The 70,953-nt window shown below is 50.3% G+C and overlaps 1 protein-coding gene, 1 long non-coding RNA gene and 3 pseudogenes across 3 annotated transcripts; all 5 read right to left on the bottom strand.

Annotated features, from left to right (window-relative positions):
* Window positions 1-1,672: 1,672 nt before the first annotated feature.
* On the bottom strand, window positions 1,673-2,644 carry LOC133629361 (olfactory receptor 14C36-like; annotated as a pseudogene).
* A 1,243-nt stretch (window positions 2,645-3,887) lies between these two features.
* On the bottom strand, window positions 3,888-8,619 carry LOC133629363 (olfactory receptor 14J1-like; annotated as a pseudogene).
* An 8,936-nt stretch (window positions 8,620-17,555) lies between these two features.
* On the bottom strand, window positions 17,556-23,865 carry LOC133629364 (scavenger receptor cysteine-rich type 1 protein M130-like). Its single transcript, XM_062020018.1, has 9 exons — window positions 23,799-23,865; window positions 23,005-23,319; window positions 22,077-22,385; window positions 21,531-21,836; window positions 20,048-20,482; window positions 19,491-19,805; window positions 18,766-18,828; window positions 18,364-18,678; window positions 17,556-17,641 (listed from the first exon to the last, which is right to left on the bottom strand). The coding sequence occupies exons 1-9, from the start codon at window positions 23,863-23,865 to the stop codon at window positions 17,556-17,558; spliced, it is 2,211 nt and encodes a 736-aa protein (XP_061876002.1).
* Window positions 23,866-26,272: 2,407 nt separating this feature from the next.
* Window positions 26,273-30,466, bottom strand: LOC133629392 (uncharacterized). 2 transcript variants are annotated; one of them, XR_009821014.1, is made up of 4 exons: window positions 30,289-30,466; window positions 28,574-28,702; window positions 26,894-27,006; window positions 26,273-26,644 (listed from the first exon to the last, which is right to left on the bottom strand). It is a non-coding gene; the product is annotated as an uncharacterized LOC133629392 (long non-coding RNA). The 2 variants fall into 2 exon arrangements; XR_009821015.1 differs by lacking the exon at window positions 30,289-30,466 and adding an exon at window positions 29,093-30,002.
* Window positions 30,467-44,994: 14,528 nt separating this feature from the next.
* Window positions 44,995-47,051, bottom strand: LOC133629365 (DNA-(apurinic or apyrimidinic site) endonuclease-like; annotated as a pseudogene).
* Between the last annotated feature and the right edge of the window lie 23,902 nt (window positions 47,052-70,953).

Below are 70,953 nucleotides of genomic sequence, written 5' to 3' on the forward strand. Positions count from 1 at the left end.
ATCCAGCTGAAGGTCATTCACCACAGCTGTACATTCACTACAGCTGTACATGGAGAGTTGATACCAAGGCCAACTGGCCAACCCTGTTTAGCAGCTTCATTACTGGCCTGGCCTATGAGGCACAGCTCACACTCAGCAGGCTGGCTGGCGACATGAAACTGAGAGGAGCAGCTGATACACAAGATGATTGTGCTGCTGGACCTCAGCTGGCTGGAGAAATGAGCAGAGGGGAACCTCATCAAGTTCAATGAGGAGAAATGCCCAGGTAGCAGTAACACCATTCACAGTGATGTGCTGGAGGGCAACAACTAGAAACCAGCTTTGCAGAGAAGGACCTTAGTTTTCTGGTGAACAACAAGCTGAACGTGAGCTCTCCATGTGCTCCTGCAGCAAAGACAACCACCAGTATCCTGGTGGCCAGGGGCCTGTCAGTATCCTGGGCTGGGATGGACAATATAGGTAGATTGATTTCCTTTTCCTTCCTGCTCTGCAGAAGGCTTGTGGTCATGATTGTGAGATGATGCTGGGACATGGGGATCAGCAGAGAAGACCACCAGCAGCTTCCCTTCACACCTGGGTAGGGAGAAACACACCCAGTGCTGCTCCTGAGTGAGGAGGATGACACAGGAGGCATCGTGAGGTGCAGTGCAGGGAGACAACTCTTGCCACGTGTCTTGGGTCCCCTCAAGACACCCCTGAGCCCTTGAGCAGCAGCAATTCCTGTCACGGCTGTGAGGAACTGCTCTGGCTGCAGAGGGGCTACAGTCAGACCTCCCAGCCATGCTGTCCCCTGAATTCACATTCCCACCCTTTTGCCAGATGCATCCTGCTGCCTCCCAGCCCAACTGTGCAGGCACCACACAGGGGAAGGTGCAGCCAGGGTGGGGAAATGTCCTGCTGGCCTGCTGTGACAACAGACCACAGTGTCCCGTCCCCTGGCACCCTCCTGCTCTGGTAGCCCTCTCCAGCATCCAGCCAGGCTGGATTTTGTCTGCAGCCAGCCACAATCCACAGTCAGCCTGGGAAGGGTTTGATGTTCTGACAGTGTAGATGGATGTCAGAGATCAGCCCAAGTCTGGACTGTGGTAAATGGCCAGTTCAGGAAGGGAGAGCCACAAAGGTATGAGACTGGGGATGAGTTTGGGGGTAGGAGCCAGCACACAGCAGGGTGGGGGGAGACCGTGTGATGGACATGTGCTGGGCACACAGACAGCAATGACTTGACGTGGCTGCTGGGTCACACTTCCCTCAGTGAAAGCCCTGACACAGGGTCCCAGCCTTCCTCTCCATACCACCCTTCAGGAGAGAAGACCGCACTAAGAGAGTGTGGGGCACCAGCTCTTCTTCAGCCATCTTCAGGCCTGCTGGAGCACCAGGACAGCAAGGACTTCAGGCTCTGACCTTGAGCCAGCGTCACTGTTACTCCAAGCAGGACCAGGCTCCCCTCTTTAAGGACACCACCTACAAGTTCATGTGTGGGACAGCCTTTGGATACATACCTCTGCTGCTGTTCACCAGCTTTAGAAGAAGAGCCCAGTGCACCAGGGACATCCCACTTTATTACAGACATGATGAGAGTCACCTCTGACAATGACATTGCTGATCATGAGAATGCTCATCAGCAAATATAAACCAGCAAGACACACAGGCCTGTAATGGGACATGCTGGGATTCATTTGTGCAGAGTGTTGAGAGCTTTCTCACTGCTGAGAAATAGCCATGAAATTACTTTCTTAATAGAGTCCTTGAGCTCCTGGTTCCTGATGCTGTAGATGAGGGGGTTCACTGCTGGAGGCACCACAGAGTACAGCACTGCCATCACCATATCCAGGGATGGGGAGGAGATGGAGGGGGGCTTCAGGCAGGCAAAGGTGGCAGTGCTGACAAACAGGGAGAGCACGGCCAGGTCAGGGAGGTAGGTGGAAAAGGCTTTGTGCCGTCCCTGCTCAGAGGGGATCCTCTGCACCACCCTGAAGATCTGCACGTAGGACAGAACAACGAACACAAAACACCCCCAAAAGACACAAGCACTAAACACAAGGAGTTGAAACTCCCTGAGGTAGGTATCAGAGCAAGAGATTCGAAGGATCTGGGAGATTTCACAGAAGAACTGGTCCACAGCATTGCCCTGGCAGAGGGGCAGGGAAAATGTACTGGCCGTGTGCAGGAGAGAATAGAGAAACCCAGAGCCCCAGGCAGCTGCTGCCATGTGGGCACAAACTCTGCTGCCCAGGAGGGTCCCGTAGTGCAGGGGCTTGCAGATGGCAACGTAGCGGTCGTAGCACATGACAGTGAGGAGGAAATACTCTGCTGACATGAAAAAGACAAACAGAAACACCTGTGCAGCACATCCCATGTAGGAAATGGCCCTGGAGTTCCAGAGGGAACTGGCCATGGCTTTAGGGACAATGGTGGAGATGGAGCCCAGGTCAAGGAGGGAGAGGTTGAGCAGGAAGAACTACATGGGGGTGTGGAGGCGATGGTCGCAGGCCACGGCGGTGATGATGAAGCCGTTGGCCAGGAGGGCAGCCAGGTAGATGCCCAGGAAGAGCCCAAAGTGCAGCAGCTGCAGCTCCCTCCTGTCTGCAAATGACAAGAGGAGGAACTGGGTGATGGAGCTGTTGGACATCTGCTGTTTTTAGGCATGTGGGGCTGTTGCAGGAGAAAAAGTGACAAGTTAGAAGAGGCTTCTCAGAGCAAAATCAAAGCCATTTCTCACAGACCTTCCCCTATCACATACAGAGCCCTTTTCCTTTTCAAGGAGACCTTCCTCCAGCTCTAAGGCTAGAGCCCAGCTCAAGTGCCATGAAGAGCAGAGCCTCTGCCCATGGGCTCTTACCAGCCAGCCCTGCCCTGCAGGAGTTGGTTCATGGGGATGGTAGGGGCAGAGGCCAGTCCTGATGTTTGATTTGTCAGGTGGAATTGCTCCTGATGCAGAAGGGCTTGTCAGCATCTGCACTCACAGCACTAAAGAATGGAGAAGGCAGCTGAGTTCTTGTTCTTTTGACACCATCTCCCATGAGGGGATGACACAGGATTTTCCCAATTCTCCCTCCCAAAACATTTTATGTTTCGTTTCCTCTCCTTCTGCTGACAGAAGATTTTCCTTCTAGGAGATGTTTCCCTGTCCCATGTCTTTTCCCTGATCACAGACCCCATCCCAACCTCTCTGCACTCCCCTGGGCCCTCCAGAAACCTGCCTGTTTATGGGGCACTGGCTGGGCACATGTTCCAGTCTGGAGGTTCAAAAGGTTGGAGCAACCTGATGGGTCCAGCAAAGGTGATGCTGGTACTGTCCAAAGCCAGGGAAGTGGCTGAGGCCCTTTAGGAGGCTGTTAGCAGATGTACTGACCACTCAAAGTTACGTCTCAGGGACTTATTTCAACTTGACAGGTCCTTTTCTACTTCTCTTTTCCACTCCTACCACACACTTGGACCCCCACTCTCAGAGAAGGAAACTGAAAACACCCACTTGGGGAAACTCCCTCTCTTTAGAGTAAACCCTGCCTTGATCTTCCTCTTGAAACATCTCCTGGAATCTGCTAGTGCTCACCTGGAGCTGTGAACAGCCCTGACCCAACTTCTTGACAGCAGAACACCGCAGCCATACCTGAGAGAGGGCTCCTGCTCTGCCCCGTCCCTCTGATGCTGCAGCAGCCAAGCCCTGTCTGGAACATGTCCTTCCCCTCCACAGCACAGAAACTGTGAGACACCTCCTGACCAAGCCTGTCAGCTGTGAGATGTACCAGCTTTGGGACATCCCTCCAGGAACCACACCTGCACCATCCTACAGCCAGAGACTTACCACCTTAAGGACAGGGAAGATTTGTCGCTCAGTCAGCTCTCAGCAGCCTCCCACTCTCCAATGCCTGTCCCATCTCTCTGCCTCACTCCACTCCTCTCGCTGCCTGCAGGCACTTCTGCCTCTTGCACGGGAGCTGCTCCTGGGCGGAGCTGTCTCTCATAAGCACTGCCCACGTCTCATGGGCTCTCTCCATCCCAGGAGCCTGGCCCAGCTCAGCAGCAGAGGACCAGCCCATGGCAGCACTTGCTCTGCCCCTCTGGGCTCCCTCCAGGTGGGGCTCCTGGGGCTCCAGCACAATCTGCTGGGAAACAGGCTGAAGCAATCACTGATGTTCCCTCCCTCATCTGGGGACAGACTCATGCCCTGTGGCATTTCTGTTCTTGCAAAAAGAGTTGGCTGTGAGAATCACTTGTTCCCATACGAGACAGCACACCAGGAAGGCAAAAAGAACAACAACCTAGGTTTGTCCAAGCTAGGAGAGTGATAATGTAGTGAACAAAGGCATTTCCTCCTGGGTCTCGGGGCAAGAAAGGCTTTCAGAAATCTTTTGTCCATGCCATTTTGCTCTGAGGCAAAGCCTTTGCACAGCAGGGCCTTGGGCACCTGGTAGCAAGTTTCCAGGCTTGCCTGGTGCCAAAGCTGGGGTGCTTCAGCCCAAATGTGCAGCAATGCCTCAGCCAGGATGAGCTGGAGCCATTACTATGAGACAGAGCTCTGGCACTGGTGGGACTCGAAGTGGGAGTCTGGAGGAGAACAGACAGTAGTGGATGGGGATCAAGTCACGAATCACTGGAACTAATGCAATCCTTATCAGTCCCTGGAAGCAGAAGGGGGTCCCAGGGAGCTGAGGGAGCAGCACAATAGTAATAGAATAGCTGTGCTTGGTGTGCTTTTTCTTTGTATGAGACCTGCTCCAGAGAGGATAATGGAACTTTTTGACCAAGAACTGTAAGATGTGGAATTTGTATCACTTTTGCAAATAAAATGAGAAATCCCAGCGCACACTGACAGACATCAGGGCTCTGCCTTCTACAGCAGCACACGAATCGCTTCAGAATCATCCAAAGAGATACCATATGAATAATGCAAAACCAATCATCTTGCTTACTGGGCCCTACTCCAGATCGAAACGGGGAAATCTGGACGTTAGAGCTACTTCTTCCCTCTTGCAGCCCAGAGGCTCCAAACATTTTAGACTATGCTGCAAATAATTAACTAAAAGAATACAAAACCTGGAACAGCATTTGAAATAAGGGTTTTAGCTGAATCCCATGGAATGACTGAACACTCTACAGGACCGTGAGTCCTGGTAATGTGCTCCAATTGTTGATGGTCATCCATGAAAAGTGGCGTTTCGCTCGCATGTGAACTTAGTATGTGGAATCTTCTGAGGACACCTTGGTAAAACTGATAGAACAGCTAGTCATTAACATGGGAGAGTGACTGCTTTCTCCTGAAAGCTAAACAGGAGCGGAGAGTGTGAAAAGGCATGTAATTGCAGCCTTGGGATTGTAGACCATGATTAAAAAGGACAGGTAATAGAAAACAAAGCTGGGGAGCATGATCCAGATAGTCCATCCTGCTCCCTAGAGGCAGGATCAGTTCTACTTTAGCTATTTCGCACAGTTTCTCTATTTTTAAACGCCTTTAGTCATGGAGATTCCACAAACCCTCTAAGTCACCTTTCACTATTTCTCTTCTTACTGTTCAAAACCTTTTCCTAGCACTTGGCCCGAATTTTCCTCTCTGAAATCCAAGATTGCTGCTTTCTCACGAGAGTATTTCTTTTCTGCATCAGCATTTTACAGCTCTCAATAGCTGTCACAGTTTACTTCTATTTTCTTCAGCCCGTATGAACTCAGTCTTTTCAGTCTTTCTTGTTCCCCTGTGTCTTCTTGATTTCTAAACCATTTTTGATGGGTCTCTTCTGATCCTTTTTAGTTAGTCCACCTTTTTCTTCTAGAGTACCTAAGCCTCACCACTGCTTTGTAGACTGGAAAAGCTCTTCCACGCTGACTCTGTGTTCCATGTCAGTTTACATCATTTGTGGAATAAAAAGGACATTTTTCTCCTCACAACCAACGGTGCTCCAAATGTCCCTGCTTTTAGTAAATTTTAGGTGCTTCTCTTTCAGGTTTCAAGAGACATTCTGGGGTCTGACCTCCACAGTGCAAACAGCACTTCTCAGGCTGGTAAATGTCAATAAATACACTGAGCAGTCCATTGCTGGCACAGTTAATAAAAACAAGTTTTAACACACTCTGGATGCAACCCTTTTAAGCCTTTGGTTTGATGCTGAACCACTGCTAATTTCTCCTTGGACCAAAAACCCTTCAAAAAGAAAAGAGAATTCCTGTTCCACAACTGATGCCCACAAGGGTCTACATGAGTCTCCTGGGTCTATAGACCAGTGCTGTGAATTCCCGTTGCTTTCCCACAGGCTTGTTTGTGCGATGCAGTTTCCTCTCCAGAAATCCACACTACTCGCCATCCCCTGGGTATTCTGTACATTATTTGTTCCAGTATCTTTCTGAGCATTGTTACACTAACCATCATACAGTTCTCCTGAAAAGTAGGTTAACAAAGGATATCACACTTTCCTGGAGAGTCGCATTCATCCTCCAACAGTCTTCAAACTTAAACAATGAGATTTCAATTGTTCCTTGAGCTAATTCTTCTAAGGTGCACACCTGCATGTTCAACCTACCTGAAAACACCTAATCTTATGTTCCAATGGGACTTTTTGTGTTCCAGCTTCATTCCATCACCCCTTGTCCTGTTCCCAGAAAAAAGTGCTGCCCCAACCACCTGACACACACCCTTTAGATGTTTGTAAATATTAATGAGCTCCCCCCTCAGTCTCCTCTTCTCCAGACTAAACAGCCCCAGGTCCCGCAGCCTTTCCTCAGAAGGAAGATGCTTCAGTCCCCTGATCATCTTGGTGGCCCTGCACTGACCTCTCTCCATCAGTTCCCTGTCACTCTTGAACTGATGGAGCCCCGAACTGGACACAGGACTCCAGATGAGGACTCTCCAGATATGGCAGAGGAGAGGGGGAGCAGAACCTCCCTCACTCTGCTGCTCACACTCTTCTTGATGCACTCCAGGATGCCATTGGCCTTTTTGCCCACGAGGGCAGGTTGCTGGCTCATGGTCAGTTTTTTATCAACCTGAACTCCCAGGTTTCTCTCCTGGAGTTCCTCTCCATCAGGTCAATCCCCAGCCTGGCCTGATGCAATAGGTTAATCACAGAGCCATTACTTCAGTCACTAATTTGCCAGGCCAATTAATTGGCCAGGCCTGGGTCAGCTGCAGATCCAACTTAGAACTGACTGGCATTAGCCCTGTCAGGGAAGCTTCTGGCAGCTCTTTGTTTAAAGAAGCCAGCCCTTATAACCCCCTGCTACCAAAACTTGTCCCAGGCAAAACCACTACACCTGTGCCAGTGCTCCCTCACCCTCAGAGTAAAGAAGTTTTCCTCGTGTTGCAGTGGCACTTTCTGTGTTCCAGCTTGTGCCTGTTACTCCTTGTCTGTCACTGAGCACTATGCAAAAAACACTGGCCCCAGCCTCTCCACACCTGCCCTTCACATGTTTACAAGTGTTGTAAGATCCCTGTCCCGGTTTAGGCCCATCCGGGTACAAAGACCTCAATCAGGCCCAAGCACTTGAGGGCCTTTGGAACTCCCTAAGGACAGGGAGGGCTCTCTCACCACCTGTGGTTCTGGGAAAACAGACAGGACTACTCGACTGGGGGAAGAAAACAAGCACTAATTTGATGGGAGATCCCCTTTTATTGAGGAGTTGTTCTTGGACAGGTCATACCTCACTAAGCACTGTGGCCCTGTCAGACACAGGCAGATGAAACCTCCAGAGAAGCAGTATGAACTGAAGAAACGTGTCAAAGTATGATTGCAGAAAGGAAGAAAACAGACAGGTGGGATGAGATATACGCTGAGAACCGTGTAGAGAAAAACAGTCATGTTATGGGTGAGTGAAACAGGATCCTTTGGGTAACTGCACAGAGCATCCTTGAGCTCCTGGTTCCTCATGCTGTAGACGAGGGGGTTCATTGCTGGAGGCACCACCGAGTACAGCACTGCCAACACAAGATCCAGGGATGGGGAAGAGATGGGAAGGGGGCTTCATGTCAGAAAATATGGCTGTGCTGAGAAACAGGGAGAGCACGGCCAGGTGAGGGAGGCAGGTGGAAAAGGCTTTGTGCCATCCCTGCTCAGAGGGGATCCTCTGCATGGCCCTGAAGATCTGCACATAAGACACCACGATGAACACAAAACACACCAAACCTAAAGCAATGCTAAACATAAGAAGCCCAACTTCCCCGAGGTAGGTATGTGAGCAGGAGAGCTTGAGAATCTGTGGGATTTCATAGAAGAACTGTCCCACAGTATTGTCCTGGCAGAGGGGCAGTGAAAATGTATTGGCTGTGTGCAGGAGAGAATTGAGAAACCCACTGGCCCAGGCAGCTGCTGCCATGTGGGCACAAACTCTGCTGCCCAGGAGGGTCTCGTAGTGCAGGGGCTTGCAGATGGCAATGTAGAGGTTGTAGCACATGACAGTGAGGAGAAAATACTCTGCTGACATCAAGAAGACTAAGAAAAAGAGCTGTGCAGCACATGCTGAGTAGGAGATCTCCCTGGTGTCCCAGAGGGAATTGGCCATGGCTTTGGGGACAGTGGTGGAGATGGAGCTCAGGTCGCAGAGGGAGAGGTTGAGGAGGAAGAAGTCCATGGGGGTGTGGAGGCGGTGGTCTCAGGCTATGGTGGTGATGATGAAGTCTTTGGCCAGGAGGGCAGCCAGGGAATTCACCTTTCTGACACATCTCTGACTTCGGTTTCCTCTCATTCCCTGACCATTTCATAACAATTGCTCCATGTTGCAGCTCAGGTGTCTCAGTGACTTGTTCAAGCATTAGAGATATTTTTCCATTTCTCCCCATGAATTCCCCAATAGTAGGAAACTTGAGAACACAGTCTCAGGAAAGGTCCTTCCCCTAACAGTAATCTCTGCCTTGATCTTCCCCTGGGAAAGTGACCTCAGCCATGTCCTGGGGGTGATCGAGATCTAGGACCAGCCCTGACCCACACGGCACCCCCTGACAACAGAAAAAGGTCCCTTCCCTGCCAGAAGATTCTTTTAACCTCTCTCCCACTTCATTTCCTTCCTCTCTCTCCCCTTTGGGCTCCCTCCAGCTGTCCCTGGGTCTCCAGCTTTGAAACAGGCTGAAACCATCCCTGATGTTCCTTCCCTCAGCTGGGGTGGGACTCTTCTTTCAAGCAGCCACATTTCTCCCCTCAGAGGCAGAGTTGGCTCTAAGACCAGGAGGCAAAATAGACAAAATTTACATTTTGAGGCTCTGGACTTAGTTTATTCTGTCTTAGTTCCTCTCTTTCTTTCTCAGCCTCAATGCGACCTTAACAGGGTTTTGAATATCTGCAGTCAGGGCCTCCAGTTCATTGCTTTAACGAGTCCCTGGAGAAGCTTTGTCAGTAACAGCCCTCAGTGGGGCCCATTAATGCTTCAAGGTACGTGGAGTTCTGCTTCTGACTTGGACTTCTTGAGACATTTCCTTGGTCTCCTTCATCATCTGATGTTCATGGACTCAGCTCCTCAGACACCATGGGGCTCATTAAAGTACAGAAAGCCCTAATGAGCTCTTTCATTTCACTTTCTTCAAGTGTTCACAACTTGTGCAGGTAATTGGAGTCATTTCATTGTGCAGTTAAAGAAGAAGATTTCCAAGTGCACTTAATAACAAATGGACTTAGGGAGTCCATAACCATAGAGTCAGATAGTGAGTCAGTGAGACATCAGGTCACAGAGTCACAGTCACAGAATTATGAATTCAATGTCTCACAGAGTCATAAATCAGTGAGTCAGCAAGTCACAGAGTGATAGAGTCAAAGTGTCAGAGTCATAGAATCAGAGTCATTGAGCCATGAAAGCAGTAACAGATTCACAGTGTCAGTCACAGATTCCTTGACTCAGAGTCAGCGAGTCACAGAATCACAGAGACAGTGACTCAGAGTCACCCCAAGGTGGTGGAACTCTGTCATAATGGGAGCCCCTGACACTCTCTAACAATCCATTTCCATCTGCTGGTGGACTTCCTCCTCTCTGAGGTCCACCAGCCTTTGCAGACACTCTCTATTCCCATGTCTTCCTTACAAATAGCATATTGATTTCTTCCCAGCCAAGGCTTGGGCTGGCTCCTTCCTGGTAGTCACCCCTCCCCTTTGGTCTCAGGGCTCCAAGCTGTCATGGTTTGACATGACAGCCTTACCTGGTAAGGGGGAAGGGGCTGTAAAGATGGCTCCTGTAAGAAGTTGCTCTCAACTCTCCCCAGCTCTGAGCCAGACCCACTGCTGGGGCTGAGCCGATTAGACGCCTCCATGGTCACTTTTTAAGAAGAAACTGGAAGAGGAGGTTTCTCCCTCCATCTTCCTCCATATTCTTCCTTCTTCTGCCTCATCTTCTTCTTCTGGCTGGTGGTGGTGCAAGGACTAGGAACAGTGAGATAAACATGTGGATTCCAAGGTCAGTGATGGAAGAGAGGAGGAGGTGTGCTGGAGCAGAGACTCCCCGGCATTCTATGGACAGAACTGGTGAAGCTGAGATTTATTTTCATTTCTTTAAAGACCCTGCATCAGAGGTAGAGACTTGTTTTGATAATGACCTCAGACCAGGGGCAGCGATTCACCTCATTAAAGGCCCCGAGCCAGGGACAGTGACTATGGCCAGAGTGTTGCCACCACCGGCAACACCACCAGGCCGCCTGCATGGATTACTCAGCCCCCCGGCTGAGGGGACAAGGATCACCACACACTCAGCATGGATGATACTTTATTCCAACCCCTTGTTTACACCATGTGCTTATATCTGCTACCACCAGCACCTCCTCTCACTCCACCCCGTGCCCACCTCTTCTGTACCTTCCACCTCTCACGTTACAACCCAAGATCTTCCGGACGCCCACACACTAAACATCTCCCCCTCCCTATGCTCGATGACTCCAGTGTCCTGTGGCACGGGCTGATACATAACGTGTCTGCCCAGCACATGTGCCAGCTGAGCCAATTGCGGGAAGATGTAAACAGGTGCTGGTCGTGTTCCACTTCACTGTTCAATCTCGCCAACAGTTGAGTGATTCCATCTAGATCTGCGTCACGGCGAGCGCTCAAAGGAACACATCAATCTGCAAGAGAGACTCAGTAGACGGTTATACTCATATATTCTATGCCCCATGCTCTCCCCCTCCCTAAGGCGGTTGAGCAAAAAGAACAGCTGGCAAACAAAGTTATTATACTTGTGCTAAAAGTAAAATCTATAGCAGGTCTGTTGCAAAGTTGTGTGGCTGATACTACTCACATTGCTAATCAAGTCTAAAATACAAACCATCCCCGGTCTCCGCACCAGACTCCGTCTTCTAGCTCTCATTTCTACCATTCCTCTGGGTACATCACTCATCTTCGGTGGTCAATGAGGCAGTTGACTTTTCTCGGTATCACCCGCCTCAGTGCCGCTCCCGGCGCCGGCGCCGCAGTCGGTATCACTCTCTCCTGCGTTTTCTCCGTTTCTCCTCACGTACCCAGTGGTACCCAGTCTAACATGGGGTCGCGCTTCCCCACTCTCCCCTGATCGTCCTGCACCGTACTCCCGTCCGACTCCGCCCGCTCGGCATTCCCTATCTGCACGGCATTCCCTGTCTGCTCGACATTCTCCGTCTGCTCTCCCAGATTCTCTACCTCCACGCTCGTCTCCTGATCTCTACGAACTCTCTCCTCTGTCCGCGCTCTCCGCTCCTTCCCCCAGAGAGCTTCCTGCACCGATAACCGAAACTGTTTTTTCTCTGCTGTTTTTACCAGAACCTTTTTAATATTTCCCCTCGCATCAAAAAGCCGACCCATTCCCTCGGCCCCCTCTACGAAAGCCTGACACAGCTCCCTGTCCACCACCGTCCACTTCTGCGCATTTAGTAATTCTATGGGTGTCCATATCACACCCCACCCCTGCAACCATGTGATGCAAGTGGCTGTGGGCATGTACTGAATCTGTTCAACCAACTCAGACGCCGTTGTCTTAAGTCCCTCAATCATTTGCTCCAACTGTGCCATGGCTGCAGACATCCTGCGTTCTGCTGATCACGTTGGGGTCACCATATGTTGCCGCCACAGCAACACCACCAGGCTGCCTGCACGGATCACTCATCCCCCCCGCTGAGGGGACAAGGATCACCACACACTCAGCATGGATGATACTTTATTCCAACCCCTTGCTTACACCATGTGCTTATATCTGCTACCACCAGCACCTCCTCTCACTCCACCCTGTGCCCACTTCTTCTGTACCTTCCACCTCTCATGTTACAACCCAAGACACCTACCACATCCAGATGTGCTGTGATGTCATACAGCTTGCTGCAAAGCCCAGATGTGCTGTTGTGTTACACAGCCCTGTTGCAGTGCGCACAAGAGCTGTGATGTCACACAGCACTGTAGCAGTTCCTATCTGTGCTGTGATGTGACACAGGAATTCTGCAATGCCCACATGTGCTGTGATGTCACACAGCCCCATGGAAGTGCCCAGGTGGGCTGTCATGTCACAGAGCCTCGTTACAAAACCCAGATGTGATGTGATGATAAACATCCCTGTTGTACTTCCCAGATGTGCTGTGATGTCACACACTATTACAGTGCCCAAATGTTCTGTGATATCACAGAGCAATGCTGCAGTGCCTAGATATTCTGTTGTGTCACAGACTCCTACTGCAGTTCCCACATGTGCTGTGATGTCTCACAGCCCACATGCATTGCCCACATGTGCTGTAATGTCACACAGCACAGTTTCAGTGTCCAGTTGTGATGTGATGTTCTAGAGCACTCTTGCAGTGCCCAGATGAGCTGTTCTGTCACAAAGCACTTTTATAGTGCCCAGATGTGCTTTGCTGTCACAGAGACCTGCTACAATGCCCAAATGTGCCTGGATGTTACACAGTCCTGTTTCAGTGCCCAGATATGTTGTGATGTCACACAGTCCAACTGCAAAGCTACATATGCTGTGATGTCACATAGTCCTTTTGCATGTTTGAGATGTGATGTCACAGAGAACTGTGGAAGTGCTCAGAAGTGCTGTGATGTCACAGAGCATTAAGTGGCCAGAAGAGATGTGTTCTCACAGGAACTGTTGCAGTTGCCATATGAGCTGTGATGTCACAGAGAACTGTTGCAATGCCCAGATGTGCTGTGATGTCATCCAGCCCTGTTGCAATGCTCAAATGTGGTGTTTTGTCACACAACGCTGTTGCAGGTACCAGATGTGATGCCACACAGCTGCATTGCATGGCCTAGTTGTGCTGTAATATCACTGAGCATTAAGTGTCCAGTTGTGATGTGATGTCAAGAGTTGTGTCATTGCAGTTGCCGTATGAACTGTGATGTCACAGAGCACTGTAGCAGTGCCCAGATGTGCTCTGATGTCACAGACCACTTTAGGAGTGCCCAGAAATGCTGTGATGTGACACAACCCCATTGTAGTTCCCAGATGTACTAGATGTCATAGAGCACTGTTACAGTGCTCTGTGACATCACAGCACATCTAGGTGCTGAAACAGTTCTCCGTGACATCACAGCTCATATGGCCACTGAAACCGTGCTCTGTGACATCACAGAACATTTGGGAACTGCAACAGTTCTCTGTGACATCAGAACCCATCTGGGAACTGCATCTGGTTTGTGTGACATTGGAGCACACCTGGGCACTGTAACAGTTCTCTGTGACATCACAGCAGATCTGGGAACTGCAATGATAGAACTCTTGACATCACATCACATCTGGCTTTTGTAACAGGCTCTGTGACAGCACAGCCCACTGAGCGCTTCAACGGAGCTGTGTGATATCACAGCACATGTGGGCACTGCAGCCCCATTGCAGATCACAGCAGAGGTGCTGTGATGCCACAGAGCATCGTTTCAGTGCCCAGATGTTATGTGACGTTACAGAGCACTGCTACAGTGTCCAGTCATCCTGTGATGTCACAGGGCACTATTGCAGTGTCCAGATGTGCTGAGATGTCACACAGCCCTGCTGCAAAGCCCGGATGTGCTGTTGTGTCACAGAGCATTGTTGCAGTGTCCAGGTGTGATGTGATGTCACAGAATTGTTGCAGTTGCCATATGAGCTGTGAAGTCACAGAGCACTGTTGCAGTGCCCAGAAGAGCTGTTCTGTCCCAGAGTTCAGCTGCAAAGCGCAAATGTGCTGGGAGGTCACGCAGGCCTGTTATAGTGCCCAGACGTGCTGTGATGTCATAGAGCTCTGATGCAGTGTCTAGACGTGCTATTTATCAGAGCAGAGATTGAGAGTCCAGATTTGCAGTAATTTCACAGAGCACTGGAGCAGTGCCCTGATTTGCTGTGATTTGACACAGCCCCCCTGCAATGTCCACATGTACTGCTATGTCACACAGCCCCGTTGCATAGCCAGGATGACCTTTGATGTCACAGAGTCCCCTTGCAACACTCAGATGTACTGTGATGTCACAGAGAAATGCTGCAGTGCTCAAATGTGTTTTGAATTCACACAGCCCTTTTGCAGTGCCCAGATGTGCTGTGAGGTCAGACAGGTATGTTGCAGATCCCAGAGGTGCTGTGGTACCAAAGAGCCCCGTTTAAAATGGCCCAGATGTTATGTGATGTTACAGAGCACTGCTACAGCGTCGAGACATCCTGTGATGTCACAGAGCACTATTGCAGGGTCCAGATGTGCTGTGATGTCATACAGCTTGCTGCAAAGCCCAGATGTGCTGTTGTGTTCCACAGCCCCGTTGCAGTGCGCACATGAGCTGTGATGTCACACTGCACTGTAGCAGTTCCCATCTGTGCTGTGATGTGTCACAGGACTTCTGCAATGCCCACATGTGCTGTGATGTCACACAGCCCCATGGAAGTGCCCAGGTGGGCTGTGATGTCACAGAGCCTCGTTACAAAACCCAGATGTGATGTGATGACAAACATCCCTGTTGCTGCGCCCAGATGTGCTGTGATGTCTAACAGCCTGGATACAGTTTCCAGATGTGCTGTGATGTCACAGAGCACAGTTTCAGTGGCCATATGAGCTGTAACGTCACAGAAGACTGTTGCAGTAACTAGAAGTGCTGTGATGTCACAGAACAATGCAACATCACAACACATCTGGGAACTGCAACAGGGTTGTTTGTCATCACATCACATCTGGGTTTTGCAACGGGGCTCTGTGACATCAAAGCCCACCTGGGCGCTTTAACGGGGCTGTGTGACACAACAGCACATGTGGGCATTGCAGAAGTCCTGTGACACATCACAGCACATCTGAGAACTGCTACTGTGCTCTTTGCCATCACAGCTCATGTTCGCACTGCAACAGGGCTGTGTAACACCACACCACATCTGGGCACTGCATCAGGGCTCTGTGACATTCCAGCATATCAGGGAACTGTTGTGTGACATCACAACACACATCAGACTCAATGGTCTTAAAGGTCTTTTCCAGCTGCAATGATTCCATAGGTCTATGAGCTGTTGCACAGCTGTTGAACTGAGGTGCTGAGGGACAGGGGTTGGTGATGGGCTCGGCAGGGTGAGGCTGGTGACTGGACTTGATGATCTTAAAGATCTTTTCCAACCCAAATGAATCTTTGATTCAATGATTCTATGTCAGGATGCAAATGTCTGTGTCAGCACCAGATCTGGCCCAAACCCCCAAGGGATTTTAATCAGAACAAAGAGGAGGCACAGCCTGAACACAGGACACTGAAGGCAGAGGAAATGTCTGGCAAGGGCCGAGGGCTCCCTGGAGCTCAGGGCTCTCCCAGCCGCACAGCTCCCTCCTCCCTCCCAGCTGCTCCCAGCCCCGCGGCAGTGACGGGCTCTCCTGGCCCGGGGATGGGCCACCCTTGAGCCCTGAGCTGCGGTGTCACGGCCTCGCTGTCCTCAGGGGGATGTGCCAGGGACACCTCTTGGGCATCGTCGTAGCTCCAGCTCTCTGGGCACAGGCACCGGGCATCTCCCTCAGCTCCAGGGGCCCCGGCACTGCTCTGGGAGCACAGCTTTGTCTCTGCAAAGCAGCAAGGCAGGCTGTAGCACATTTGGACATCTCCTTCCTTCCTTCTCCTCACCACTTCAGAGATGTTGAGCCCCCCTCCACCCGCCCTGTCCCTCATCCTCATCCCCATCCCCTCACCTCCAGGTGCGTCCCTGGGCCCTGCTCCCTCCTCTGCTGCCCTGGGCACTTCCCAGCCTCTGTGCCCAGACACAAGGTCCTCCCCAGGGTCAGAAACCTCCCTGGCATCATCATAGCCATCTGCTGGGCCACCTCTGGGCAGGACAGGGACATCTGGAAGCAGAAAGGAGCTGAGGTTGGTGAGAAGATGCATCGTGCAGAGAAGAGGACGGGAGGAAGCACAGGGACACAGGGCTCAGACACTGGTGGCTGCAGCGGCACAGGAGATCCCCATCTGCTCCCCAGCTCTGATGGTGGCACTCAGGGGCACCACTGTCCATCCCGAGTCTGCAGCGATGAGACATCAACCCCTTCCTGCCCCCATTACCTCGTGCTGACCCCAGACCATCTTCCTCCTCGCTGTCCATGTGATGGGGCTGCAGTTTAGTAAGGGACCCCTCCGAATAGGAGCCTGGAGAGGGGACCCACAAAGCCAGGGCTGAGTGGGGAGGAGGGCCCAGGACTGACCCTGTGCCCTGGGACAAACCCAGCTGGGGTGGGCAGAGCTGATGGGGAGGAAGTTTCTGTCCTGGGCCAGGACCTCTCTGCTCTCCCCACATTGCTGCAGGGACCTTGGGCCTGGGGGCTGCAGGGAGTCAGCTGCAGGTGGGGACCAGGGGACAGAGCACCCAGGGATGGACCCAAACCCACCTGATGGGCTGAATCTCGCCTGCTCCTCCCACACAGGGCTGTAACCGATCTCCTGGTACACCGCCTCAGGGAAGGGCTCCAGGGCTGTCTGGGAGCCTGTGGATAGAGACAGGGACAGGCAGCTCCCACCTTCCCTCCCCTCTGCAGCTGCCCCCTCTCTGCCCCACGGATCCACAGCGCAGCCCCTGCACTGCCACGGGGAGCTGAGGGCTGGGCAGAGGAACAGCCTGGGGCCTGACACCACGGGGATGGACCCTGCTGCCCTGCATTCCTCCTGTGCCCATCTGCCCCAGCCCAGCTCTGGCCACTTCTGGCCCCATCCCCAACTCCCCCGTGTCGGGACTCTCTTCCCCTGGCTGCTGCTGGCCCATCATCAGGCAGTCAGTGGCACAGCAGCAGCACACGCCTGTGCCCCCAGCTCTGCCTGTGCTGACACACACACCCCACAGCGCCCTGGTCCTGCCAAGAGGCACCTTCCCGTGGCAGCGTGGGGCAGGACCCACCTCTGCGCTCAGCCCTGGCGCTGAGCACTCTCCAGGCCAGGAGGGCCAGCAGCAGGCAGACAAGGGCTCCCAGGATCATGCACATGATGACGGGCAACGAGACGCTTCTGCTGCTGGTCGGGCGGCCCCGAGTGGGATCTGCACAGGCAGCGACACACAGAGGGAAGCACCAGGCCACGGAGCAGTGGGTGGCTGGAGCACCCAGCCCTGACCCCCATCATACCGTGGGCAACTCACAGCCCTCCCCACCCCCGGCACCCATAACCCGCTGCCTCCTCTTGGGAGTTTCACCCCCAGTGAGGATCCCCTTCCCTCTGGCTGGGTCACAGCCTGGCCTCGAGGAGACTCGTTGCTGATGGGAAGGACACGTCACCTGCTCGAGGGGTCGGTGCTGCTGTCCTGGGCGCAGCTGCAGAGGAGGAGAAGGAGAGATGAGCTGAGAGGGGGGTACGTGGGTACCAGGAGCCTCCACCCTTACCTGGCCTGTGTGTGCAGACACCCCTGGCACAGCCCCCCTGAACCACCCCTTCCACAGGGCTGCTCAGGGGGCTGCAACAGAGCCCAGGGCCCTGCTCTGGGCCTTGGCCAGGGCAGCACCAGCACCCTGCGAGTTCAGAGACTCATTGGATAGTGAGGGTTGGAATGGATTTCCAGAACTCATCCAGCTCACATCCTGCTACAGCAGGTTCCCCTCGCTCAGGGGGCAGAGGAACGTGTCCGGGTCGGCTTGGAGAAGGAGCCTCCACACCCTCATTGGGCAGCCTGGGCCAGGGTTCCCTCACACTAATAGTGTAAGAGTTTCTCTTTGTGAGGGGGAGTAGAGGGGGAGTAGAACCTCTCTCGACCTGCTGCCCTCAGGATACCATTGGCCTTCTTGCCCACGAGGGCACGTTGCTGGCTCATGTTCAGTTTATCAACCAGGACTCCAAGGTCCAGAAGTGCCCCTGGGGCTGCAGAGCCTGGCCGGGCAGCAGCTGGAGGACATCCAGCCCCACAGAAGCTGCTGCCGACATGGGACCAGGCTGCCAGGCTCTGCAGGAACAGCCTCGCTCTCCAGAGCTCTGAGGGCAGGATGGGACCTGCCCCAGCTCCATGCAGTGCCCCGGGCAGAGCTGCAGCCCCTGCACTCACCCGCGCAGCGCACGGCCACGTCCTCCTTGTGCCGGCAGAGCCCTCGGTCCCTGGGCCAGGCCCAGCAGTGCTGCAGAGCCGCCTCTGTGCCCCGACACTCCACCTGCTCCAGCCAGATGGGGCCCGTGCCCTCCCCAAAGGCAGCCTCGGGCAGGGCGGCCACGGCGGGCCCACAGCCCAGCTGCCTGCAGGCCACCTCGGCATCCCGCACGTCCCACGTGTCGTCGCACACCGTCCCCCAGGAGCCGCGGTGCCACAGCTCCACCCGGCCCGAGCAGTCGTCCTCTCCTCCCACGGCGCGGATCCTCTCCCTGTCTGCAGGAGGCACAGAGCTGCTGGGGCAGCGGGACGGTGGGCACAGCCCTGCCAGGCCAGAGGGGCAGCAGAGGAGCAGCTCCCTACCTGTGCAGCTCGTGGCGTTGGGGCACGCGGAGCCCGGGGTTGGGGTCATTTTGGGCCGTGTCCCTGCAGAAGGAGATCAGAGAATCATGGAGTCATGGAATCATTTCGGTAGGAAAAGCCCCTGAGGCTGCTGGAGTCCCAGCCCTCCCCTCACCCTGCCCATCCCACCACTGACCCACGGCCCTCAGCACCTCAGCTTTGGGATCCCTCCAGAGACGGGGACACCTCACCTCCCTGGGCAGCCTGGCACAGGGGCTGACAAGCCTCTCAGGGAAAAAGTTCTGCCTCAGCTCCAATCTCAACCTCCCCTGGGACAACTTGAGTCTTTTTCCTCTTGTCCTGTCATTCGTTAATGGAGAGAAGAGACCGATCCTAACATCACTCCGATCTCCTAGCAGGGTTTTGCACAGACTACTCCTGTCTCATCTCAGCCTCCTCTTCTCCAGGCTCAACTCCCCGATTCCCTCAGCCCCTCCCCAGCACCCTTGTGCTTCAGCCCCTTCCCCAGCTCCGCTGCCCAGCTCTGGCCACGCTGCAGCCCCTCAGTGTCCCTCTGGCAGTGAGTGAGGGGCCCAGCACTGAACACATCCCTTGAGCTGCAGCCTCACCAGAGCCCAGCACAGGGGACAATCCCTGCCCTGCTCCTGCTGCCACCCCAGTGCTGATCCCAGCCAGCAGGGAGGAATTGCTGGGTGGATGCTGGTGCCCGTGCAGCTCAGAATTACCACGGCAGGTGATGTGGGTCACATCTCGCAGCTCGTCGCACGACCGCGGGTTCCAGGGATCGGAGGGACACAGCCAGAAGGAGCCGTGTCTCTCCTCACACTCCACACGGTCCAGCCAGGCGGCGCCAGACACTCTGCCCCGTGGCCCTTGTATCTCCAGGGTCCCTTCCTTCCCGCAGCCCAGCTCCTCGCACGCCAGTGACACCGTTTTGGGGGTCATGGAGTTGGAGCAAACGCTGCCCCACGTCCCGTTGTAGAAAACCTGCAGGCGCCCGGAGCAGCCGTCGCTGTTCTCCAGCCTCAGGGCCGTGAACTCTGGCAGGGGAGAGAGACGAGTCCCTGAGGGCCGCACATCGCTGCCCTTGCCGCCCACCCCCAGGCACAGCTGAGCTCCCCAGGGACCCCGGCGGCCCCGGGGCTGCCCGTGCCTGGCTGTGTGCAGGAGGTGGCGGCGCAGGAGCTCAGCGGCAGCCCGGGCCAGCGCTGGCCGTGCCCGGCTCTCCTGCTGGCCCGGCCTCCCTGAGCACCAGCCTCCCGCCACAGCTCCCGCCACACACCTGAGCAGACGGCTCCGGCGTCCTCTTTGTGCCCGCAGTCGTGCCGCCCCCAGGGCCCGGCTGGGCAGTCCCAGAGAGCGGCTTCGGCCCCGGAGCAGTTGACGCCGTCCAGCCAGATGTGCCCGGAGCCCTCCCCAAAGGCGGCAGAGCCCGGGGCCCGCACGGCCCCTCCGCAGCCCAGCTGCCGGCACACGACGGCGGCATCGGGCAGGTCCCGGCCGTCGTCGCAGACGCTGCCCCAGCTGCCCTGGGAGTAGATCTCCACTCTCCCGGCGCAGCGCCCGGGCCCGTTCGCCAGCCGCACGCGCCGGCTCCCTGCGGCGGGGACAGAGCCCAGATGGCGGCGGGGGCCGGCTGCCCACCCACCCTGTGCCCCGGGGGGCCCGTGGGGACACTCACCCTGGCAAACCACCCCCACGTCCTCCACGACCCCCGCTGCCGGCCAGGAGACGTTGCAGAGGCTCAGCTGGGCCTCGTGCCCCTGGCACCGCACCCCTCGCAGCCCCACGGGGCCCGGCCCTTGCTCGGCCTTGGGCGGCTTGTAGGCCGTCTCTGCCTCTCCGCACCGCAGCTGCCGACACGCCACACGGGCCTCCGCCACGGCCCACTGCTCAGACAGGACTCTGCCCCATGTCCCGCGCTGGAAGATCTCCACTCGCCCGGCGCACCGGCTCCCTCCCCCCACCAGCCGCAGGGACCCGGAGCCAGCGGGGCCTGGGGAGTCGTGGAATCACCGATCATGGACTCACACAACCCTTTGGGCTGACGGGAAAAGCCCCTGAAGCTGCTGCAGCCCCAGTCCTGCCCTCACCCTGCCCAGCCCAGCACTGACCCACGGCCCTCAGCACCTCAGCCCCACGGCTTTGGGATCCCTTCAGGGCTGGGCTCAGGTTTCTCTAGAGCAGGTTGAGATCGGAGCTGAGGTGCTGGGTCAGTGGTGGGTTTGGCAGGGTGAGGGCAGGGCTGGGACTCCAGCACCTTCAGATGCCTTTTCCAACCTAAACCTTTGGTTCTCTGCTGGAGATGGGCCCTGGAAGCCAGTGTCCCTGGCAGGGAGCAGAGCTGAGGAGTCTGCCCCAGCAGAAATGACAGGTTTGGGGCTGGTGCTCACCAGAAGCCCCAGCCTGGCTCTGTGGCTCACCCTCTGCTCTGCTGCTGCTGCTGGGGGCAGCCAGGCAGCCCCGTGGGGCTGAGATCATGCCTGGGGCTATTTCTGTGTTGCTGGGACAGGGCTGTCTGCAGCCAGAGGGGTGGAATGAGCCCCACAGCCCTGTCCCGCACCCAGCGATCTGGGGAACATCAAAGGAGCCTGAGCCTGGAGGTGGCCCTTGGGACTGCCCTGGGGGGCAGGGACAATGTCTCTCTGCAGCCCTCAGGGCTTCTGCAGGGGGAAGTGCAGCCTGGGCCTGCCCCAGGTCCCCTGCCTTGGGCTGCTGTCATGCCAGGAGACAAAGGAGCCAATCCAGGGTTTGCCAGCCCTCACCTGAGCAGACGACAGCAGCAGCATCCTCATGGGAGCACGGGGAGGCCCCCAGCACGGTCACTGGGCACTGTCCCAGGTGGGCTTCAGTCCCACTGCAGCGGAACGAGTCTCTCCAGACGGGGCCCGTTCCTCTCCCAAAACTCCCTCCTCTGGGAAGGGACACGGCAAAGCCACAGCCCAGGTGACCACAGAGGACGTGGGCGTCAGAGAGGTGCCAGCGGGAGGCACAGAGGCTGCCCCAGGTCCCCTGCACGTGCAGCTCCACCCTCCCCTCGCACGCCGTGCTGCCGTTCACCAGCCTGAACCCTGCAAGCACAGAGACAGAGAACAATGGAAGGGATTGGACTTGTGCTCTGGCTCCTTCAGGAGCTGGGGAGAGGTCAAATGGAGGAGAGCTGCCATCCTCCTCCTCCACCTCTTCCCGCATCATTGTGGGGCTGCAGACCCCACATCAGCCCCTCTGTCCTCAGGCCCAGCACGGTCCCTGCCCCGCTGCCCTGTCCCCAGCACATCCCTGGTGTTTTACACCCCAGTGAGAGTCCTTACGTGTGCAGTTGAGCCAAGTAGCAGCTCTGGGGGTGCAGAGCTGGTCGCAGGAGGGGCCTCTGGGGCAAAACTGGAGGAAGGGTTCATTCCCTGCACACTGCAGCTCTCTGTCCCACATGGCACCGGCGCTGGCTCCATCACGAGCTGCCCCTTGGATGTTCAGGGCTGCCCCACACTGCAGCTCCCTGCAGACCACAGCAGCAGCTCTGGCACCAAAGGCTGAGGCACAGACACTTTTCCACTTCTCCCCATCATGGATCTCCACGTGTCCTGAGCAGTCGTTGTCCCCTCCGACCAGCCGGACAAACCCTGGAGCAGACAAAGCCCCCTGTGAGTTCCCAGAGCCTGCTGGCAGTTACCTCATCTCCCACCTCATCTCCAAGGAGGCCACAAAGTGTCCCACAAGCCCCCAGCAGCTCCCAGTGGGTGTTGATGGCACAGACACACCAGGAGCAGCTCTGGGCTGCAGCAGCTCCCAGGGCAAGGACGGGCATTGAGGACAGTGCAAGTGCTGGCACAGATCCTGTGGCACAGGGCAGCTGGGGCTGGGGTAAGAAGGAAAGGTGCAGCAACAGGTCACCCCAACTGCATGGGATGTGTCCCTGTTGCCTGCAGCTCAGGGGTCACGGGAGCTGGTCCGTGGCAATGCCAGACTGGTCCTGGCTGAGTGGGAGGAGGAAGATGGGAACTGAGAGACAATGGGGCAGGGAGGAGGCAGGCCAGGCACCAACTGAGAGTGGGCTGAGCAACCTCAGGGTCCAGGTTTGTGGTGAGAACCCAGGCTGGGTTCCTTTTGTCCTTTCTCAGGACTGGAGACACCAGCAACACCAGCTGCAGCTTGGCAGAGTGACCAGCCAGCCTGGACCCTGCTCTCACACACACTCATTGATCCTGGAGGGCACAGCCAGGTCCCTTTCTGGCCTCTTACCTGAACAGCTCACTCCAGCATCCTCATCGTGATCACAGTCGTGCTCACCCCATCCTCTGTGTGTACAGTTGGACAGGGCAGGCTCAGAGCCACGACACCGAACATCATCCAACCAAATGGGGCCAGATCCTGCCCCAAAATGTGCATTCCAAAAAGCTCGAACAGCAGACCCACATCCCAGCTGCTTGCAAACCACTGCAGCATCTTTCAAGTCCCATTCATCAGCACACACAGTTCCCCACTGTCCCTCGTGTTCCACCTCCACTCTCCCAGCACAGCGGCTGCCGCCATTCACCAGCCTCAACTCTGCAGCCCCTGAAACGCCAACACGGGGCTGGTCAGGAGAGCACCGAGCTCCAGACGACAGCTCTGGGGTCCCCCCTGCCCAGGCCATAGGTAAAGGCACCTGAGGGACAGCCCTCCCCATCCTGGGCTGTCCCTGGGGCAGTCTGGGGGTCCCTTTTCTCCCCAGCTCTGCAAAGGGCTGAGGCTGCCCAGCAGCAGACCTGCTGTACCATTCACAGCCCCACAGCCTGCAGCACATCCCCACTAATTCAACCACCCCTTTCCCATGTCCCCTCTCTCCTCCCCAGCACAGCAACCCCCGTATGGCCCCGTGCCCCAGCCCCACACCTCCCTCTCCCACCCACACAGGCACAGCATCGACTCCCTTGAGCACCTTCTGCCCCTCGTCCCAGCGGCACCCGTGAAGAAACCGAATTGCCAGAGGTATCCCGATGAGCACGCTGGTGCCCACTGGCCCTGGGCTGTGGGACAAGGGAGCCAGCACTTACCCCTGCACAGCTGCAGCCCGAGGAGCAGCCACAGCACCCGAGGCCACAGGAGTCCCTCCGTGCCCATCCTGAGCCTCCTGCCCCGCGGGCACAGCCCTGCTGCTCCCCAGTCCCCGGCACGGCTCCCGCACCCTCGTGGGGCTGCTGCTGATGGGAGGGTGAGATCTCTGAGAGATGCCAACGCAGCTGCAGGAGCCAATCCAAGCAGCATCATCTTTTGAGATGAGATCAGGAGCTCTCTCCCCTCTGACACAGCTCAGCCCGCCAATGAGCTTCTCCAGTGCCCTTCATGCCCATATATGAGGGACACCACGGTCCCAATGCAGGTGCCACGGCTGCTGCCATGGGGCAGAGTTATGGGCCGAGGCAGGCGCAGAGGGGAAATGGGTCTCCAGGCCCTCAACTGGGAGCACTGGGAGCACTGAGCATCCCCAGGGCTACACTCATCAGAGAACCCACAAGGGCAGTGTCCTCCAGCCCCGAGCTGTGGGGCTGCACTGGCTCTGTGTCGGGGTGGAAAGGGAACAGCCCCTGCCCTGCTGCAGCCCCTGTGGGACAGCCCTGGGCTGGGGGCAGAGCTGCAGCCCCGGCCTGCAGGAACATCCCTCCTGGAGAGCCTCAGGACAGGGCCCCGGCAGGAGCCGCGCTGGGACACGTCCCCAGCCCGGCAGCAGGAGAGGCCCCAGCGTGTCCCCAACCGTCCCCGTGTCCCCCAGGGGCCGTTGTTCCCTGCAGGCAGATGCATCGGGAGCTGCAGCTGCAGCTGCACAAACCGCAGCCCCCGCGGCCTCGCAGCACTCGCTGCGCTTCCCCCACAGCGCCCGGCCAGGAAGCCTGAGGTTTCCTCCTGGCACCCAGCCCAGGCACAGCCCCGCGGGCCCCGACACACCCCCAGCCCCACTGCTCCTGCCAGGGCTGCTCCTTCGGCCTCGCAGAGACGCCAATCGCAGCTCCTGGCCCCTGGGACGGCCTCGCTGCACATGGATGCTCCACACTGAGCCCCACGGCCATGGAGGGCACTGCAGGGATGTCACCTCACACCCACATACAGGGACCCCTGACATGTTCTCACTTTCTCACTCCCTTCTGCTGCAGCATCTTCTTCCCCTTCTCCAGTCTGTCCATCACAGAGGCCTTACCTCCATCACTCACTGGCCAGGCCTTGGGCAGCAGCGGGTCCAGCCCAGAGATGACTGGCCTGGCCCTGCCAGATACAGGGGAAGCTCTTTGTTTAAAGCATCCACCCCTGGAGCCCCCCACTGCCAAACCTGCCCACACAAACCCACTGCATCCCGTTCCAACAGAGAGATGCTGTGAGCGAGCCAGCTCTGAGGAAGCCTCGCACTCGCTGCTCGATGGGCTGCAGCTGGGACAGAGCAGGTTCAGGCCTGAGCTGCAGGGAGAGGAACCCAAACATTTCCAGAGCAGCACTGTAAGCACAGACACCACCAGCAGCAGCAGGAATGACACATATCCTGATAAAGACAGTTTCACAAAGAAAAGCAAAGGCTGTGTGTGGCAGCAAAGGGGAACAACAACATTTCCTTCTCTCCTTCCCTTTGACTCCTGCTGCCCAGCCCCTTTGTAGGAAGAAGAGCCTCAGGATGCCCTGCAGCTGCTTTGGAAGACAAATGACTCAATGACTCCTTCTTCCTCTGGGCTTGTGTTGCTGAGCAGGGCACCCCAGGGCATGGAATCCCTCTGGGGTCAGCTTGGGGCAGCTCTTCTGGCTTTGTCCCCTGCCAAGCTCTGGCCCAGCCCCAGCTGATTCCCCAGAGGCTGTGCTGCCATTCAGCGGATCTCGACCAGCTGGAGAGTTGGGCAGAGAGGAACCTCATAAGGTTCAACAAGGACAAGTGCAGAGTTCTGCAGCTGGGGAGGAACAACCCCCTGCACCAGGACAGGCTCAGGGTGACCTGATGGAGAGCAGCTCTGCAGAGAGAGACCTGGGAGTGCTGGTTGATAAACTGAATGTGAGCCAGCAACGTGCCCTCATGGGCAAGAAGCCAATGGCAGCCTGGGGGCATCTAGAGTATGAGCAGCAGATCAAAGGAGGTTCTCCTCCCCCTCTCATCTGTAGGTGTCCAGCTCTGGGCTCCAGAGCTCCAGAGGGACAGGGAACTGCTGGAGAGAGGCCAGTGCAGGGCCACCAAGATGATCAGGGGACTGCAGCATCTTCCTTACGAGGAAAGGCTGCGGGACCTGGGGCTGTTTAGTCTGGAGGAGACTGAGGGGGTGAGGGAGTCCCAGACAAACTACCCAGGGAGGGTGTGGAGGCTCCTTCCTTGGAGCTCTTCAAGACCCACTTGGACACTGTTCCCGTGTGACCTGATCTAGGTGGGAGCTGCTTCTGCAGGGGGGTTGGGCTGGATGATCTCTACAGCTCCCTTCCAACCCCACCATGCTGTGATTCTGTGATTCTCTGATACTCATTGAATTACAGACGGTCTCATGAGCTACAAAATACATCTTTATTAAAACCAGAAACAGACTTGAATCCACAAGCAGTATCTGCCCTTCCACCCCAGCACGCCCGGCTTCCACACACCCCCCAGCTCCTGTGCCCCCCTCTCCCCATCTGTAAAGCCAGAGGGGCATCAGGAGCCAGCCAGGGCGCTGAGAGTTCTCCCCTGTGGGCAGCGGAAGCCCAAGAGGCCACATGCTCAATGTTCTCGGTGCAGGCGACAGTGAGCAGCACGGGCAAGGACACAGAATGGAGCTGGATGCCTGAGCCGTGAGCAGGAGCTGCAGGCCCCAGCAGAGGCGACAGATGCTGCGCTGGTTCTCCACTGGGCCGTTCCTGGAGCACACCCCCAAGGCCACGAAGCCCCCGAGCAGCAGGTAATCTGCGGGAGAGCAGAAGCATGGGGCAGGCAGCGCCCGGCCGGCTCAGCCGGGCTGACAGGAGCTGCTGAGCTGCACCCGCAGCGCTGCAGGGAAACCTGACGCCGGAGCCCACGTCTCTCAGAGCACCAGGGCAGCGGCTGCGGCAGCCACGGGGGCAGGAAGCCCCGGCTGCTCCGGCAGCACCTTGCAGCTCCAGGAGGAGACACACGCAGTGCAGAAACAGCCAGTCCAAAGGGCTCGGTGCCTACCTAGGAGGTACTGCCAGTAGGCTGCAGATCTCCTGCAGCATCCTGAAGATCAGCTGCCGCAGGCTCTGTGAGAAACACCACCCTCGGAACAGCAACAAGGACCCGGCACTTTCCTGGCAGAGGAGATGGCAAGTTGAGGACAGGCAGTGGGCAGCCGTGGCTACCTGCCTCCAGCTGCTGAGCCCTTGCCCTGCAGAGCCAACGGGCACTGCCCACGCAGCCCTCCTTGTCCCCAGCTCACGGGGTGAAGGAGGTGACACCTGCTCAGCCTGTCCCCACAGAACAACAACCACAGACCAAGGAAGTAAAGCAGGAACAGCTTAGGGTCAAAGCCTGGACACAGAGTGTGTCCAGGCAGAGAGGAACCCCGGCATGGCTGGACAGGCCACATGGCCGGAGGGACAGGGAAGGGACAGAACCTGCCACAAGTGCCCCAGATTCCCCTGCTTTCTATCCCATGGGCAAACACTGGCTTCTGTGAAAAGCTGCTGCAAGTATCCCCTGTGGGCTTTAGGAGGAGCTTCCATTTAAACATAAGGAACATATTTCCCTGTTAATGTGAGGGAGCCCTGGCCCAGGCTGCCCAGGGAGGGTGTGGAGGCTCCTTCTCAGCAGGTTTCCAAACCCACCTGCACACGTTCCTGTGCCCCTGACCAAGCAGAACCTGCCTTAGCAGGGGGTTGGGCTGAAAGATCTCTAAAGGTTCCTGACAAGCCCCATCATTCTGTGACTCTGTGGGGGGCAGCCAGGCCCTGCCTCCAGCTGCCACAGTCACGGCTAGACGCGGCCTTCTCTGCAGAGCCCCGCACAGCCCAACACAGCCACATCACTTCACAGGCATCACACAGTCACAGGATCATTTCAGCTGGGAGAGACCTTTCAGCTCCTGGAGTGCAGCCTCTGTCCCAGCCCCATCACCCACCAGCCCATTGCCCTCTGTGCAACACCCACCGGGCTCTGAAACCCCTCCAGGAATGGTGACTCCAGCAGCTCCCTGGGCAGCTGTTCCAAGGCCTGACAACCCTGTCAGTAAAGATATTCCTCCTCACATCCAGCCTGAACCTCCCCTGGCACAACTTGAGGCTGTTTCCTCTTCTTCTATTGCTTGTTATCAGGGAGAACAGACTGACCCCCACCTCGCTGCAGCTTCCTTTCAGGTAGATGTAGAGAGTGAGAAGGTCTCCCCTGAGCCTTCTTTTCTCCAGGCTAAACAGCCCCAGACCCCTCAGCCCTTCCTCATCTGAGACGTGTTCCAAATCCTTTCCTGGCTTGGTAGCTGCCTCTGGATCCTCTCCAGCACCTCCATGTCCTTCTTGTAGAGAGAGACCCTGAACTGAGCACAGTATCGGAGGTGCAGCCTCACCAAAGGCGAGTCCAGGGCAACGATCAGCTCCCTGCTCCTGCTGACAACACTGTTCCTGTTCCAGGCCAGGATGCCCTTGGCCTTTTTGTCCACCCTGGATGACTGAATGCATCCAGCTGGGAAGCTGAAGCTCATTAGTGACGCTTCAGCAGCAGGATTTGGGTTAAAACTGGGCTTTCTGGGAAGAATGAAGCATTTCTTACACCAGCCACAGCCCTGCTCTCTGTGCCCTTGCCCATTCACACCAGCTGCCCAAAGGGAGACAGAAACACAACAAAGGGTGAAAAGGAAACAATCTGTTTGGGGATGGGTCTCACCTGTTTTCATTTCTTTTTCCTTCTTGGACATCTTGCCTGTCTCTTCCGTGACCTTGGCATCTCCCTTCTCACACAGGCAGAGAACCGAGGCGCCGGCGCTGGCCGCTTCCACCACTGCCCACAGGGCCCCTGAAACACAAACACAGAGCACGTCAACAACCAGCAACCTGCAGGATCTGGCTGTCTCCTAAAAGAGGACAAGGCTCTCAACTCAGCTCATCAAGAGAAAGGGGCTGGGGACAGTCAGACACCCCACTGGAATGAGGCTTGGAGAAGGTTTTCACAGCTCCAGCTGGAACACTGCACAGGGACTCACAAAGTTTACCCCCAGATGTTTCCAAACCCTCCCGGCTTCTCCTCTTTCTGTGAGCACCTTGGTTTTTGCAAGAGGCTGGTTTGGGAAGTGCCTCTGCTGGGGGCTGTTTCTGTGACTGGTGGTGTGTGGTTTAGGGGAAGGGGATGGCTCTGAGCAGGAGGGTGCTGACAACACTCAGTGAGAGCCCAAAGCCTTGCACCTACCTGACAAATCACCAACACAACTCCTTTTGTCACCTTCCTGCCTGCCACAAGCATTCACAAGGGAGGATTAGACTTGCAAGTACAGATAAAACCCCAATGGAGGGAGTTCAGAGGGACACACAGAGGTGAGGGTAGGACAAGTTCAACCACACCCAGTGGGAAGAGGAGCAAAGAGCTGTGCCCACCACATGAACCCAAGGAGCAGACAGCACTGACCAAGAGCCCCCTCCCACTGATGGCCCTCATGGGGCTTCCTGTAGGGAATTCAAAGCCCTTTATATCACTGAAAACACCTGACTCAGATGAGAACCTGTGGGGCAACCAACTGTTCACCACAGCTCTGTGTTTGCTTCTCCCAAACGTGCTCACACACCCGTGAGGGAAAAGCAGCAGCAACAGAGGATGAGCCAAAGTGGCAACCTCCCACCCCAAAAAGAACCCTGGCCAAAGGGAGCCCACCCAGGACAGAGGGACACGGCACTACCGAAGCAATTCCTGACCCGGGAGGGCTCCAGGAGCCCTTTGAGCTGTTGTCACCCCTCTCTGGGGCTGAACTTCCCTCCCCCTCCCCCGCCATGGGACCGCATCAAGCAGCGTTTAAACACAACAGCATGAAGGAAATAACGCGGGGCGGGGGAAGAGCGGGACACAAAGTGTTTGCGGTGAGCGAAGCGTGTCCCAGGCCGCTGCCAGCGCCGGGGCCGCCTCCCCCGAGACTCCCCGCCGCAGAACGGGGCCCAGCCCGGTCGTTCCCGGCTGCCCGGGGCTCGTCCCGCTCCGCCGCGGCTGCCCGGCTGCAGCGGGAGGCGGCGGCGGGGAAGCGGGAGCGGGTCAAACCCCGAACAGAAGAGCGGAGCGGGGCAGCGCCGGGGCGGGCCGCGGGCGGCAGCCCCCGCCGGGCCCGGGCCCCGCTCCCGCTTTCCCCCGCGGCACGGAGGGACGGCGCGGCCCCGCCTCCCCCCGCCCCGCTCCGCGCCGCCGCCGGGGCCCGAGGAGCCGCCGCGGAGCCGCGTTCGGCCGCCTCCCCCCCACCGGCGCCCGCGGGCGGCTCTCGGGCTCCCGGGGCCTCGCCGCCCGCCCCGGGCCCGCCGCCGCCTCCGCCCGGCCCCGCCTCACCGGACACCCCCGGCCCGCCGCGGAGCCCCCTCCCCGCCGCCCTCCCGCCGCCCCCCGGCCCGCCCGCGGCCCGCGCTCACCGCCGGCCACGCGCCCCCCATCCTGCGCTCGCTCGCCGCCCGGCGCTCAGCCGTGGGGAGCTCGGCCGCCTCCTCCTCGCCCGACACGGCCGGAGCCGCCTCCGCCGGGACCCCCGGGAGCAGCCGCCGGCGCCGCCCCCGCGCTGAGAGACCCCCGGCAGCGCGAGCGGCGGCGCGAGCTCCGCGCGGGGCACGCTGGGACTACGACTCCCGGCAGGCACCGCGGCTGCCGCCGGCGGCTTTGCGCGACAGCGAGGCGCGGGCGCTGACGGGAAATGGAGTCCGCGGGGCGGCCGCGGGGAAGCGGCGCCTGTCCCGCGGCTGCCGCTGCTCCCGCTCCCGCTCCCGCCCCGCAGCATCATCACCTCTGGGCACAGGCGTAAGAATCGCCCGGGGGTGGCGGCTGGAAGGGCCGTCACTAAAAAGAGTCACAGAACGGTGGCAGTTGGAAGCGACCCCCTAAAGCTCATCCAGCCCAACCCCCATCTCAGGCGGGTCCCACCTAGATCAGGTCACACAGGAGCGTGTCCAGCTGGGCTTGGAAACCTGCCGAGAAGGAGCCTCCGCAGCCTCCCTGGGCAGCCCGGGCCAGGGCTCCCTCACCTCAGCAGGGAAATAGCTTTTGCTCATGTTTCAATGGGACATTTTGTGTTGCAGCTTCTTTCCATCAGCCCTTGTCCTGTCACTGGATACAACAGAACAAAAGTGCTGCCCCAGCCCCCTGACACCCACCACTGACATATTTGTCAGTATTAATGAGAACCCCCTGCAGTCTCCTCTTACCTAAACAGCCCCAGGGCCCGCAGCCTTTCCTCCTCACACACATCCCCTCAGAATCTCAGTAGCCCTGTGTTGCCTCTCTCCAGCCGTTCCCTGTCTCTCTGGAGCTGGGGACTCTGCCCTTACTCCTGGTGACCCTCAGCAGGTTCCTCTCTGCCCAACTCTCAGCCTGTCCAGCTCTCACTGACTGGCAGCACAGCCTCTGGGGAGTCAGCCAGTGCTCCCAGTTTGGTGCCATCAGGGAGCTCACTGAGGGTCCCTCTGTCCCCTCATCCAGGTCCTTGATCAAGGCATTTAACAAGACTGGCCCCAGAACCCATCCCTGTGGAACCCCACTGAGCACAGGCCTCCAACATGAGAGTGACGGAGCAGTGGAACAGGCTGCCCAGAGGAGTTGTGGAGGCTCCTTTCTTCGAGGTCTTCAAGACCCTCCTGGACATGTTCCTATGCCACCTGATCTAGGTGACCCTGCTTCTGCTGGGGGGTTGGACTGGATGATCTCTAAAGGTCCCTTCCAACCCCTACCAGTCTATTATTCTATGATTCTAAGATTCTACATCTTTTAATGTCACAGAGCAATGTGTCAGTGCCCAGTGGTGATGTGACGTCACAGAACTCCGCTGCAGTGTCCTGGAGTGCTGTCATTTCACGGAGCACTGCTGCAGTGCCAAGATGCTCTATGATGTCACACAGCCTCCTTCCAGTGCCTACATATGCTGTGATGTCACAGAGCACCGGTGCAGTGTCGAGATATACTGTTCTCACAGAGCACTGTAGCAATGTGCAGTTGTGACATGAAGTTATACAGCACTGTGTCAGTGCCCACATGTGCTGTGATGCCAGAGAGTCCTGTTTCGTTGCTAGGATATGATATTATGTCTTACAGCACTGCTACAGTGCCCAGACGTCCTGTGATGTCACAGAGCACTATTGCAGTGCCCAGATATGCTATTATATATCAGAGCAGTGATGGAGTGCCCAGATGTCTTGTAATGTCACAGAGCACTGTTGCAGTGCCCAGTGGTGATATGAAATCACAAAACCCCGCTGCAGTTCCCTGGAGTGCTGTGATTTCATGGAGCACTGTTGCAGTGCCAAGATGTTCTATGATGTCATACAGCCCCCTTCCAGTGCCTAGATATGTTATGATGTCACAGAACACTGGTGCGGTGCCTGGTACTGCTGTGATGTTGTAGAGCACTGTAGCAATGTGCAGTTTGATGTGATGTTGTAGAGCAGTGTTGCAGTGCCCACATCTGCAGTGATACCACAGAGTCCCATTCCAGTGCCCACATATTATATGAACTCATGAGCACTACTACCGTGCCCAGACATCCTGTGATGTCACAGAGCACTATTGCAGTGCCCAGATATGCTATTATATATCAGAGCAGTGATGGAGTGCCCAGATGTCTGGTAATGTCACAGAGCACTGTTGCAGTGCCCAGTGGTGATGTGATATCACAGAATGCCACTGCACTGTCCAGGAGTGCTGTGATTCCATGGAGCACTGTTGCAGTGCCAAGATGTTCTATGATGTCATACAGCCCCCTTCCAGTGCCTACATATGTTATGATGTCACAGTGCACTGGTGCAGTGCCTAGTACTGCTGTGATGTCATAGAGCACTGTAGCAATGTGTAGTTATGATGTTATACAGCACTGTTGCAGTGCCCACATGTGTAGTAATGCCACAGAGTCCTGTTTCAGTGTCCAGATATGCTATTATACATCAGAGCACTGCTACACTGCCCAGACATCCTGTAATGTCACAGAGCACTTTTGCAGTGCCCAGATGTGCTGTCATGTCACACAGCCCCGCTGCAACGCCCAGATGTGCTTTTCTGTTACAGAATCATGTTGCAGTGTTCACATATGCTGTGATGTCACACAGCACCGTTGCAGTGCCCAGTGGTGATGTGACGTCACAGAATCCCGCTGCAGTGTCCTGGAGTGCTGTGATTTCACAGAGCACTGTTGCAGTGTCAAGATGTTCTATTATATCACACAGCCCCCTTCCAGTGCCAAGATATACTACGATGTCACAAAGCACTGTTGCAGTGTTGAGATATGATGTCACAGAGAAATGTAGCAATGTGCAGTTGTGATATGATGTTACAGAGCACTGCTGCAGTGCCCACCTTTACTGTGATGCCGGAGTCCCATCAATGCCCAGATATGTTGTGAAGTCATAGAGCACTGCTACAGTGCCCAGACATCCTGTGTTGTCACAGAGCACTTTTGCAGTGACCAGATGTGCTGTCATGTTACACAGCCCCGCTGCAACGCCCAGATGTGCTGCTGTGTTACACAGTCCTGTTGCAGTGTGCACATGTGCTGTGATGTCACAGAGCACTGGTGCAGTGCCCAGTGGTGATGTGATGTCATAGAACCCCGCTGCAGTGTCCTGGAGTGCTGTGATTTCACGGAGCACTGTTGTAGTGCAGAGATATTCTATGATGTCACACAGCCCCCTACCAGTGCCTACATATGCTGTGATGGCACAGAGCACTGGTGCAGTGTCGAGATATGCTGTCACAGAGCATTGTAGCAATCTCCAGTTATGATATGACGTTAAAGAGCACTGTTGCAGTGCCCACATGTGCTGTGATGCCACAGAGTCCCGTTTCAGTGCCCACATAGTATGTTATGTCTCAGAGCACTGCTACAGTACCCAGATGTCCTGTCGTGGTTTGGCCCAGCCAGCACAGCAGCACCAGCACAGTCTCTCGCTCAGTGCCCCCATTCACCCCCACCCTCGTTAGGATGGCGGAGACCTCAGCGAAATGGGAGTAAAAAGATAAGCAAGATTGTTGTGGATTAAGACAAGGGCAGGGAGGGCTCACTGTCAATTACAGTTCCAGGCAAAAACAGACTCCAGTGCTCGACTGAGAGAGGAAAATAGGAAAGTTTATTCTACAAGAAACAGAACGGAATAAAAGCAAAAAGGGAGCAGGATGGTGAGTATTACAACTGGCACTTTAAGATCTCCCTCCCCCATCCCTCCTTTCTTCCCCATCCCATTTCACTGCTCCTGATATCTCTACCTCCTTGCCCCTCAATGGCTCAGGGGGGCAGGGAATGGGGGATGTGCTCAGTCTCTCATAGATGGGCTCTGCCACTTCTGTCTTCTCAGATGAGGACTGTGGAGAAAAAATGAGGGAGCATGGACATGGATCCCGGGGTATAATGTTAGGCCTGATGGGGCAAGGCAATCTGAGTTCCAGTTATATGAATTTAATGCACAATCAAGACCAGAGTCAGAGCCATGGTTAAAGCAGTTGCTGTCACGCAGACAGCAGGCCGCTTTCTCTTCCCTCAAGGTCGGGCTGTTTTCAGCTAACGAGGTAACAGCTCAAGGTGGAAAACAACTTTGGAGAAAAACAAGATGGGAAAATGTGAGGGAGCTTGCTTATGGCAGAAACCGCAAGTAGGATGAACATGAGAATGTAATCTATTAGCTGCTGTTGCTGAGCTAGCTTTGAAGCTGCTGTGTATATAAGTTAGAGCCTGCTCTCAATGAAGAAGAAGATTTCTGCTATCACTCACATTGAGTAGGACTGATTTCTTCCCACCCAGCTGAGAATCGGACCCTGGGTTGATCGCCGCATGAAGTAGGCTTCGAGCCTGGGTTTTTCAGGCCTTCGTGCCTGGGTTTCAGGCCTTCGTGCCTGGGTTTCAGGCTTCGTGCCTGGGTTTTAAGGCTTCGTGCCTGGGTTTCAGGCCTTCGTGCCTGGGTTTCAGGCTTCGTGCCTGGGTTTCAGGATTCGTGCCTGGGTTTCAGGCCTTTGTGCCTGGGTTTCAGGCTTTGTGCCTGGGTTTCAGGCCTTCGTGCCTGGGTTTCAGGCTTCGTGCCTGGCTTTCAGGCCTTCGTGCCTGGCTTTCAGGCCTTCGTGTCTGGATTTCAGGCTTCAAGCCTGGGTTTTTCAGGCCAAGAGCCGAAAACTTCGCAGCAGGGTCTGCCTTCCTGCTTTCTTGTAGCTCCCATACTCAGTGGCATAACTTAACATACACATGTATTTTTTCAACGGGAGCTGAACAGAAAAACTGTGGTATTGAAGATAGCTCCCACAGGAAAGCAGCTGCAAATGTGACACCGTGCTGACTGATAGACTGCATGGGGACCTACTTACTACTGTAGCTGGGGTCTGCCTTCATGCTTCCTTGTAGCTCCCATACTCAGTGGCATAACTTAACAGACAAAATGTATTTTTTTCAATGGGAGCTGAGGAGAAAAAGTGTGGTATTGAAGATAGCTCCCACAGGAAAGCAGCTGCAAATGTGACACCGTGCTGGCTGATAGACTGCATGGGGACCTACTTACTACTGTAGCTGGGGTCTGCCTTCCTGCTTTCTTGTAGATCCCATACTCAGCGGTATAATTTAACAGATAAAATGTATTTTATTCAATGGGAGCTGAACAGAAAAACTGTGGTATTGAAGATAGCTCCCACAGGAAAGGAGCTGCAAATGTGACACCGTGCTGGCTGATAGAGTGCATGGGGACCTACTTACTACTGTAGCTGGGGTCTGCCTTCCTGCTTTCTTGTAGCTCCCATACTCAGTGGCATAACTTAACAGACACATGTATTTTTTCAATGGGAGCTGAGGAGAAAAAGTGTGGTATTGAAGATAGCTCCCACAGGAAAGGAGCTGCAAATGTGACACCGTGCTGGCTGATAGACTGCATGGGGACCTACTTACTACTGTAGCTGGGGTCTGCCTTCCTGCTTTCTTGTAGCTCCCATACTCAGTGGCATAACTTAACAGACACATGTATTTTTTCAATGGGAGCTGAGGAGAAAAAGTGTGGTATTTAAGATAGCTCCCACAGGAAAGGAGCTGCAAATGTGACACCGTGCTGGCTGATAGACTGCATGGGGACCTACTTACTACTGTAGCTGGGGTCTGCCTTCCTGCTTCCTTGTAGCTCCCATACTCAGTGGCATAACTTAACAGACACATGTATTTTTTCAATGGGAGCTGAGGAGAAAAAGTGTGGTATTGAAGATAGCTCCCACAGGAAAGCAGCTGCAAATGTGACACCGTGCTGGCTGATAGAGTGCATGGGGACCTACTTACTACTGTAGCTGGGGTCTGCCTTCCTGCTTTCTTGTAGATCCCATACTCAGCAGTATAATTTAACAGATAAAATGTATTTTATTCAATGGGAGCTGAACAGAAAAAGTGTGGTATTGAAGATAGCTCCCACAGGAAAGCAGCTGCAAATGTGACACCGTGCTGGCTGATAGAGTGCATGGGGACCTACTTACTACTGTAGCTGGGGTCTGCCTTCCTGCTTTCTTGTAGCTCCCATACTCAGTGGCATAACTTAAGAGACACATGTATTTTTTCAATGGGAGCTGAGGAGAAAAAGTGTGGTATTGAAGATAGCTCCCACAGGAAAGCAGCTGCAAATGTGACACCGTGCTGACTGATAGACTGCATGGGGACCTACATACTACTGTAGCTGGGGTCTTGTCGAGGAGTGGTTAAGGGAGAATGGACATGGATCCCAGGGTATAATGTTAGGCCCGATGGGGCAAGGCAATCTGAGTTCCAGTTATATGAATTTAATGCACAATCAAGACCAGAGTCAGAGCCATGGTTAAAGCAGTTGCTGTCACGCAGACAGCAGGCCGCTTTCTCTTCCTTCAAGGTCGGGCTGTTTTCAGCTAACGAGGTAACAGCCCAAGGTGGAAAACAACTACGGGGGAAAAACAAGATGGGAAAATGTGAGGGAGCTTGCTTATCGCAGAAACCGCAAGTAGGATGAGCATAAGAATGTAATCTATTAGCTGCTGTTGCTGAGCTAGCTTTGAAGCTGCTGTGTATATAAGTTAGAGCTTGCTCTCAATGAAGAAGAAGATTTCTGCTATCACTCACATTGAGTAGGACTGATTTCTTCCCACCCAGCTGAGAATCGGACCCTGGGTTGATCGCCGCATGAAGTAGGCTTCGTGCCTGGGTTTTTCAGGCCTTTGTGCCTGGGTTTTTCAGGCTTTTGTGCCTCGGTTTCAGGGTTTCGAGCCTGGGTTTCAGGCCTTCGTGCCTGGGTTTCAGGGCTTCGTGCCTGGGTTTCAGGCCTTCGTGCCTGGGTTTCAGGCTTCAAGTCTGGGTTTTTCAGGCCAAGAGCCGAAAACTTCGCGGCAGGGTCTGCCTTCCTGCTTTCTTGTAGCTCCCATACTCAGTGGCATAACTTAACATACACATGTATTTTTTCAATGGGAGCTGAGGAGAAAAAGTGTGGTATTTAAGATAGCTCCCACAGGAAAGGAGCTGCAAATGTGACACTGTGCTGGCTGATAGACTGCATGGGGACCTACTTACTACTGTAGCTGGGGTCTGCCTTCCTGCTTTCTTGTAGCTCCCATACTCAGTGGCATAACTTAACAGACACATGTATTTTTTCAATGGGAGCTGAGGAAAAGAAGTGTGATATTAAAGATAGCTCCCACAGGAAAGGGGCTGCAAATGTGACACCGTGCTGGCTGATAGACTGCATGGGGACCTACTTACTACTGTAGCTGGGGTCTTGTCGAGGAGTGGTTAAGGGAGAATGGACATGGATCCCAGTGTAATGGGTGATGGTAAAAATTGTTATTGTTGAGCAAATCGAGTGGGATTCAGTTGTGTTGTGCATGTTGTTATAAGCAATGACTCTGTTTGTGTAAGTTTTATTACGTCTTGTAATAGTAGTTAAGTGGTTAAGCCAGCACCTGGGCAGCGCTGGGAAGGTGCAACAAAATAGCGAAACTTCAAAGGCAGGAACACCCAGCAACATTTTTCACCAATCTGGAGCTGGTAGATGAGCAAGGACCAGGCGTGGACACTGTCAACTGACCAACCAGAGACCGATTCGTCGCAGTGTCCCAGCCCATGAAGGGGGGGATAACATATATAAGGACATGCAAAGGATGAATGTGTGTGCCGTGGCGGAACTGTTGCACTTCCCCCGGTCACCCAGCGCTGTTTGCCCTTTTATCGCTTGCTACAATTGGTTTAATAAAGTTCTGTTTGGTTAAGAAAGCTTTAGAGGCTGATTCCTCTATAACAATTTGGTGCCGTGACTCGGATTCTCGAGCTTCGGTGGAGGACCCTCGCACATCGGGACGGCGCGCCTCGTCTTTTTTTGACGATCCCGGGGTGAGTTGGGGACTCCTCGAGGCCCTTGAATTCCGAACCCTAAATTTCGATAATTGGGCAAAGAATTGAACCCCGTAAACTTTGTGCACGAAGAACCGGACAAAGACCCCAGGGAGGGTAAGGATTCCGTTCAGGACTGGACGAAGACCCCAGGGAGGGTAAGGATTCCGTTCAGGACTGGACGAAGACCCCAGAGAGGGTAAGGATTCCGTTCGGTTGGGGTGGGTTTCCTGGAGTGTGCTTGAGTGAGACGCCCCCCTTGGGGAAGCGAAGTGAGTGTGGACCCTGCCTCGAGGCAGGGCAGGACTCTCTTGTAGTGCGGTTCTCATTGCCCGCGAGGGCGTGAGCCACGAATGAGGGGTGCGTGTGTGTGTGTGTAAGAAGGCACTCCGGAAGATGGGACAGAAGAAGAGCAAGCCTTCTGATCTCATGGGGAAGGGACCCAAGGAGAGGTTACCAGATATTCCCCAAGATTCCCCATTGGGCCTTATGCTCAGGCAATGGGAAAGTGCGCCTTGCACAAGAAACAAAAGTAGGGAAAAGATGGTTTATTATTGCATATGTGTCTGGGGAAACCAGCAAATTAGACCAGATCACTTGTGTTGGCCAATTTTTGGGACATATGACAATTGGATTTGTCAGGCTCTAAACCTTTATGTAAATGATAAGGAGCCCTTTAATTCTGAGGAGAGCGAGTATGCGCGTTGTTGGCTATCTTCTGCTACTCGTGCTGGGATTTTCACTCTAGGTGAAAATAAATCTGGCCGTAAGAAGAGGGTCCCTGAGGAACCTCCACCCCCTCCCCCTCCCTATGATCCCCCGCCGGTAGAAAATCCAGGACCTCCCTCTCCCCTTGTGCCTTCAGCCCCTGAGGAGGATCCCGATTCTTCGGGGACAGTGGGAGGGACCCGAAGACTCACGAGGAGTCGGGCTAGACAGCAAATAACATCAGAAACGGGGCTACAAACATCATCGAAAACAGGGCCATACCCACTAAGAGAAACAGCAATGGGAGGCCCACAACCCATGTTGGGATTTGTGTCAGTGCCTTTAAACTCGGGGGATGTAAGAGAGTTTAAGAAGGAAATGGGGAGTTTGTTAGAGGATCCCTTAGGAGTTTCGGAAAGGATAGACCAGTTTCTAGGACCTAACCTATATACCTGGGATGAACTGCAAGCCATTTTAGGGATACTATTTACTGTGGAAGAGCGGGAGATGATCCGAAGGTCTGGGATGAGAGTCTGGGACCAGCAACACCAACAGGGGCCGGCTGCTGACATTAAGTGGCCCCAGCAGCACCCTAATTGGGATAATCAAAACCCGGAACACAGAGGCCATATGGGAGATCTCCGCACTATAGTCGTACAGGGGATTAAGGAATCGGTCCCTCGAGGGCAGAACATAAATAAAGCCTTTAATGAACAACAAAAGAAAGATGAGACTCCCACAGAATGGTTAGAAAGATTAAGAAAGAGCTTGCAGCTTTATTCTGGGATAGACCCTATGACGCCGGTCGGGCAAGCCCTTCTAAAAACTCAGTTTGTGGCAAAGTCATGGCCGGATATTAGAAAGAAGTTAGAAAAGTTGGAAGATTGGCAGGAGAAAGGGTTGGACGAGTTGCTAAGGGAAGGTCTGATGAAATGGAATACAGAGGATGACGAGCAATTAGAGAATTTAAAAACTGATTTAGTAAATGCCCCAGTATTGAGTCTGGTGAATACCTGGAGGCCTTTCTATCTATTTGTTAACACAGAGGGTGGAACAGCCTTCGGGGTCCTAACGCAGGAATGGGCAGGTAACAAGAAACCCGTGGGGTATTATTCCAAGTTATTAGATCCAGTTAGTCGTGGTTGGCCTACTTGTTTACAGGCCATAGTTGCTACTGCCCTCTTAGTCGAAGAAGCTGGAAAAATAACGATGGGAGGAGAATTAAAGGTATACACCCCTCATAATATACGAGGAGTATTACAGCAGAAAGCTGATAAATGGATTACGGATGCCAGGTTACTGAAATATGAAGGGATCTTATTGCACTCTCCCAAGTTAGAGCTTGAAACAACTAATTTGCAAAATCCAGCTCAATTTTTGTATGGAGAACCGAGCGAATCTCTTTCCCATGATTGTATCAGGGTAATAGAATATCAAACCAAGATAAGGGAGGATTTAGAGGAAGAGGAGTTGTTATGTGGAGAGAAATTGTTCGTAGATGGATCATCCCAGATAGTGAACGGGAAAAGGAAGTCAGGATACGCTATAATAGACGGGAGCAGTTGGACAATTAAAGAATCAGGCCCCCTTAATATAAGTTGGTCGGCACAAGCCTGCAAACTATTCGCAGTATTGAGGGCATTACAGTTGTTAAAAGATAAGAGAGGAACAATATTTACAGATTCTAAATATGCATTTGGGGTAGTTCACACGTTCGGAAAAATTTGGGAAGAGAGGGGCCTAATGAATTCTCAAGGTAAGGGATTAATACATGAGACCTTAATAAAGCAAACTTTGGAGGCATTAAGAGGGCCCAAACAAATTGCGGTAGTTTATGTAAAGGGCCATCGAAAGGGAACCTCCACACAAATAAGAGGGAACAATTTAGCAGACGAGGAAGCTAAGAAAGCTGCGTTACTGGTGATAAAAGCAATTGAACAAGATCCTGTACAAACTAAGTATGCTATGAAATTCACAAATCAGGAAAAAGGAAAACTGGAGCAAATGGGAGTAGTTGAACGAGAAGGAAAGTGGTGGTTACCTGATGAGAGAGAAATGCTCCCAAAAGGAGTAGCTTGGCGAGTTTTGAGAGAGTTTCATAGGCAAACCCATTGGGGAGTGCAGGCTCTAGTAGATCAATTTGCCAATAAATATATGACCCTGGGGGTGTATGATCTAGCAAAAAGAATTGTTGGAGAATGTTTAACATGTCAAAGGATAAATAAACAGCACCTTAGGGAAAGAGTCCCTGGGGGAAGGCAACTAGCCAAGAAGCCATTCGAAAGGATTCAGGTAGACTTTATGGAGTTACCGAAGGTAGGCAGATATAAGTATCTCCTAGTTTTTATAGATCACCTAACTCACTTTGTAGAGGCTTTCCCAGTAGCTCGGGCCACTGCAAGGACGGTAGTAAAAATATTATTAGAACATATCATACCTAGATATGGAGTCATGTCAGCTATCGATTCGGACAGAGGGCCTCATTTTACTTCCAAAATAATTCGAGAAACGTTAGAAGCTCTGGGAACTAAATGGGAGTATCATACTCCTTGGCACCCCCAAAGCTCAGGGAAAGTTGAAAGGATGAATGGGGAAATTAAAAAGCGCCTAACCAAATTAATGATAGAGACCAAAATGAGTTGGGTGAAGTGTCTCCCCTTAGCCCTCTTGAACATAAGGACACAACCGAGGGCTGATACAGGACTTTCTTCCTTTGAAATGTTATACGGAGTGCCCTATGATTTGGAAAAACCAATAGAACATCCTAAAGTGGAAGAAAAGATGTTGCAAGAATACCTTATAGAGCTCATGAAAAGGAGGCAAGAACTGTTAAAGCGAGGCCTGGTGGTTCAGAGACCACCTTCAGATATAGCAATACATAGTATTAAACCAGGAGATCAGGTACTCATAAAGACATGGAAGGAATCATCGTTAACCCCTCGCTGGGAGGGACCTTTCCTTGTTTTACTTACCACAGATACTGCAGTCTGCACCGCGGAAAGAGGTTGGACACACGCTAGTTGGATAAAGGGTCCTGTCCTGCACACAGACTGGGAGGTCGCCGGGAAACCGGACGATTTGAAGCTGACTCTCAAGAGGAAACAGAGACGCGACGCATAGCCCTGGATACTAGGCTTCTTATGGACAATTGTAAAGAATCATATAAGTCGCACATCGCATGTCATGTATGTAAGCAATGCAATCTGTGGGTATGTCGCGTGTGTAACGGGTGCGGGATACAGCAGTGAAAAAGCTTGAAACCTTAGATAACGAATACTGTAGAGGAGGTCGGTACAAAACGGTTCCACAATTAGAGGAGGAATTTATAACTAGGGATATAGAGTGTAGCAAACTATTTAGGTACCTTCTAGACTATAAGTTCAGGCATTTGGGAGATAACTAAGAGAAAGTATAAGAAGTATTTTGGTAAGAAAAGATACAGGGAACATTCCAAACTTTGTGGGGATTCGGGACAGTGGCTAAGCCTTTGTATTCGAAAATAACCCTATTGGGTTGAGTATTGGAAAGTGGATTGTGGCAGAACAAGGAGAGAATTTAGGAGGCAGTCCCCTGAAGACTACAACTGCTGCCGAGAAGATAACTCACCCGGCTATTCTAAAGCAACGGAATAGGCCCAGGGTAAGGCAGGGGGGTATCCTTGTGGGGATCAGCAAGTGCCTCTGAAAACTTCTAAAATGAAGTAGCTCCGTTAAATAGAACAATCCTCAACAAAATGAGACTTCGCTGGCAGACTTTTCAGCCAACCAGGGGCTGGGTCACTCTCCCTAATCCTCCTTACCTTACACCAACCTTTGGACCCTGTATTCTAAATCGATTTATTGAACTAATTAAAAATCGTATAGAGCAAGCACACCTTATGCTGCTACAGAAACGTGGTACTAATGAAGAAGCCGAAATGGCCTTATTAGCCCGAGACGCAGTAACTCGATTTGATCAACAAATAAATGAGTGAAAAGGAAAGGGGGGAATTGTAATAAGTAATGGTAAAAATTGTTATTGTTGAGCAAATCGAGTGGGATTCAGTTGTGTTGTGCATGTTGTTATAAGCAATGACTCTGTTTGTGTAAGTTTTATTATGTCTTGTAATAGTAGTTAAGTGGTTAAGCCAACACCTGGGCAGCGCTGGGAAGGTGCAACAAAATAGCGAAACTTCAAAGGCAGGAACACCCAGCAACATTTTTCACCAATCTGGAGCCGGTAGATGAGCAAGGAGGACGCGTGGACACTGTCGACTGACCAACTGACCCATTCGTCAAAGTGTCCGAGCCCATGAAGGGGGGGAAAACATATATAAGGACATGCAAAGAATGAATGTGTGTGCCGTGGCGGAACTGTTGCACTTCCCCCGGTCACCCAGCGCTGTTTGCCCTTTTATCGCTTGCTACAATTGGTTTAATAAAATTCTGTTTGGTTAAGAAAGCTTTAGAGGCTGATTCCTCTATAACAGGGAGCAACTGGGATGAGCTGGGAGGGCACTGAGAGGGAACTGGGAGCATCTGGGAGGGAACTGAGAGCAACTGGGATGAGCTGGGAGGGCACTGAGAGGGAACTGGGAGCAACTGGGAGGGAATTGGGAGCAACTGGGATGAGCTGGGGGGGACTGAGGGGGCTGGGAGCAACTGGGAGGGAACTGGGAGCAACTGGGATGAGCTGGGAGGGCACTGAGAGGGAACTGGGAGCATCTGGGAGGGAACTGAGAGCAACTGGGATGAGCTGGGAGGGCACTGAGAGGGAACTGGGAGCAACTGGGAGGGAATTGGGAGCAACTGGGATGAGCTGGGGGGGACTGAGGGGGCTGGGAGCAACTGGGAAGGAACTGGGATGAACTGGGGAGGAACTGGGAGGGAACTGGGAGCAACTGGAATGAGCTGAGAGGGCACTGGGAGGGAAGTGGGAGCAACTGGGAGGGGACTGGGATGAACTGGGAGGGAACTGAGGGGAACTGGAGGGAACTGGGAGCAACTGGGATGAACTGGGAGGGAACTGAGGGGAACTGGAGGGAACTGGGAGCAACTGGGATGAACTGGGAGGGGACTGGGATGAACTGGGATCAATTGGGAGGGGACTGGGACAAATTGAAGGGAACTGGGAGGGACTGGGAAGGGGTTTTGGTTTTTTATCCCACTTTCAGCCAGTTTTGACCCATTTTTGAACCATTTATTCCATTATCCCCCAATTTTATCCCATTTTCAGCCAGTTTTGACCCATTTTGACCCATTTTTTACCACATTTATTCCATTAACCTCCAATTTTATACCACTTTCAGCCATTTTTGACCCATTTTGACCCATTTTTGACCCATTTTGACCCATTTTTTACCCATTTATTGCATTATCCTCCAATTTTATCCCACTTTCAGCCATTTTTGACCCATTTTTTACCCATTTCGACCCATTCCCACCATTTTTGACCCATTTTTGACCCCATTTATTCCATTTCCCCCATTTTTTACCCATTTTGACCCATTTTTGACCCATTTATTCCATTATCCTCCAATTTTATACCACTTTCAGCCATTTTTTACCCATTTCCCCCCATTTTTGACCCATTTTGAGCCATTTGACCCATTTTCGACCCATTTCCCCCCAGTTTTGACCCATTTCCCTCCATTTTCAGCCATTTCTGACTCATTTTCGACCCATTTCCCCCCATTTATCCCAGTATCTCCCACTTTTATCCCATTTTTGATGCATTTTGACCCATTTTTGACCCATTTATTCCATTATCCTCCAATTTTATCCCACTTTCAGCCATTTTTGACCCATTTCGACCCATTCCCCCCATTTTTGACCCATTTATTCCATTTTCCCCCATTTTTTACCCATTTTGACCCATTTTTGACCCATTTATTCCATTATCCTCCAATTTTATCGCACTTTCAGCCATTTTTGACCCATTTCCTCCCATTTTCAGACATTTTTGAACCATTTCCCTCCATTTTGCCCCATTTCTGCCCCATTTCCACCCCATTTTGCCCCATTTCTGCCCCATTTCCCCCCATTTCCCTCCATTTTGACCCATTTTTGCCCCATTCCCGCCCCATTTTTGCCCCTCAGCCTGCCCCCTCCAGTGCCAGGTAGATCCCCACGGGACAGTGGTCGCTGCCTTTGGCCCGCTGCTCGATCCTGCTGTCGCACAGATCCTTCCTGTCCCTCTGGGACCACAGGCAGTAATCCAGCCTCCAGCCCACATTCCTGGCCCTGGCCCCGCTCAGGTAGGTCCAGAAGGTGAAGGCGTTGGGCAGTGATGGGTTAAACACCTAGAAGCTGTCGAGGAAGCCCGCCCCCAGCAGCTCCCCGAACGCCTCCCTCTCCTCCCGCGTGAACCCGGGGCTCCTCTTGTTCCCCGACGGGTTCCTCAGGTCCAAGGGCTGGTGGGCGACGTTGAGGTCGCCGCAGATGGCGACCGGTTTGGACTGGTCCAGCTGGGACACGAAGGAGTGGAAGCGCTCGTCCCAGGCCTGCCGGAAGCTCAGGCCGCCCAGGCCTCACCTGGAGTTGGGCACGTAGACGCAGACGACACGCAGGGCAGGGAACTCGGCCGTCAGCACGCGGCCCTTGGCGTCCAGCTCGGGGTCACCTGGCAAGGGGACACACAGACGGGGATAAAAAGGGGCTTTAGGGGCCCAAAAAGGGGCTCTAGAGGCCCAAAAAGTCACTTTAGTCCTCAAAAATCAACTTTAATGGCCTAAAAAGGCACTTTAGTGGCTCAGAAAGTCACTTTAGAGGTCAAAAATGGGGTCCAGTGGCCTAAAAATACACTTTAGTGGCTCAAAAAGTCACTTTAGTAGCCAAAAAGGTCCTTTAGTGGCCAAAAAAGTCACTTTAGGGGCCCAAAAAGGGACTTTAGAGGTCAAAAAGGGGCTTTAGTAGCTCAAAAAGGGGGTTTAGAGGTCTAAAAAGTCACTTTCGTAGCCAAAAGGGACTTTAATGGCCTAAAAAGACATTTAGAGGCCTAAAAAGGGGCTTTAGAGGCCCAAAAAGTCACTTTAGTGGCCCAAAAAGTCACTTTAGTGGCCAAAAAGGGGCTCTAGAGGCCTAAGAAGTCACTTTTGTAGCCAAAAAGTCACTGTAGTGTCCCAAAAGTCACTTTAGAGGCCTAAAAAGATACTTTAGTAGCTAAAAAGAGGGTTTAGAGGTCTAAAGAGTCACTTTAATGGCTCTAAAAGTCATTTTATTGCCCAAAAAGGGGCTTTAGAGGCCTAAAAAGTCACTTTAGAGGTCAAAAAGGGGCTTTAGAGTCTCAAAAATGGACTTTAGAGGCCTAAAAAGTCACTTTACTGGCCAAAAAGTCAATTTAGAGGCCCAAAAAGTCACTTTTTGGCCTAAAAAGTCATTTTACTGGCCTAAAGAGTCACTTTAGAGGCCTAAAACGTCACTTTTGTGGCTTTAATGGCTCCTGAGGGCCCCAAATGGCCACTTAAGGCCTCAAAATGCCCACTTAAGGCCTAAAAATGGCTCCTAAAGGGCCCCAAATGGCCAGTGAAGGGCCCCAAATGGCCACTTAAGGCCCAACATGGCCACTGAAGGGCCCCAAATGGCACTTAAGGCCTCAAAATGGCTCCTGAGAGCTTCTGGTGGCCATTAAGAGCCCCAAATGGCCACTTAAGGCCTGAAAATGGCCACTGAAGGCCCCAAATGGCCACTTAAGGCCTCAAAATGGCCACTTAAGCCCCCAAATGGCCACTTAAGGCCTCAAAATGGCTCCTGAAGGCCCCAAATGGCCACTGAAGGCCTCAAAATGTCTCCCGCGAGCCTGTGGCGGCCACCCAGGGCCTGGAAATGGCCAGCAGCGCCCCAGCTTTGGCTACTCACCCATGCCATAGGTGACAGCCGGGGGTTTGGTCCTGCTGAGCAGCCCCACGCCGCTGTAGCCGGGCCGGTTGCTGGGGCTGTGCTGGTGAGGGAAGGCCCCGAGGCTCTGCAGCTCCTCTGGCACCGACTTGGACCCACATTTGGTCTCCTGGAGGCAAAGGACTTCGGGGGCATCGGCCTGGACCCACTGGGGGGGGGGGGGAAGGGAGGTTTTGGGGCGATTTGAGGCGGTTTCGGGGCCGTTTTGAGCCCGTTTCAGGCGCCATGTTGAGTCTCTTGGCGGGCGCCATTTCATGGGGGGGTTTTGAGGCATTTTTGGGTTGTTCTGAGGCGCTTTTGGGTCATTTTCTGAGTCATTTCTTTGGATCTGTGTTTAAGAGGTTTTTTTGTGTCATTTTGGGTCATTTTGAGTGATTTTGAGTCACTTTTAAGTGGTTTTTTAAGGCCTTTTTGCATCCATTTCTGGCGCCATTTTCTGTTGGGTTTTTGAGGCATTTTTGGGTTGTTCTGAGGCACTTTTGGGTCATTTTTTAGGTCATTTCTTTGGATCTGTGTTTAAGAGGATTTTTTGGGTCATTTTGGGTCATTTTGAGTGATTTTGAGTCACTTTTAAGTGGTTTTTAAAGCCCTTTTTGCATCCATTTCTGGCACCATTTTGTGTCTCTTTGTGGGTCATTCTGAGGCATTTTTGGGTCGTTCTGAGGCACTTTTGGGTCATTTTTTGAGTAATTTCTTTGAATCTGTGTCTAAGAGATTTTTTTTGGGTCATTTTGGCTCATTTTGAGTGATTTTTAGTCACTTTTAAGGGTTTTTTAAGGCTTTTTGCATCCATTTCAGGCACCTTTTTTAGTCCTGTGATGTCACAGAGCACTATTGCAGTGCCCAGATGTGCTGTCATGTCACACAGCCCTGCTGCAAAGCCCAGATGTGCTGTTGTGTTACACAGTCCTGTTGCACTGTGCACATGTTCTGTGATGTCACAGAGCACTGCTGCCTTTCCCAGATGTGCTGTGATGTCACAGAGCACCGTGCCAGTGCCTAGTGATGCTGTTATATATCACAGCAGTGATTGAGTGCTCAGATGTCTTGTAATGTCACAGAGCACTGTAGCAGTGTGCAGTTGAGATAAGATGTTATAGAGCACTGTTGCAGTGCCCAGATGTGCTGTGATGTCAGAGAGTCCTGTTTCAGTGCCCAGATATTATGTGAAGCCTTAGAGCACTGCCACAGTGCCCAGACGTCCTGTGATGTCACACAGCACTGTTGCTGTGCCCAAAGGTGATGTGACGTCACAGAATACTGCCGCAGTGTCCGGATGTGATGTGATGTCACAGAGCCCCATTCCAGTGCCTAGATAAGCAATGATGTCACAGAGCAGTGTAGTGGTGCCCAGATGTGCTGTGATGCAACACACACAGCACATCCTCTGCAATGCCCACATCTCCTGCAATGTCACACAGCTGTGTTGCAGTACCTAGTTGTGCTGTGATGTCACAAAGCACTGTTGCAGTGCCAACATGTGCTGTGATGCCACAGAGTCCCGTTTCAGTGCCCAGATATGATGTGAAGTCTTAGAGCACTGCTACAGTGCCCAAAAGTGCTGTCATGTCACACAGCGCCGCTGCAAAGCCCAGATGGGCTGTTGTATTACACACTCCTGTTGCAGTGCGCACCTGTGCTGTGATGTCACAGAGCACTGTTACAGTGCCCACATGTCCTGTGATGTCACAGAGCACTGTTGCAGTGTTCAGTTGTGCTGTGATGTCAAACGTCCGCGGAAGAGGAAGACGGAGCACTGGAACAGGTTGCCCACAGGGTTTTTGGAGTGTCCTTCCTTGGACGACTTCAGCATAAGCCTGGACACGTTCCTGTGCGACCTGACCTAGGTGAACTTGATTCTGGAGGAGGGGGTTGGTCTAGATGATCTCTAATGGTCCGTTCCAACCCCTACCATTCTAGGATTCTATGATGTCACACAGCCTGGATGCAGTACCCACATGTGCTGTGATGTCATGGAGCACTGTTGCAGCGTCCAGAGGTGATGTGATGTTATAGAGCACTGTAGCAGTGCCCAGATGAGCTGTGATGTCACACAGCCTCTCTGCAATTCCTCCATGTGCTGCAATGACAGAGCCCCGTTGCAGTACCAACATGTGCTGCAATATCACACAGCCCTGTTGCAGTTCCCAAATGTGATGTCGCAGAGAACTCTTGCAGTGCCCAGATGTGCTGGATGTAATAGACTCCCACTGCAGTTCCCAGATTTGCTGTGATGTCACAGAGCACTCTTGCAGTGCCCAGATGTGCTGTAAGGTCACAGAGCACTGTAACAATGTCCATTTGTGCTGTGATGTCACAGAACACTCTTGCAGTGCCCTGGAGTGCTGTGATATCACAGAGCCCTGTTACAGGGCCCACACATCCTGTGATGTCACAGGGCACTGTTGCAGTGTTCAGATGTGCTGTGATGTCAAACGTCCGTGGAAGAGGAAGGTGAAGCACTGGAACAGGCTCTCCAGAGGACCTTAATCTGAATGAACAAATTGGGTAATGTCACTCACAGTAGAAAAACAAAAGGTTCAAAACCATTGCTCCCCATGCACTGCAGCAAAAATGTGTCTTAAACATTTGACCCTTAAGGGGGAAGATCTGTTCCAATATATACACCCCCTCTCACTTACCCGCTCCCCAACATGAACCTGAACAGGGACCCAGCAACCTGACAAGGATACATCCTGGAGGGCTGGTTCTAGGGAGGGCTCCCAGCCCTGTTCAGATAATAGTAATGTGGAAAAACGAGGACTCTGACACGGAATCTTCCTCATTGGTGTCCATGAGCACTCAATGCTGTACTCATTTAATAACCACCTTAAAGATCCCCTTAAATTCTAAAGTCAAACAGCATATAATTGCCCCATTAAGGCAAGGGGTTGGGCAGGGTGAGCCAGTACACATGAAAGTGCCTTTCTCACCTTCTGATTTCATTCTCTGAGAAAAAATCAACTGATCAATACTATAAGGAGCATCCAGATAAAGTTGGAAAGATAAAAAAAAAACAAAAGAGGAAAAAAACCCCACCAAAAAAAAGGGAAAAAAAACCCAACAGAGAACAGAACCCAATATAAACATGGGAGTAATGCATTCAGTTTTAAATACATGTAGAGGCACAAAAGGAACTAAAACTGCAAATATTGTGGCAGCCACAGGGAAAGAGGAAAATGGTCCATTTTTGCAACCCTTAAATTTGCAATTTGGCAATAAAGTGATAACATATGAATTTTTGTATGTTCCAGAATGTCCCATACCCCTGATGGGGAGGGACTTGTTGCCTAAATTAAATGCACAAATTTTCTTTGAAAAGGGAGACTTGTTACTAAAAATATTTACATCAAAGACAGGACAAATATTGATGATAAAAGAAAAACTAAAGGTGCTAGAATTACCTCCAGAAGTGGAGAATGCAGCGATCCCAATCGTGTGGGAAACTGAGATTCCAGGAAAATCGCAATTGACACAACCAGTAAAAATTGAAATAAAAAAAAAAGTAAAATCGGTCAGGGTGAGACAATACCCAATAAAACCTGAGGCAAAACAAGGATTAAAAGTACCAATTGACAAATTTCTGAACTATCAAATTCTAGAAGAATGTCAGTCAGAGGATAACACACCTATTTTACCAGTACGGAAACTGAATGGAGAGTATAGGTTAGTTCAGGACTTAAGGCCCATAAATCAGATTGTGAAAGATATACATCCAGTTGTAGCAAATTTATATACCTTACTCACAGCTCTGAGAGAAAATGATCAGTGGTTTACAGTGCTTGATTTAAAAGATGCTTTCTTTTGTATCCCTTTGGAAAAGGAAAGTCGTGAACTATTTGCTTTTGAGTGGGAAAGCCCCCAAGCAGGACGCAAGGTGCAGTTAACATGGACACGGCTACCCCAAGGATCCAAGAACAGCCCGACTATCTTTGGAAGACAACTGGCAAAAGAACTGGAACTCTGGACTAATGAAAAGACAGTGAAACTGAGACCAGAGCATCTGCTTCTCCAATATGTGGATGACACCCTAATTGCCACAAGGGAAAGGTCAGCCTGCATACAAGTAACATTGAACTTTTAAACTTTGGGGGATTAAACGGGTACAAGGTATCAAAAGAAAAAGCTCAAATAGCAGCCAAAGAGTGATATATTTGGGCCTTGAAATTTCAAAAGGAGAACGGAGGCTGGGCACAAATGGAAAGGAAGCGATTTGTGCTATTCTGGAACCACACACTGTGCAGGAGTTGCTGGCATTTTTGGGAATGACAGGATGGTGCAGGCTCTGGATCATGGATTATGGTCTTATAGTCAAACCATTATATGAAGCCCAAAAATCTACCCTTTTACATGGGGCAAAGAACAGCAGGAAGCTTTCCGGAAGCTTAAAATAGCTCTGCTGACAGCCCCAGCCTTAGGCTTGCCAGATTGAACCAAAGACTTTCAGTTATTTGTTCATGAAAACCAGCATTTGTCTCTAGGAGTTCTGACACAGAAACTAGGAAGCTGGAAGAGACTGGTGGGATATTTTTCCAAACAACTGGACTTGGTGAGCAAGGGATGACCTTCCTGCCTGCGAGCAGTAGGTGCAACTGTCACACTGATCCAAGAAGCAAGAAAGCTGACCTTGGGAAGGACTGTTACAGTCTGTGTCCCACATATGGTAACCACAGTCTTGGAGCAAAAGGGGGGACATTGGTTATCCCCGAGCCAAATGATGAAATACCGGGTAATTCTCACTGAGCAGGATGATGTGGTGTTGAAAACAACTCACCTTCTAAATCCCGCAGTGTTTCTGAGCACTTCACAGGAAGAGCAACAGCTGGAACATGACTGCATTGCAACCATTGAACATACATATTCCAGCAGAGAGGACCTGAAGGATGATCCTCTTGAAAACCCTGAATGGGAACTGTTCACAGGTGGCAGCAGCTTTGTCATGAATGGAACTCGCCATGCAGGATATGTGGTAACAACTGAAAACATGATAATAGAAGCAAATGCATTGCCAAGCACAACTTCTGCACAGAAGGCAGAACTGATTGCATTGACAAGTGCTTTGGAATTCAGTAAAGGAAAACGAGTTAGTATTTGGACTGATTCAAAATATGCTTTTGGAGTAGTCAGGTCCATGGCACCCTGTGGAAAGAAAGAGGACTACTGTCTTCCCAGGGAACAAACAATAAGCATCAAAAGGAAATCTTGCAACTGCTAGTGGCAGTGCAGGAACCAGTTCAAGTGGCAATCATGCACTGTAAAGTACATCAGACAGGGAACTCAAGGAGAGTAAAATAGCACAACACACAGTCTCACAAATGGCAATCATCCCCACCAGAACAGTAGCACTTCCTAGGGAGCCACCAAAACATTCCGGGGAGGATGAGAAATTGTCTGAGTTACTAAATGCAGAGAAAAATTCAGAAGGATGGTGGACGACAAGTACAGGTCAGGTAGTGTCGCCTCCCTTAGTCATGAGAGAGATTTTGCAAACAAAGCACAGGGAGTGTCATTGGGGTGCAGAAGCTATGACTCAGCTTCTGAAAAGAAGTGTAATATCAATAAAATGTTGGAAATGGCCAAATGAGTAATTGTGAAATGTGAAATTTGTTTAAAGAACAATCCAATAGTAAAAAAAAGGGCACAGATGGGCAAAATAAAAATTGGAGTGGAACCAGGAGATTATTGGCAAATTGATTTTACAGAATTACCTAAATGAAATGGATATAAATATGTGTTGGTTGGGGTTGACACCTTTTCAGGATGGCCAGAAGTCTTTCCCTGGCGCACCAATCAAGCTACAGAAACAGTTAAATGGCTCCTGCAAGAAATTATTCCAAGGTTTGGAGTTCCATTTGGAATATCTTCAGACAGAGGACCACATCTCATGGCCAATGTGGTACAAGAGGTAAGCCAAGTCCTAGGAATTTCCTGGGATTTACATGCCCCTTGGAGACAGCAATTGAGTGGAAAAGTGGAAAGAATGAATCAGACCCTAAAAAGAGAGATTAGAAAAATCTGTCAGGATGCTAAATTGAAATGGCCTCAGGCACTTCCACTTGCATTGCTACAAAAATAAGAGTGAAAGCTCGAAGTGGAATGTCAGTAACTACGTATGGAAAACCCTACGAGGTTCCTGAACCAAATCCAAACATGCATGTGATGGGAAAACAAGATGTGTATAAGTATTTACTTCCTCTTGGGAAAAAACCCTGAACAGGCTCCGAAGTGCAGTATATGAACTTGATTGTGGGGCAGAGGGTTGGTCTAGATGATCTCTAATGGTCCGTTCCAACCCCTACCATTCTAGGATTCTATGATGTCACACAGCCTGGATGCAGTACCCAGATGTGCTGTGATGTCACAGAGAACTGTTGCAGCGTCTAGAGGTGATGTGATGTTATAGAGCACTTTTGCCATGCCCACGTCTGCTGTGATGTCACAGAGTCTCTCTGCAATTGCCACATGTGCGGCAATGTCACTGAACCCCATTGCAGTGCCCACGTGTGCTGTGATGTCCCCATGCAGTCTATCAGCCAGCACTGTGTCACATTTGCAGCTGATTTCCTGAGGGAACTATCTCCATTCCCACTCACTGGGACTCCTCAGCTCCCATTGAAAAAATACATGTTGTCGGTTAAGCTCTACCACTGAGTATGGGAGATACAAGAAAGCAGGAAGGCAGACTCCACCTATAGTGGTAAGTAGGGCCCATTGTAGTCTATCATCTTGCACTGTGTCACATTTGCAGCTGCTTTCGTGTGGGACTTATCTCCAATCCCATGCACTTGGGCTGCTCAGTTCCCATTGAAAACACACAGGCTGCCAGTAGAAGTTATGCCACTGCGTGTGGACACTACAAGAAAGCAGGTACACAGACCCCAACTACAGTGGTAAGTAGGTGTGGTAGTTTGAGCCTGGCTGGATGCCAGGTGCCCACCACACCACTCTGTCCCCCACCTCCTCAGCAAGCCAGGGAAGGGGAGAAAATAAGATGGGAGTCTCGTGGGTTGAGATAAAAGCAGTTTAATAAAGAAGCAGCAAAGCCGCGCGCGCGGGAAGCAAAGCAGAAGCAGATAAAGCTGTTCCTCTCCACTTCCCATCAGCAGCGATGTCCGGCCACCTCCCGAGAAGCAGGGCTGCGGTACGCGTAGCGGTTGCTTTGGGAAGGCCAGAAATGCATCTCGCCTCCCCTTCCTGCTCCTCTCCCCCAGTTTATATTACTGAGCTGATGTCATAGGGTATGGAATATCTCCTTGGTCAGCCTGGGTCAGCTGTCCTGGCCATAGTCCCTCCCAAGATCATGCCCACCCACAGCTATTGGTGAAGGTGGGGGAAGGAATGCTGGAGGGACAGCCCTGATGCTGTGAGAGCGGTAGTCATAATATTGATATCAACAGTAAGCACAGCACTGCAGGAGCTGCTGTGGAAAGTCACTACCATCCCAGACCCACTACAGACAGTCACAGGAATGCAGACATATTACAAACACTATTGTTTCTGTGTTCAAACGAAACACACAGTCAGTAATATCAATCATGAAAACATCTCCTTAATTGTAGCATTCTTTTTTCATAAAGTGTATGCTCAAAAAACCTTGTAAATTCTTACAAGGGCTCCAAGTTTGCTGCATGTCCAATATGTTCATGTGGCTGCACAGCTTCTGAAGTTGTGTTCTATGTTCTGCATTGTCAGTTCCCAGACCTGTAGGCAAAACCTCAGATTGAACGTCGTATTCGTTAACTGACATCTTCAAGTCTGGAAGCCTGGTAACCCGGACCTTGGATTACAAAACACACCAAGTTGAAACCATAATTCATCAGTAGTCTCTCTCTAACTCTAAGCTACTCTAAGTGAAACTTTAAACATGTGCCCATTTATTGATACCTGTAAGTAATTGGTTTTCTCCCAATGTCCCAACAGGCACGTTCCCATGTTTAATTCTTCTCCAGATATTGCCATCTTTTTCATCATAATAGTGTCGTAAGGAACTCGTAGTTAACTCCATGGAACACAACCAAGAGAGCAACCAAGTAAACAATCTGAGCCCTGATTACACAAGCTACAGCTGAAATAATCACCACACAGAATAACTTCCTAGACCAAAACATAGAAGAAAACTGCTGGGGGGACACAGTTAGAAAAACTCTAAACAAGAACAAAAGCATGGCAATCAGAAAAAGGCTGAGATGTGCCATATAGAAAAGGAAGCTGCTTAAGAGAATTACTTCCAGGAATTCCCCGTTTCCACTGTATTTTTCATCTGAAATGGACTGAATGGTCAGATGGAAAACAGCATCACACATTCCAAAACACTACCTAACTGTACTCTTGGACAGGACCAAGCAGCCACAAGAGGCACGTCATGATCCTGAGATGGAGGGGTGGCCTTTCTGATGAACTTGTCCAGACAATTAAAAAATAACCAACTCTTTAAGCAAAACTCATCTCTAAGCCAATCTCCTACCAACAAGGTTTTGGGAGAATAGGAGAATAGGAGAATGCTCAGAGGAAACACTCATTGCATGGAGGGCTGTTACCTTCTAGTCAGTCTTACCCAGAAGAATATTTGCCAGTGCCTTTATTACAGGCCAGGGAACTGACAGAACAATACAAACATGGCACTGACTGTAATATTTTCATTTCAGGAAAACCTGAAGAGTTGACTCTGAGAAAACCAATAATTAAAACAATTTCATCCCATGCCTGAGATTATTGCCATGGGAAGTTATCTCAGTTTACCACAGAATGGCTGTGGCTGGAATGGCCCTCTGGAGATAATTTCATCCAAACTCCCTGCTCAAGCAGGGACACCTAGAATCATGTGCCCAGGACCACATGCTGGTTGCTTCTGATGATTTCCAAGGACAGAGACTCTACAGTCTCTGAGAAACCTGTTCCAGGGGTCAGATGCCACCACAGTAAATTATCCAACAGTACTACCTGAATACCGTGTGGAATCAAATTGAACTTGGACCAGACAGAAGCAAAGAAAAGAACAGGTGCTCTTGGTAAAGGAGTTTAGATACAAATATTTTGTAATGCTGCAATTCTATACCTCCCATTGGGTCAGTCCCAGTTGTGTTTCCCAAGGTCAGTACTACTTTTGCTTTGTGTAGTTCTCCTTTAACTGTTTGATGAATAGAATTAGTTACCTAAGGAAAAACAAAGTCACTGCACTTGAGGTGAATTCCAACTTAACTTTACAATAACTGTAATGAAACAAATCTTCCAAGCTTAAAAATGACACCAGTATTAAACAAATAAAACCAGATTTTGTTACTCATTAAGGAAGGAGCTTCCTGAATGGGACAGTACTCAAACACAGCTTCATTTACAGAGGCTACCCTTCCCCCGTTGAATCCCCACAGATGCAAAAGCAGCAATAACGTTTTCTGGAAGAAGACACTGAATTCAGAAGAATTGAAGAAAAAAAATCGCATAAATCTCACTTGATTTTGCAGGAAAACAAACCAAGAAAGCTGACTTCTCAGAATCTGGCCAATAGTAGATATTTCTTGTCAATACTAATGAGGAGTTAATTTTGAAAACTAAGTTTGCAGTCCATTACTGCTTTCTTACAGAAAATAACACACAAAGAGAAATAAAAGAACATACCATTGAAAATCTGATAAATATTACCTTTGGGTTCCACTCCAGTTCATTACCAATGGGTGTCACTCTACAAATTCCCCAGCCTGAGGTGGCAGACACTGAAACTTGGCAGGTGAGTGAAGCAGCTGGTAACTTTGGACTTGACATGTTCTGCCTTCATCTATATAGTTAATTTTGACACTACAGAACATATTTTCCTTCTCTTTTGGGGAAATATCTAGCACCTGAGCCCTTCAGAGTTGGAGAGGAAACAAAGAATTATTATAGTTGTAAAGTTTCTTCACCTCCTTGTGTCTAAAAAAGATTAAACTTTCACAGCACAATGTTCAGTGGTGTGTATGTGGAGCCATTCTGGCTTCCCTTCAGCACAGGCAGCATGGGAGAGCTTTTTAAAAACAATTTGTACAGCAGAGATTTTTTTGCTAGTTTTCATGGTGGGTTAACTTTAACTTAGCAGTAAAAGTTCTAAACTACTTTGTATTAAAAAGAGCACATGAATAATTTAAACCAAAACAAATCCACATTTTTACCTGTGAACAACTGTTTTCTGACATAAACCATGAAATGCCAGCTTCTCCACATTTTTAACAGCAATCTTATTACCAGGTTCCTTAAAATACCCATTAATTCCTTCAGCAAGAATTGTATATTGGTTCTTCTGCTGATCTACTCTTCGACCAAAGTAGTTTGTTGCATTTACAACGTGGAGAGGCAGAATCTGAAAGCATAAAATACGTTATAAAAAAGACAACTGATGGTTTCTTAAGTTAATGAGATGTTTTCATATTGAAGATGACCTACCTCTTTCCAGCCTAAAGAGATGACAAATACTGCTGTACACATGCATTTCAGAAGATGATGACCTCTTATTACTCCAAAGATTAGGAATAATCCTGAATGAATGAATCCTTATGAATAGTAACTGTCCATAGCCCAGTCCAGACTGGACACAAGTTTATAGAGCAAGATCTATTAGGTCTTGGTGGTATTCCACTTAAATGAACACTAGTGAACTACAGTATTACCTGTCAAGCTACTAACCACTAAGGCATTTCACATCATCCAAGCTTAATTTTAAGTGTTCTCCAACCTTACAATGAGATTTACAAGAACTGACTGGGGAAGCGTGACGCCTTCCCTCTTTTTGCACAGAAAATGCTTGACATAAGCTATCAAGAACACCAATTCACAAAATGCTGGGTGCATTTCATCCAAAGGCTCATGCTAGGCACAAGTACGGAGATACAGCTGAGTGTATGAGGCCAGACAGAAAAGAAGATCAGAAAGGTAATTTCCACTTACTAAAACCCTAAAACTCTCACAGTGCAAAGATTCTTAAAGGAAAGCAACATGATACCGAGTTCTAAACAAAAGAGACAGTGAACACTTATCCAATTGACAACTGACTTGTAAGACATATATCCAGGCTCTGCAGTCAGCAGAAGCAGAACTAGATGAGGAAAGAGGCCACAACTGCTGTCTTGAGTGCACAAAAGGGAAGTACAAGTTTATAACAGGAGTATTATGAAATCTGTCCAGGTTTCAAGCACTCAAACTGTATCTATAGGTTATCAACGAGTTTCAACTACCAGCTGCCAACAAAGAAAGTGTAAGCAGCTCATCCAAAAAGGAAAGCACCCAGCAGTTCTCAGATCCAAGTACTAACCTTGAAAGGAAGCACCAGTGTCTACACACCTGCCCTCAGCAATCATTATCCAAGGTGGAGATGAGACAGACTCTACAGTACTGCTGTACAGGAAGACTATCTAGTAAAGTCGGGACTGAAAAGCCAAGTGAAGGGAGTTTTGACATACAAACTGTTACTGAGATGTGAAGAGCCACTATAGCAAAGTCAAACCGGTAACCAGGAAGGCTTCATGACTATTTAACTACTAAAAATGGCAGTCTGAATGTAACAGGATTCTATCAAAACTGTTTTCAAAACCACAATGACACCTTAGTAGGAAGCAACTGCTCCATCTAGAAGAGAGAATTTATATCCCATGTCTATGGACAGTGCAAATAGAGAAAATATTTGGTTCAATTGACAAGGCCAGAATATACTCATTTTTCAGGAAGTCTGCATCAACGTGACAGAGAAGGAAAAATCCTCCCTTTAACTCTTGTGAAACAGGCATGATCTTCCACTGCAACGTTTCTTCACTCCAGAGGATTGTGTTTGCTCTACTACAAAAATAATGACATTTACAGGACCTTTAATCTTTGCCTATTTTGGTTTATGTTCTAAATTGATAGAGGAAAGGAATAAACAGAACAAATGCCCTCTTCCCATAGAACATGAGGCTCCAATGCAGGAGAAAATCTAAGGTAAACTCAGAACCACCTACAAAACAATTTTAGGTCAAGCTAAAGATTAAGGGAAAATCTGACACACACCTAAGCAACGGAGAAACTAAAGAAGCTAAAAATCTCCCAAATACCCAAGAGATGTGGGATATGTACTACATTAACATGAAGGTAATATGCTAAGGAGGTATTTAAGATGTGTTCCTGGTACACCAAACCAAGGGAAAAAACAATAACTGTAACTTACCATCAGATATCCAGGTGTTTGTGTCACTGCTGGGGCACGTCTATTTGTAAATTAACTTGACGACGATCCAGACACACTGTTCTGTTTCTACATATTTAAAAACTGGTTTTAGAACAAAGCCCTTTTACTTGTAAACTATTTTTGATGTGGCTTACAACATCTTTTCACACTAACATTTCATCAGCCCTTGGTACTCAATTTCTGTTTCAAGTAGCACCAATGACTGGGGATTAGACAGAAGTGGTCAAAAAGCTCCTGTTGGAAAAGTTTATACAACAAAACCAAAATCCACCAGGAAACTAGTTTCAGAATAAAACAAATACTAACACTGAATTTTGTGTTACTTGCAACAAGGGTCATCCACACGAGAAGGAATATCTGAGGGCTTCATCCAAGGCCCTGTTAGAATCCAGTTAGACACAGCTCAGAGAAGTCATCTATTTACCTAATCTGGAGGGACAGAAGACAACAGAGGAGAGAGCAAAGCATAAGCCTTGGGCAATTATGGGCTAGAATACTAATCAAAAAAGAGCCTGAAGTTCCCTCAAGAACACTGGGCAGGAATGATCATGAATTATGATATCCTGTAAGGCTACATGAGATTGGTCTCCAGAAAATGTTGGTATTTTGATTTTCGTAGCAGTATCTAAGAAGAGTGAAACTGATGCAAAAGTAACCACAAGAAAAAGAGTCATGAGCAAAAAATGGTTTCATGAAAGTATCCAACAGGAAAATTGAGCAAGAAAACAGAAGCAGCATCATTGAGGCATATACCACCTTCCTACACCAGTATGGGTGGTAAGAAAGCTTGGCAATTCCTTACCTGCAAGCCCCAAATGTTTTAAGATGGGTACACAGTGGCCTTGACAATTTCTGGTATCCTTCATCTTTTAGCACCTTGGCAGTCAAACCAGGCAGTTCTGGGGGAACTTCAGCTTCTGCCTGCTGCAAATAGCGGAGGATCCCAAGTGCATCACACTCGTTGTTTTCTCTTAACAGAACGACTGACTTTGCCTTTGTGATCTCTTGGTCTACAGAAGAATCCTAAAACAAATACACACATATTTTTAACAGCTTCTGTGTATCCACTACTTTGTGATCAAATGCAGTATTAACCTGGTAACGGTTTGTCAAACCTTTATCGCATCACAGAAGTTGTCAGGCATGCTGTGTACACGATGAGCAAAGATTCTTGGAGAGGAAAACTGAAATGTGTCACACAAGTGGCATCTGTAGCTTCCAAAGACTGCATGCATTCATCTGTTAAAGCTAAGCACACGGTTTATACACACTTGTAAGTGTACTACTCGAAGCATGTGAAGTGTGACATCACTTTAACAGTGGCTGTTTCCATCTCTCCATCCACTGATTTAAGCATTAAGAAAAAAGGTCCTTCCCAAACCACTTTGTCATGGTTTGCCATGACAGCCTTTTCTGGTGAGGGGGAAGGGGCTGTAAAGATGGCTCCTGTAAGAAGCTGCTCGCAGCTCTCCCCAGCTCTGAGCCCGACCCACTGCTGGGGCTGAGCCAATGAGCCTCCACCATGACTTTGTAACAAGAAGCCTGAAGAGGAGGTTTCTTCCTCCATTCTTCTTTCTTCTGCCCTTTCTTCTTCTGGCTGCTGGTGGTGCAAGGAGTAGGAACAGTGAGAGAAACAACCATGTGGGCTCCAAGGTCAGTGATGAAAGAGAGGAGCAGGTGTGCTGGAGCAGAGACCTCCCTGCATTCTATGGAGAGAACTGGGGAAGCTGAGATTTGTTTGCATTTCTTTAAAGACCCTACAGCAGCGGTAGAGGCTCATTTTGCTAAAGCTGGCCCCAGTCCAGGGGCAGCGATTCACTTCATTAATGGCCCCGAGCCAGGGGCAGTGATTTCCTTCTTTATCACTATGGCCAGAGCAGGCCGTGTCCCGAAGGAAGGACCCAATAGCCACAGCTGTAACTGTGGGGAGGAACCATATTGGGATTTATCAAAATGAGACAGAACATAGTTAAAAATGTCATCATGAATGCATTCTGTGTCAGACATTCCTGTCAGCCTTTCTTCTAGCTGGCAGAAGGGCAGGGTTTGGGCTATTTTTAGCAGAAGTAGTTAAATTACAAATTCACAAACCTCCTTTATTCTTAGAAGTCAAGATATTTTAGTTTGTTATATCTTAATAATTAAAAACCCCACTTACCTGTGTAAAATGATGCTCACCTGATGAACCATTTCTGCCTCATCTCCTGAATTAGTGAATGTCAGCACCTTCTGAAGATTACTGTGGGTAAAAGCCAGTATTTTGAGTAACACAGCGGTTCTTTCACTGTCCATACAAGGCTGTACAACCTAAAGGTGGATACAAACCAGAGGGCTGGTAATTCATGTAATCTAGACATGCTTTACTGTGTGTTTCTTCTTTTAAGAAGCACGAAGCATTGTTATATGCCAAAGAACATTGGTAAATCCTAAATCTTCTGTTAAACTTAGAATGTACAATATACAATTCTCACAAAGGGTGTGAATTTCTGACAGCTTCCAGAAGCAAAATTAAAACCCATCACAATCAAAATCTCACATCGGTATTTTCTTATACGTGTGATTTTTGATGATTTGTCAGTGTGGAAGTTTCTCACTGAAGTACCACTGAAGAAGTTTCACACTCCATAAGCACAGTGCACTACCTCAGATAGTCTTAAAAAAAGCCCCAAAACATGGACATTTGCAGTGCTGCCAAATCACTAGACTTTTCACAAAAAGTGATGTTTTTCCAGTTTCATGTCATGCTCAGAATGTCTGGTCTTAGAGACTTCCCAACATTCTCAATCCCCAAATGATTATGTTTTGAGTCATTGAAGAATTCAGATCATACTTGGAACATTTTATACAATTCTTCAGCTCTATACCACACTGACTGGAAGTTCCATGAGAAGACACCTCAGGATATACAGTAGCTTTCTCAAAATATTAGGTCAAATTAATTTCTGCACTGTGTGGCACAGAGCAGTCAAACAAGCATTTTACTAGCTCTGTCTTTGGAAAACTCACTTGTAGTTCTGCCACTCAATCAACAACCACAAAAACATTCTGAACATTCTGGTCACAAACAACTAAGACAGCCTACATTGCATTCAAGTGTCATTCAGACGACAGAAGTATTCTTACTTCCTCAGATTTTCACACTTTTAGCTGCTTCTTTGTTCTGCCCAAGTATTAACAACATTGGATGAAGTTGTCTGGAGCATCTCTGGTATGTTTTCAGTAGCTCAAAAACAAGTTGTGCCTCCTTCCACCCAGGACACAAGATAAGTGCTAGTGGCTAGGTGTGGATGTACAAAAGAGTTACAGTATAGCATGAGACAACTGTTTAGAATCTTAGTCATTGTACTATTTCAGAATTTAGGGCAAAACTAAAATCTGCAAAACAGGCCTTTCAATGCTTCAAACAGAAGCTTTTAACACCATATCACCTCTTCAATGCAGATGGTACAGGCCCAAGGAACCGTGCACCAAGCTGGAGACAAATGGATGTGCAGCAACACACGGTGAAAGGTCCAAAAGTTTCATAGAAGCAGAAACATCTTGTCTTACTTGGAGCTGTGTGAGCCATTTTCAGTGGTCCCTTACAGCCTCAGTAAATCTATGCTTTTGTGATCTAATGCATTAGAAAATGAATGACAATGTTTTAAAAATCAAACCAGACATTTCCATTTCACTATGTAACAGCCCCTTAAAAATCAAGCTTCATCGAGTATCAAAGTGATATGACATTAACCACTTGTTAGATATTACTTGATAAATAAGTTACAGACTCCCACACTCATGCAGTCCATCTCTGTCAATGTCTAAGCAGATGGCCTAAATAACCTGGGAAGCATCATGAAGATACTCTAAGATTACATCAGATGCACCCATTCTCAACATGCACTACCTTTTGGATCATTCACTGACATTTGCACCTTAGAACACAAAACCTGCAGTACTCTAATATATACATCCTCCACTCCTGTTTCTCAAGGTTTGTAGCAACTGCTCAACTGCAAAAGTGTAAGAATTGGTGGAATATACAAGAAAGGATTATTTCCCTGATATGAGATGGCAACTACATCACATCCTTGAGCTATTGGTGGCCAACAGTAAGATTCAGTGGAGTTAGGGCCTAAAACTTTTTTCCAAGTAAGTTCCTACAGAAAGAGAAATAAAGAGTTCTACCTGAAAATCGTGTGCTTGAAAGACCAACAAGCCAACACAAAGCACTGAGCAATTTAAAAGCCTTTGACCCACTGCATAATACATTTCCTTAACACACAATATGATAAGAGTTCTTCTGGGATGAGGAGTTAAATTCTTACATCTAATTCAAATGCCATCATTTGTAGCAGTGGTTGATAGATCAGATGAAACTGTACAATTCTACAGTCTCTCTGAAGCATAATTTACTCAACCGTATGAACAACCTCCTACACATTCCTCAATCAAAATTAGCTACTGTCATATTTAGTATCTGAAAGTTAAGGTATGATACTAGTCTTAAAAACACTAAATGTAATGTATTACATTAGCATTACCCTTTCCAGATCTTCAAGAAGTGGTGCTGTTTCCAGAATTGATGGTGGCTTCATTTTCTTGCCAAGAAAGACAAAGTTTCTTTCTTCAAGATTTTGAAAACTCTGAAACCATATGAAATAGATGACAAAGGCAATACTTAGTAGATGGGTTTGAGCTCACATCCAACTTAAAAACTATTTTTTTTGAGAAGAATTAGCCAAAGAAATGTAAACACAAGTGAAGTACAACTCACACACACGTCACACAGAACAGTGCTGAGACTCCTACTGTCCCGTGACTTGGCCATTGCCTCTGTTTCTTGCTTTTATTCTTTTTGTCTCTTCCCCTGCATTTTTTTTTGCCCTTCATATTTTCACAGAGGCACCATCAACTTTGCTGGCTTGCTGACCTTTGGTCTGGTCTTGTTGCTGATGTGGCCGGATTCAATCCCTGATGTCCCTCCACAGAGTCCCTCCCCAATGACCACTATTGTAGCCTCAACACTACCCACACCTTCCACATATATGACACACATTTGCAGAGGTTAAATTGAAGTTATATCCTGGAATTACCTGTTGCTCATTTTCAGTTCTATGTGTGTTCAAAGGATCAGAATTTAAGCACTGCTGAAGCCTGAGAAATATACAAATATTAAATTCAATGTAAATGCAAAAGGAAAGTGTAATCGATAAATATCACCAATATTTCTAAAATGGCACGAAACAGTTCACCTACAAAATATCTCTGATGTATTACCTATGCCAACAAAAACCCTCAAATATGAAAGAAGAAATCAAAAAGTACCATTTTGGATGTAAAATTTACTATTAGGTTTTAAGTATCTGAAAATAACCCAAAGGGTTTTTTAACCAAGACAATTGGTGGGTTCCTCAACTTCAGAAGAAAATCAGATGGGACTGCAGGAAAAAGGTGTCTTAAAGTTGCAAAACCATGAAACAATGTATCTTTGCAACAGTTAAAACTTGAATTAAAAACACCCCTCAGGTTGTTTACATATGCAGCAAGTGATTTGCAGCATAATAAAAGCCTTGCACAAATCAACTCAGTCAGATTTCATTCAGCTGGAAAACTTTATCAATCACACTAAGAATAAAAGAAGGCAACTGAATATGCTGAGTGTGCAGAAACGTACTGCCTCATCACAGCCTTGTTTTCAAGCTACTGTTTAGAAAGAATTGCTATTTTTACTGTGGTCTGGATAAGTATCAGCAGCTTCTAATTGCCTCCTTCCCCATTACCATGTGCACACATCTTGTCTTACCCTCTGCCCTTTTAGCTGTCTAAGAAGAGTAACTGGAAACATACTACAGCTCCTAATTATCTGGCTACACAATTGGTTCAAATATGTAACATACTGTACCATACCTGTCTGTGTGAACTGCTGGATTTTCCTTGAAAGGCAATCCTGGGATTGTTTTGACAATCTATCAAGAAAAGACAAACCCTTTTCTGGCAGTAAAATACTGTTTAAGAGCAACATTTTAGAAAAAAAAGATTACTGAGCTCAAGGTGGTTTTCTTACCTAACCGAATTTTCTTCAATAAGAATCAAGCATGCAACAAGAACATCAACCACACAGGAGAATCAGTTCATGTTCACAGCTCAAGCTATAGCTTCTGGCAGCTCTTTCTTTGAAGAATCCGCCCCTGTATTCCCCCAACAACTACCAAAAGCTGGCCACACAAAACCACTACACATCTTCACAGCACTAGAGCAAGTGAGCACAAAAGGAGACACAACCTGTTCAAAGTCCATCGTTGCAATCTAAAAAACCAAAACCACCAGAACCACAAACTTGAAGGACAATGTTCTCTTTTAACTAGATCAAGAGTTAGTCCCAGATTTGTTACAGAAAAGGACGTGATAGCTGACTACAGTATTCCTAATCTGCCTTACAGATGCTTCACTTAATTCATTTTGACATTTGAATAGAAAATCTAACACTTACAGATGTGGTAGTTTCACTGTCATCTGTGTTGGAGCTTTGTCGTGTCTTTTCAAGAACAGAACCAGATACAGCAAGATCTAGAAAGACAATTTTAAAAGATGCAGAAACACGTTTGTGATTATCTGAATCTATGAAAGGCCAGTGTTTTTACAGTTGGTTGCAACTGACTTCTTTCTCTGCTTGTCTCATTTTCTAATGGCAAAAAGAACAACCAAAAGACAGTTGTATTTACATAAAGATATGCAAATGAACTGAGTGAACAAGGACAGAGGATATTTATAGTGATTCAAGTCTGTTTTAAACAAGACAACTCACAGAAAACATTCAAGTTACCTCTGCGTAGAGAAATCCCTCTAAACTCAAATCAAACAGTAAGGTATCACTGATCAATGCTACAAGTTATTTCAACAGTATCTAATGCTTTTCAGCATATCAACAAATGACCCTGCAACTCACCTTTGTCTTATCAAGTACAAAATGCTTTAGAATATTCCTGCATCTGCTGATTTGATTGCTCTTTGTAAACTCTGATAGATAGGCAGTGTTTGTTAGGATACCTTTTGTTCCACTTGTTGGATTCCAGCTGATACAGTAGTTCAATATATCCAGGTAAAGACAAATGATGCACTGCATGAATGATTGCTGCCAACGCACACGGTTCCCACTTGTCTCAGGATCTGTTGATACCTTCTGCTGGAGCACCACTGTCCTCAAATCAAGTGCAGGATTAACAACTTTCATTGGAAGAGAGTCAAGATTTAATGATGTTTGGGTCTCCTGATAATCTGCTGAACTCACTGCATTCTCTTCAGCTTGCTCAAAATGAGCAAAGCTGCTTAAGACGAGATCATCATTAACGCATACCTAAAAACCCAAGTATTTGACTGACCAGAATCAACAAGCAAGTCACCATCACATACTGCTTTAGAATTTACTTGAAGCTGGAGACAACAGGAAGACATATGCAGTATGTACAAATGCTTTCTGAAGAGTACTCATTCCAGGGCAGGAAAGTTGGTCATATCTTCCTCTATGTTCTCCAAACAGGTGTTACTTACCAGTTTCATGCTTTTGCCTAAAATTCTGTGCTCAGTTTTCTATGAGCTTTCAACATTTTTAGAAAAACTATCTTAGTTTTATGTCCCTTTGATTCAGAGTGCATCCAAACCTGGCAGGAAAAAACTATATTCAACTTAAAAGTTCTTACTGGCTCAGAGAGAAGTGACACTTGTCAACTGTGATTCTGAACAGAGAAGGTATTCAAATTAAGATGTAATCCAAGTTATTGTCTACAGTGAAGACCACAGCTCTAATGTTAAAAGTCTTGGTAAAATACTTCAAATGGCAGCAGGTTTCAAACACATTTATTTTTGTCTACTAGGCAGCTGCTTAAGTCTGACAGTAGCTGCAGCAGAGATTTAGCAGGAGTTACGCACTTTGGTAAGTGCAACGAGCTTTCTTCCTTTCTCCCAACTGTTTGGGAACTCAGCCTTATGCACATATGAACTTGTATTTATTTTCATAACACCATGCAACTGCCTTCTTGAAATATCTTGAAGTGTATCACAAAGAAGGACAAGAGTACAGTAAATTCACATAGTTGTTCATCTGAAGTACTTGGGGGACTTCATTTGCTTGTCAATACCTTCCAAAGCGGTTCACAAGTTTCCACCTCACAGAATTCATTCCAAAGTTCACAAACAACAGATTTAGAAAATAAATCTTCTAGTAAGTTAATGATTGCACTTCTACTGTATATGGCAAATTACAAAATTCACTTGCAAATAACACTTTTCGGTCTTAAATTTGTCACAAAGTTATAACTTCTATAGCAGAGTGCACAAAGAGGTTTGTAGAGAGAAAAATATCTTACCTTTTCACCTTTTATTGTCACATAAAGGAAAACATCAGATGTGGTATCTTCTACAGCACATACTTTGGCTGTCGTCTGGGTAGTAGCAAAACTGAGTGATGGTGTTTCAATGACGCAGCTGCCTGTTCTTTCCTGCTCTTCTCCAGCCCAGTGTTTCCTCACTAACCCAGCATCTGGAAGAGCAAACAATGGGTGTTTTAAAAGTCTCCCTCTCACTGCAGTGGTGACAAGTTTCTGTTGATCTCCTAAGGACTTTACTTTGGGTTTGGTTTGACATTTTGGCCACCTGGACTTGAGAATTCTCCCTCCCTTTTCCACCCCCCTTTTCACATTTGTTGCCTGGGATTCTCCCTTTACAGTTCTTGCTGGCCATTTATCCAGACTCTGTGCTCTGCACTTGAAACAACCAGCAGATGATTTCTGATGGAACCTGAGGCTCTATACACCGGCCTGATGCAAAGGCAATTTGCATCAAAACTCCTCCAAAATCCTTTTTTTTCTCTCAGAATTGCACCAAAACCTCATTTTATCCCTCACAACTCCCCCAAACCCCACTTTTCCCCCTCGAAACGATTCCAAAACTCCACTTTTTCCCTCATGATGGCACTTTTTTACCCAGTAGTTCCCAAAAATCCCACTTTTTCCCTCACAATAGCACCCAAAACCCACTTTTCCTCGGAAAATACCTCCAAAACCTCACTTTTTCACTCAGAACTCCACCAAAACACCACCATTTCCCTCAAAACTGCATCAAAACCCTGCTTTTTCCCCTCAAAACTGCACCAAAACCCCATTTTCCCCCTCAAAACACCAACCAAACTCCACTTCTACCCTCAGGATTTCCCCAAAACCCCACTTTTCCCCTCAAAACCCCACAAAAAAACTTGTTTTTTCAAACATCCACCCAAACCTCCCTTTTTCCCTTTAAAAATTTACCAAAACCTCACTTTTTCCCTCAAAACTCCACCCAAATCCCACCTTTTCCCCTCAGAATTGCACCAAAACCTCATTTGATCCCAGAACTCCACTGCTTTTGGCCCTCAGAAATGTACTCCATCCCCACTTTTCCTCTCAAAACTCTTCCAAACTACACTTTTCCCTGCAAAGCTGCACCAAAACCCACTTTTTCTCCTAAAACTCCAACAAAACCTCACTTTTGCTCTCAGAAATAAACAAAAACTCTACTTTTTCCCTCAGAATTGCTCAAAAACACCGCTTTTCCTCTATCAAATTCCACCCAAATCCCAACTGTTTTCCTTTAAAATGCCACCCAAACCTCACTTTTCCCCTCAGATTTGCCCCCACACCTCATGTTATCCCTCAGAAATCCCACAAACCCCCTCCCTCAGCACCCAACCCCCTCCCTAGCTCCTTCCCCAGCACTCAAACCCCCTCCCTCAGCACCCAGCCCCCCTCCAAAACTCCTTCCCCAGCACCCAAACCCCCTCCCCAGCACCTAGGCCCCCTCCCAAACCCCCTCCCTCAGCATCCAAACCCCCTCCCAAACTCCCTCCCCAGCACCCTGATCCCCTCCCTCAGCACCCAACCCCCTCCGTAGCTCCCAGAGCCCACCCCAGCACCCAGCCCCCTCCAAAACTCCTTCCTCAGCACCCAAACCCCCTCCCCAGCACCCTGAGCCCTCCCCATCCCCACCCCCCCCCCAATACCTCATTAACCCCTTCTGTGCCGCCGCCCTCCCCAGACGTGGACGAGTGTTCGAGCCCCCCCCGCTGCCAGCCCGGCCGCTGCCTCAACACCGCGGGCTCGTTCCGCTGCCTGTGCCCCCCCCGGCCTGGCCCCGCCGCTGCCGACGCCCCCCCGCTGCCTCCCCCGCGCCTGAGCCGCCCCCCGCCGTATTTATTGTGTAGATAAAGAGATTTAAGGCGGGGGGAGGGGGGGGGGGGCGGCATTGTGGCCCTCGGGATGATGGCGGGGGGGGGGGGGGCACCTATGTGTGTGTCCCCCCTTGGCACCCGCTGTGCTCCCCCCTCTCAGTGTTGGGGGGTCACGGGGGGAAGTTTGGGGGACCCCCCACCCCAACACACACTGTTACAGAATAAAGGTTTTGTATAAAATGAGGGGGGTTTGTTTCGCACCCCCCCCCCGTGAGAAATGGACGGGCCGAGGGGAGGGGCGGGGCCTGGCGCTGAGGGGAAAAGGGGCGGCTTTGGGTCTAAAGGCGGGAAAAAGGGGGTTTGAGGGGAAAAATGGAGGTTTTGAGGGGAAAATGGGAGGTTTTGGGGTCTAACGGGATAAAAGAGGGGTTTTGAGGAAAAAGGGAGATTTTGGGGTCTTAACGGATAAAAGGGGGGGTTGAGTCGAAAAGGGGGGTTTTGAAGGGATAAAAGGGGTTTTGAGAAGAAAATGAAAGATAGGGGGGTCTAAAGGGATAAAAGAGGGGTTTTGAGGGGAAAAGGAGGGTTCTGAGGGGAAAAATTGAGGTTTTGAGGGGAAAATAGGAGGTTTTGGGCTCTAAAGGGATGAAGGAGGTTTTGAGGGGGAAAAAGGGGGGGATTGAGGGGAAAAATTGAGGTTTTGAGGGGGAAAAGGGGGATTTTGGGGTCTTAAGGGATAAAAGGGGGGGTTCAGTCGAAAAGGGGGGTTTTGAGGGGATAAAAGGGGTTTTGAGGAGAAAATGGGAGGTTTTGTGGTCTTAAGGGATAAAAGAGGGGGTTTGAAGGGAAAAAGGGGGGATTGAGGGGAAAAACGCACGTTTTGAGGGGATAAAGAGGGGTTTAGGGGTCTTAAGAGTTAAAAGAGGAGTTTTTGAGAGGAAAGAAGGGGTTTTAGTAGGAAAAAGGGAGGTTTTGAGTAGAAAAAGGAGAGATTTGGGGATCTTAAGTGTCCTGGTTTAGGCCCATCAGGGAACAAAGACCACAATTAGCCTCCATAATGGAAGAGGCTGAGAATTGCTCAAGGGCAGGGAGAGCTTAATTGCCGCTTAAGGTTCAGGACAAAGCAGACCAGGCCACTCGGTTTGGGGAAGAAAACAGAGAAACAATTTAATGTGAAGTCAACTGAAACATACCCCCAAAAACCCAAAACATAACCAAAATGAAACAACACAGAGCAATACATCAATGAAGAGTCCAACCAGCCTTTTTAGGAACACCTTCTTGCCACCCCTCCCCTCTTCCCGGGCTCAGAGCCCTGATCCCGGGGTTTTTACCTTGTCCCCCCCTGAACGGTTCGGGGGGGCAGGCAGTGGGGGTCTCAGTTAGTCTGTTCCCGATAGCTTCTGCCGTTTGTCCCTCCTCAGGACGGGTGAACTCCACACCAGTCCTCCCTGCGAGTCCGTGGGGTAACTCACACGCATGGCAGCCCTGCACGGGCTGCTCCGATGCCCACTGACTCCAAAGGCTGCAGCTCGTCTCTGCCTCTCGTGTGGGGCTGCTCTGCGGCGTGCAGGCTCTCCAGCACGGCCTGGGCCATGGCCCCTCCCCACACAGTCCCTCTCCCGTCCGGGCTCACTCACACGGAGCTGCTGGGAACTCTCGGTCCTGCCATGGATCTCCACAGGCTGCAGGGGCACAGCTGCATTCTCGCCACGGCTTGCAGAGGGGTCTCTGGTCTGTTGCTTCTCCTTCCTTCCTCCTTCTCTGGCTGAAGGGTCCGCGTGGTCG

Source organism: Colius striatus, unplaced genomic scaffold, assembly GCF_028858725.1.
Source record: "Colius striatus isolate bColStr4 unplaced genomic scaffold, bColStr4.1.hap1 scaffold_40, whole genome shotgun sequence".
Taxonomy (NCBI): domain Eukaryota; kingdom Metazoa; phylum Chordata; class Aves; order Coliiformes; family Coliidae; genus Colius; species Colius striatus.

Excerpts from the sequence above, each read along its gene's own strand:
- LOC133629364 (XM_062020018.1), bottom strand. The coding sequence starts at position 23,865 with ATGGGCACGGAGGGACTCCTGTGGCCTCGGGTGCTGTGGCTGCTCCTC. Across the intron at positions 20,483-21,530 it reads TGCTGCTGTCGTCTGCTCAG|CGGGGGTCGTGGAGGACGTG; the intron begins GTGAGGGCTGGC and ends CCTGGCCGGCAG. Across the intron at positions 18,679-18,765 it reads CAACGCCACGAGCTGCACAG|ACAGGGAGAGGATCCGCGCC; the intron begins GTAGGGAGCTGC and ends TGCCTCCTGCAG.